At 32.0% G+C, this 72,089-nt stretch overlaps 1 protein-coding gene across 1 annotated transcript; it reads left to right on the top strand.

Annotated features, from left to right (window-relative positions):
* Positions 1-11,533: 11,533 nt before the first annotated feature.
* On the top strand, positions 11,534-67,920 carry LOC127712812 (uncharacterized). Its single transcript, XM_052219421.1, has 8 exons — positions 11,534-11,791; positions 32,162-32,870; positions 37,051-37,183; positions 39,691-40,096; positions 41,140-41,362; positions 43,688-43,901; positions 45,405-45,458; positions 49,480-67,920. The coding sequence occupies exons 1-8, from the start codon at positions 11,534-11,536 to the stop codon at positions 49,712-49,714; spliced, it is 2,232 nt and encodes a 743-aa protein (XP_052075381.1). The 3' UTR covers positions 49,715-67,920.
* Positions 67,921-72,089: the final 4,169 nt, after the last annotated feature.

Here is a 72,089-nt window from a genome sequence, read left to right as displayed (position 1 = left end):
TGCTTATCCTGTCGACACCCATAGTCTTGATACCTTTGTCTGTCATCCCGATTTGAACATCGAATAACTAATGTTGTTTTATTATATGATTTTAATCGAAAACATTAAATCACAAATATTATAACGAGAGTGACATGTTTACAAAAAGCTTCCTAGTTGCACCCATTTAACCAAAGCTTATTGTCTGTACTTTCTCTTTTTATCGGTCGTCCTGAATATGCATGAAATATTTGCCACTGGACGTTAAGCAACCAACAATCAATCAATCAATCTTTTTATCGGTCGTTGAAAAGATCGTACAATGCAATTCCTTTAAATTAAGGTCAAAAATTCCAAATTTTAGCTATAATTAAAAACAATGCCATTTTTTTTAATTTTTTTTTTTACTATTAAACTTTCTTTTTAGTATAAAAATTTATAGATAATGTCACTTCTATCCATTCAAAGACGATGGGAGTGAGGCTTTACAAACGTGGATAACAAAATCTTTGTGATCCGTTTAGTCTTGAAACGTATATTTAATGTCACTTATATCCATTCAAAGACGAAGGAGGACAAAGGGAAAACATATCTGGACAAAACCACCTCCGAAAAGACGTGCGTTGTAATAAAGGTCATCAGTGAGACAAAAATAGATCAGTTTGCCTAATAATCTGTAATTAATTAAGGAGAAAAGACAACTATCCATTGCATGCAATAACTTTAATTGAAAATACTTTATTATTTAATACTTTTGGTATTTTCCTATAACAAGATAATGTATATATGTACTGTCTGACATACATTATTGTACTCTCGTGGACATGACCACATGCCAATACGTATTACGTCATTTCTGACGTAATAAATGTTGTGTCATGGTGTTTCAGATGAAGGTATATCCAGAAAATTGCTTTGAACGTGTGAAATTATAAAAGTAATAATTGCATTTGCTTTCTGTTATGAATTTAGACGCTTTGTTTTTTTTAAGCATATACTTAACCGAGTACGCGGTGAGCAGGCAGGTGACAATTTGGAGAGACATATGTCTACCTGCTTAAACTGATATTCAAATAAAGCAGAAGGTAAGACACTTGAAATAAAACGAAAACGATTTGTCATAAATTTGCATGAACTTTACAAATATAAGTAAAATGTAAAACAATTCTATTTCAAACAAGACACCCTACCCTAAATTGTTGTAACTTGAAGGAGAAATAACATGATTTTAATTTTTGTTTATCAAAATGTTTATTTACGCAAAACATTCCCCCTAAAATACATCGATAGCAATATAAATGGTAACTAATTGCTAAAATGTATATATAATGTCATAGATTTATTGACCTAATAAATATGCATATTTCCATCCTTTTTAGACATTTATTAAAAACAAATCTTAAGATATGTTAGCATGGCAAATTTAAAATATTATATACTTCATAAACAATTATACATAAATTGAAAATGAATAAAACATTTTCAAATTTAAGCCTGTTTTCAGATAAGTATTTGTAAAAAGGGCATGTCGCATTGCTTTGGTTACATGTTATGCTAGAAAGAATACACGTTTTCAATGTTTTAAAAATCCAATACTATCTGCTGTGTAAATTTTTCATAATTAAAATAATTAAATTTGCATCATTATAATTGATGGATCGTATCTAACGCCTTTTTGAGATGTCATTTAGTAAAAAAAAAGTAATAAACTGTTACGAGTCGCATGCTATTTATAGTAGAAACATGTATCATTAAACAGACAAACTGTAAGGCTTAAAAGAAATTTAAAAAATAAACACTACCACAAGCTGTCATTGAGACTAAATAAACTCATCATAGATACCTTGATTAAAATTATCAGTGACGCTCGAATCAAAACAGTGTTAATTATTTTAAATCGATTCCATTGCAAATTTTAAATTTATTTTGTTTTTAAAACAAAAGAGCTGTGTTAATGAAAAAAAATAAGAAGATGTGGTGTGGGTAAATTATAAAAATTTGCAATTTGGAACATTTTTGATAAATGAATGTGTTTGTTTATCAACAAGGTCAATCAGTACTGAATATGTTGATATGAAAAAACCATCCATCACACTTTTATTTCAATAAAACTGTCATAATAACCTGATAGGATGATTTCTTTCAGAATGTACATATACTAGAGAAATATGATATAAGCCCACTTTAGACCAACTACACCCATAAGTCTGGAAATATCGTGGCAAGTAACATGTTTTATTTCATGGCAATGACTCTAATATATGTTTGTAGGTGTAAAAATTTTCATAAACATGCTACACGAAAGGTAAACGGGAGATGGCTTCCCATGCAATTTTAATGTGATTTCTATTTAAAGAAGGACCTCGATAGTCAAAAAGTCTAAGTTGTTTATCTACTGTATCACTAGCTTGTCAAACCTGAAGTTATGAGTTCGAACCCCGCACGTAGGTGCGTTCAATTAGAATATAATTGATTAGGATTGAAAGATTTATTGTCGAAGACCGGTGGTCCTATCCGGGACATCCTGCTTCCTATAATTATAACAACTGGCAACCACGATTAAATTTGCCACAATACAGACCGACAAAGATTTTAATTTAAAATGCTTAATTTTATCAGAGCAACGGAAAAATAGGCTTTTGAAAAGTCAGACTGGTAGCAGTACACGTACAATCCCTCAAAGTTATTATTTGCATGGTGTTTGGTTTCAAAGTATCCGAAACAAGGGAAGTGTCCCTCAAAATCATAGGAGAAAAAAGCATCGATGGGAACCTACTGAGCATATGTCAACATCGAGGCAAAAGTACATGCAAACTCATAAGTCGAAAATAAACTGACAACACCATAGCAAAAAAAAGAAAAACAACATAAAATTGAGAATGGAAGTATGAATGTATCAAAGAGGCAGCAACCCAACCAAAGAGCAGAAAACAACCGAATGTCACCGATGGGTCTTTCACACAGCGAGAAAATACCGCCAACGGAGGCGGGCTTCAGCTTGCCCCTAAACAAAATGTGTCCTAGTTCAATGAAAATGAACGGCACACTAAACTCCAAAACATATAAAAGAACTAAAATTAAAAAACATACAAGACTAACTAAGGCCAGAAGTTCCTGACTTTGGACAAATGCAAAAATACGGCGGGGTTAAACATGTTTTGTGAGATCTCAACCCTCCCCTAATACATTTAGCTAAAGTAGAATAAACAAACAAACATCAATGCGTATAGTTAAACTCGGTTTTAAAGAAGTCCGAGTCCGATGTCAGAATAGGTAACAAAAGTAACTACTAGTAAGCAAAATGACAGTATACAAAACCCAACATAGAAAACTAAATAATAGGCAACAAGAACCCCACCAAAAACGGGGAAGCTTCACGTGTGCTCCAGAAGAGTAGACAGGTCCTGCTCCACTTGAAGCACCCGCGTTCGGCAAAAAGAAGGACATGATTGTTGTTACCACGATTGGAACAAATCCGTCGTCATCTCTGTAAAATTATTAAAGAAATGATTTCAACCCCACCACTTGGAACACTTAATTAATAGCATCCTTGTGAGCAGCAACTCTCTATCAAGGAAATCATGACAGGAAACGATAATATCGTATCGCTGGAATATAGTATCAACTGGGAAATATATACTCCATATGCAGGTTCTGCTGAAATGTTTCTGCATAGAAATTAATAGAAATTAAAAGTTCACAATTTGGACGCTGAAACCATCTCTTTTGTAAAGTCTCCTCAACCGACCCCCATTGTCAATTTCTAGATGTAAACCAAGATATGAGACTTAACTGTATCTGTATCAATATTAATATACTGACTCTACTACCCCTGGCAGGTTGTCGCTTGTAAAGTCTCATTCGTTCACAGAGTATTACCTTATATCGCTTTGTTCATTTTAACTCTGACATGGTCTCCAGCGAAAAAATTTCGACAAGTCTTGCAGCTGCTTTTGTATGATTTCTGCGGAAGTACTCTAATGTTGCTTGTTTTATTTTATCAACAAAACATCTTCAATTAAAAGTTTTCTTTAATTTTGTTGCTTCGTAGGTGATCTGGTTTAGCAGTTTAAAATAACAGTGTGTGAAAAGAGAGTAAGAATATATCAAAGGGATAAACAAATTTATAAGTCGAACTGACAAAGCCATTGCAAAAAACAAAAAACGACCAAAAGACAAACACCATTATGCAAAACCTAGCATGACAAACTGAAGACCGAACAATTCAAACCCCATCAAAATTGATAGTGATCTCAGGTGACCAGGATATGTAAGCAGATCCTGTTTTATATGGGAAACCCGTCATGATGCCCCAGTTAGTTCAAATCCGGTGATAAGTCTTAAACGGTAGGTAACATTCATGGAAAAAACGGTACCACTGGTACAACTGGTAAAATTCTTTGGCACGTATATTGCGTGAAAAAAAAGTAAAATCACAAAAATACTGAACTCCGGGGAAAATTCAAAAAGGAAAGTCCCCAATCAAATGGCAAAATCAAAAAAAGAAACACATCAAACGAATGGATAACAACGGTCATATTCCTGACTTGGTACAGTCATTTTGTGACACCTTAATTACCTTTTTAGCAATTATGACGTGGTCGGTCTTCTAAATTTAGAAGCAATCATTTAAGCCTACCGGTAAATTATAAAGCCTATCACATATGTTATACCTTAGCATACAAGCTTTTACAAAATAACTTTTTTTTTTAAATCCATGTATTTTAACGTTTTAATCCCTCAAACCTTAACCTATTGGTCCATTGCACTTTAGCGTGATATACATGTACCATTGTACTTTATCAAACAAACAACCATCGCACTTTAGCGTGAGACACTATCGCACTTTAGCGTAGACCATCGCACTTTAGAGTACCATCGTACTTTAGAGTCCTACATATATACAGTTGCTGCTATGTTTATTACATGTATGTATATGTTGTTTCAATGGAAGAAATCTGTACAATTAAGTAAAATAAAATATAAGCCCTTACAAACATGGTTACAGTGGATTTATTTAGGAAAACATTCTTTCAGTGTGTGTGTCTCTTCCAAGTCAGAAGCCTTTTATTCAGCGGAAATGAAAGGGAGATTATTACATTCGTGTAAGTGAAATTGTATAATATTCCTAAATCATCCAGTGCAGATTTATGTAAAGATTATATTTCAAGTTTCTAATTGCTACATATGACGACAGGTTGACAATTGTTTTTGTGTCATTTTATATTGTCGTGTTTGGTATAATACAGATCTGCGCCCTACTTTCTTTATAGTTTATATACCTTACCTTAAAAGACCAAATCCGTATTTCATCCAGAACCAAGTAACTCGTTTCAAGATAGTAGTATACCTTAAAAATGCATAAAATTAACTGTTTATTGTTATTAAACAAAATTGCTATATTGTATTGATACAAGCAGAATTGTTTTTTCAGGGTTTGTAACATGTACACTACCAGATTCAAGTGTCGTTTTGGAATAATTTGGACTTGTCTGTTGACACTGCAGCTATTTCAGTTTGTCCTTTTGCAAAATGTTAACATAATTAAGGACGATTTCAGGCATGCTAGATCTGCTAGAAGTAAACGAAATACTGATAACGGCATAAGTGAAGTTCTTTTTGCAACTGAAAAAACATCAAACAAACTGCGTCAAAGGGATACTTCATTCGATTCAAGTATAAAAAATGGTTTCACAATTGTTCCTCTGTTGAAGATGTTGAAACTTTAAACTTTTGGAAAGGACAGTATTCTGTTTATCCTATGTACCTTTCATTTACAACTTTTGGATTATATTCGCTTGGATGTTCCGATAAACTTGACACAAGAGTACACGATGAATAAATCTTGCAGACAAATCTGGCGTAATAGAATTTCTGGAACAGATTGGAAAGATGATGTTCAGTTTAATTTGCCTGACAATATAACTCAAAACGTTGATATTGATGATGAAGTAAATATACAGATGGTTGAAGGTTCGAACTTCGTGGCGGATAACATTGACAGCATTTCTCAGTTGTCAGACATCATGCAAAATATGAACAGTTCAACAGCCAGAAGCATTGATGGTTTAGATTCAATTCTTGACGAAACCATTTATGAATATGACGTACTCTCTAATGTTCTTGATTCAGATTTTAACAGAAAAAAACGAAGCGTGGATAGAACCCAGCAGTCAACGTTTTCTACTAGAATACAGTTAAAAAAGTTTCATACTAACAAAATTGTACAACAGCATTTCGAACATAAACGACAACAGTTGCTTGGGAAATTTACAAATGACAATATTAACATCGGAAAGTCAAATGAAGTTGTTTTAAATTTAAAAAACCGCTATAAAAGATCAGTTTGGGATACGTATGATTTAACTGCCACACCTTTCTTTCTACGTAATTCTATGATACCATGCAAGATACTGATGGTTAAAAGAAATTTTGACAAATTCTATCTAACTTTCGACAATTACGACAAAGAAAATATGTATAAGCAGCTGTGGCTATGGGTAAATGGAACAATACAGAATTACGAAACAGATTTTTTTCTGGATGTAGATAGCAACATCGCACTTTCAAAATCTGTACCGGCATTAAAACTATTCACCAATGGATATAATTTAAGGTCTGATAATTTAACGAACAATTGTGTTATAGAGGTAAAATACGATTCTAACAGAGTAACTCTTGTTACAAGTTGTGAAGGTGCAAATCAAATCTGGTATTTCATACCATATGAATCTTCAGAAGAAAATTTTAACGAATTGGTTTGCTTTTACTTTATCCAAAGCAATGAGTCATGCCTTGTTCTAACTGAAAACACAGAAACCGCAAATCTAGTTGTTCAGAATGTAAATAAAGAGAATATTGAAAGCCAGATATGGTACTGGGATGGACAATATATACGAAACGCACATAATCATGAATATCTGTCGTCAGCAACTGCTGGTAGCTCCATTCGAGCCTTGCCACACGACGGGGATATAAATCAGAAATGGAAATACCAAAATGGTTATTTGCACGCTGTAGATATATATGGTAATGTTGTACTTACTTCTGGATCGATCCTTGCTGTTGAACACCAAGATAACTCAAGCTACCAGCAATGGAATATGGTCAATACTGAATTGGACGAAGTAACAAATTGTATAACGAACAAAAGTTACTTTGTAATTAAAAATACTAATATGCCATGTAAAGTTTTGTGCACAATCAGCGATTCCACATTACTGTCACTTCTAGTGCAAACTGGATTCAGCAGGATTCATTGCAATCGGAATTCTAAGTGCCGTTATAGTTTATTACAAATTTGAGAAAAGTGTTTATGCGTTCAGCATTGGGGTAGCAGCAGGTCTAGTTATGACTGCCATTTGTTTATCAGTAATCAATCCTACATCTTTATTTAAAAACAGCGTTACCACACTCACTTTTGATTACTTTGACGATAAGTATCCGCAAAAGTGTACCTGGTACGATAAAGATGGTTCTATATTAAATCTGGAATCTGACCAAGGATTTTACAAATCTGATGACAGTTCAGAAATAAAACTAACTGACGACAAGTCGCAAAAATGGCATTTAGAAAATGGAAACATAGAATCTCTGAGCAGTCCGATATGTTATATAACCTTTGACAAGGCATTTCAATCGTCGTGTGTTGGCAAGGTTGAAAAGCAATGGTCTATTGTCAGATATGACAGCAGTCTGGATTTTTTTTATGAAGTCCGTTGCCTTTTTTACCTTAAGCAAACATCAAATGACTATAATTTCGATTCCAGAACTATAAAGGACTCAAAATCATGTGGTATGTTAACCGAAATCGAAGGAAAAAATGATATAGAAATAGATATGCCGTCAACTGATTTATTTTTAAATCAAATGTGGTATTACAGTGGAAGTGAACTGGTTAATCTAAATTCTGGAAATGCATTACCAAAAAGTATTCAGGGCTGGACTCCAATTGAATTGAATGCTTCTCTTGAAACCCCCGGTTCCATTTCCTGTCGAAGCAATTTATTTTTTATCAGAAGTAAAACAGTACCCTGCAAAGTTTTAGAGCAAAATCCTGAAAATAGTGCGCTAGAATTTCTAATTTATGACGAGAAAAAGCTTTCTAGACAGCTTTGGTTATATAATTCTGATGCAATAATTAATTATGACACTGGTTTGTTTTTGTCTTCTAAAGATATGAATTCAGGTTCGACAATGTTTCTTTCCAATAAATCAAATATTCTTTATCAGAATTGGACGATTGAAAATCAAAATATACTACAAACGTCTCTTCATAACACTTCTTGTTTCTTGAACGTACAAAACGAATCCCATATCGTTGATTTAGATTGTAGTATAAATAGGACCAATACAAGTATATGGGAACTCACTCCATACGATACTAATTTTGATTTCCTTGGTTACGTTCTTTGTACATACTTCATTCAATCGGAGAAAGAACCTTGTGAACTCCTTACTGGAAATAAGAATTCGAGCGATGTTGTCATGCGACCTGCATCTGAAGAATTGTTTATGTTTCAACTATGGTATACACTTAACAATCAAATTGTGCATTTGGATTCTGGAAGATATCTCGGAGTATTCGTAGAGAATGACACAAGCACAAAAGTTAAATTATTTCCTAATGTTCCTCCAAACACTACATGGTCACTTGAAGAGCGTATGGTATCCTATGAATACAAAACAAAGGGTGTATTAACCGTACACGATCAGGATGGGTCATTGACTGTCACTCAATACCTGGATAGATCAAGCAATCAATATTGGCGATTTTTAGAATCAAAATATGCTTTAGACAACATTGAAACATTAACCTGCATGGGCAATGAAAGTAGCAATGTTTTTATTAAAGTAAATTCAGTAGACTGCAAAGTGCTTACGGCTACTAGTAAGGGACAGTCTCCAGTATTTGAACAATTCGATGAAACAAAAATAAACTTGCAATTATGGCAGTGGAAATTTGCATACTTAGTAAATGTAGAAACAGGATTGTCCTTACATCTCGATGCTATAACAGGGGAAATTGTTTTACAGGAGACAAAATCATACTACTTGCCAAATAGACAATTTTATCTTTCCGGGGAAAATATTGTTAGTGGATTAAAGGATCAACAACTATGCGGGCTTATTACCCACAACTCTATTGAAGATAAACCGATACCTATGTGTAGTTCGAACTATGCAGGTTTTAAATGGGCATTTATCGATTATGACATTGCCTTGAGTGATGTCAGCAGAATAATGTGTGTATATTTTATAAGAACGAAGGAAAAACCATGCGAATATCTATGGCAATAGTCTTAAAGTACGTCCAATAGTGCATGAACTGGTGCCAAATCAACTTTTTTACTGGGAAGGTTCACACATAATTCATATGAAAAGTGGATTGCGCTTAACATCCAATCATACGGCATTGGTTCTTGGTGATGCTGAGGAAAATTCATGGCAGTCTTGGAATTTTGTAGGATACCGGCTTGAAACGTTTACATCTGAAGGAGTAATATCTGTTTATTTTAACCCTCATCTAGATGGAAAGGCCTTTGTAGGACATAATATTACCAGCATGCCTCATAAGTGGATTTTTCAAGAAATGAGTAAAACTTTAGACGGATTTAATACAGATGATATTTGTAATGATAACCGTGAGATAAACTCAACGTTTTTTATCAAAAACACAGAACATCCGTGTTTGATTCTTACCAGTGGTAGTCTCGGAAACTCTCCAGAATTTCGGTTATATGATGAAAACAGAATTCACGGTCAATTGTGGTATTTTCAGGAAAATCATATTATTAATGTTGAAAATGGCCTTAGTCTCATGATGGATATTGATGAGGTCAACGGTGCTTACTCTGTAAATATGTGGCATTATTATTCTTTTTCTACTCTCCAGATGTGGGATTTTAAAATGAATTCAGATATTAAAAGCAACTTTCGAAATAGTTGTCAAATTGTACCAAATAATGAGGAGAAACTTATGACAATTAAAAGTAGTTGCAATGTTGAATCTCATAGTAAATAGCAATATATATTGATGGACAAACATTACGAATTTTTCAACGAGATCACATGCATGTTTTTTATTCAAACACTTGTCACTCCTTGTGAACTTTTGACTGGCTTTGGACTTAACAACCAAGTAAGACTCCGACCTGTCGATCCAGATAACATCAATGCACAATTATGGTACTGGGATGGAAACCATTTATTGAACGCCGATTCAGGTCTGGCTTTAACTGCCATTGGTAGTAAAAAAGGATCAAACCTTAGTTTGCAGCATAAAAATGTCGGATCAACAGACCAAATGTGGAACCATGAATATACTTTTTTGACTTTATTTTATTCTCAACACGTCGTAATTGGATTTTCGGTATCAAATGGTGATGTAAAAATGTATCAAAAGAACGGTTCCATATATAAAAAGTGGAAATTTGTTGATAGAGAAGAAGGAATAGAGAAACCTCATACACTGCAATGTGTCTCAAAACCAACAAGTACTGATGTGTACTATATACGAAGTGAATATGGTGAGTGTCCACTCCTTTCCTCAACCGAGAGCAGTTATGTTGGTGTCCGAATGTTAGATAGTGGACCTCTTGAGTCAAAGGGATGGATGAAAGAAAACGAGCATATCATCAATATAAAAACTGTGAAAAGTTTAAGTATCAGTTCTACTGGTATTCTGATTCTTGAAGATACGTATGCGTTTGAGAGACGACAGTTTTGGCAACAATCATCGGATTTTCTGTATTCCTCGCCTACTTCTCAGGGAAGAGTTATGACATACGACTCAAGATACATACGCAATCTTCCAGTTCGTTCAAGTTCGAATCAAAAATGGAAGTGGTATACGGTAGATGAAATTGAAAAAAATGATAAGCTTTTAAGATGTTCTCGTTGTTACAATGCCGGAGAGGAAACGGCTAACACCGTTATGTCTTATATTCCGTTTTTTAGCTGGTTTTATTCAGCAATCCGTGCTGTAGTTTATGCGGTTAAAAATTGTCCAAAGGTGGCATGGGACACGTTTAAAAGTTTTGCTATTGACTTTGCTATTGATGCTGCAATTGCTTTAATAACGGTAGTATCGGCTGGTACCTTATCAGCGCTTGCTTTAGGTATCAAAACTGGTATAAAGGCTGGTTTTAAGGCCGGAATAAAGGCTGCCTTTAGAGGAATGAAATCAATGATAAAAACTTCCATTAAAGCTTTCAAAAATATGTTTAAAACTACATTGAAACGTGGATTTACAAAAACATTAAGAGCAAAATTTACCACTATGAAAAGATCATTGACGAATTCCGTCAAAATTATAAAGAGTATTCCACAAAGGCTGAAAGCAATTACAACTAATGTAGTGAAACAAATTAAAACAACTTCCAAAAAATATTTTAAATCGGTGCCAAAGCTTATAAAACGGTCCAATGATTTATGGAATAAAAAGGTGAATATAATATCAAGGATTGGCGAAAAAATCAAAGTGACTTTGAAGAACTTTCCCGAAAACATTAAACGAACATTGAAAAATACAGGAAAAAAGACGAAAAGCAGAATGAGCAAACTGCTTGACAAGTTAGCTGAACCAGCTGAAAAAGCAATAAAACAATTAGATGAAATAAAATTTCCAATGAAGCAGAGGTGTCGACGTATGATTGGAGGATTTTGTAGTGTTGCAAAAGGCCAGACTGATAATGACATAATAAAAAAGGCATATCAATTTGAAGGAAGTACAGATTTGCCTACACCAAAAGAGATAAAAACACAATATAATCAATTACTAAAAGACGTTGATAAATCGGGACAGACGGCAGTAATTGGAGTGAAACAGTCTGACGACATAATATACAAACAATCATCAAAGATCGATGACCTAAGACAAAGCGGGAAAAAACCTATCCCAAAAGAAAAAATAGACGTTACAGACATATCAGGCGGGAAAACAGATGTCCGGCATACAGAACAAGATTTATTTATTAACATAAAAGACACTTTGAAGGATTGCACACCTCAAAAACGATGTGACGTTTTTCTTTATACAAAACTTTCTCCGTGTAGGCAGCATCCTCAAACATACGCCAAAGGTTGTATGGATTATATAATAACGACCTGTAAAGAATGGTTTAAAAGCCAAGGTATACGTTGTCACGTAGGATTTGAAAAATTTTATGATGATGGAATACAAACGTTCAAATCTTCCGTCTGGGGCGATTACTTTGAAAATGCGATGGGAAGCAGTCGAAAAAGCAAAAACGATATCACGAACCTACTCAAACAAAAGGGATATTCTGAGGAATCGTTATTATATGCAGAGAAGTTGATCAAGGAAAACCTCGGAGCAATAAAAACAAATCTTGAAGAAAAGATAGCAAATGAATACAAAACATTATTCAAAAACATACCGGTAGATTTCAGAGATGAATATAATACAGTTCTGCAGTATTTGAAAAAAGAAAATTCCCCAGTGTCATCGGTTGTAGACAAACGTGATGATCTTTTAAAAGGTACGAAAATCGACAGTAAAAAGGTGAAGAGTATTGTTCAAAATTTTGAAAACAAAATTAACCGACACAATGAAGTATATATTCGAGATTTGCTAAATAAAATTTCTACAAAAAGAACAGTTATAGGAGATATACAGAATGCGGCTGGTGGCACAAGCACAGATTTCATTGATTTTTTTCATCTTGAACAGTAATATAAAATTAACTTCATTATTTGTTTCTTACAATGTATTCCCAAAAACTTAGTTTGCATCGACATTCCCTATGCATCTGCTAAGGTCTGTATTCCCACATTACTTAACTAATATTTCTCACTTTAAACGAAAAGAAAGACCCCTTCATTACGGGGTCGTCTGTTGTTTTTTCTTTACTTTTATCTGGTTTATTACAATTAATTGGATTCAAATGTAAACTTATTTTCAATCGTTTGATTATTTGTAAAGAATCACTAGGTAAGATCAGTCACATATCTGATTTTCCATTTTCCGGTAGAAAAAACTGCATTACGAGCCAAAATTCAAGTTTGTTCTGTATGAATGCCTTTGCGAAAAAACATAACATATGCTTCCTTTGTACTGTTTTATTATCTAACACATAGATAGTTAAGACTTGTAATTATTTTCCTTGATTGATTTTTTCCCATTTTACCTAGGAATGAACTGATGAAGCAATTTGCATTGAGCCACGTACGGAAACGTACATAAAACTTAAATCACTCAGTGGCGGTAAGAATCTGTCTACTAGCAAACTTGTCTTTCAAATCAGTTAGAAGACGTGCCGGAGAATATACATAAATTAGAGACAACATTAGTAAACTTATTTTCAAATCTAATGCATTTGTATATGCATTAATGAAATCTAGTTATAAAAACAGAACCTGCGGAAATTGCACGACCTCCACAAGGAGCGACAACGGATGCGTCAAAGGGGTAAGCGTCTCCTTCAAACTTTAAATGTTGTTTAAGTATCGACTACTCAGACGCTTGCCTAATGTATTTGTTATTATGAATTTACCGTTTGGGGTGTACAAATATAGGTATATGGACATGTATGTATTCAATATTCTTTGTTTTTGTAATTATGTTTGTGATTTATAATAGAATGGATTGTTATGTTTGTGTTTTTATGATACATTGGGTTTAAACTTTCATAAGAAAATGTTGACATCATAAATTAGGTATTTTCACTCTAACATCAGAGTTACATTACAGGAATACCGAATATACATTACTTGATGAATTATGGATACAATTAATAACAATCATATTCATTACACGAATAGTTCAGTACTGTTTACTAAAAGTGTGTATATGTATTTCTGATATTTGTTTAATATATATTTTTTATAGTTTTATTTACTATTTTTCTTTGGTTTTGCTTAATATATATTTTCTATGATTTTGCTAACTATACGAGTCAATAAAAGAAACGATACACAAGTTTGAACTAAAATTTATCATAAAATATAATAAATAGGAAAAATTGTTAAACTATCCAATGAACAACATTGATTTACAAAGCAAATGGATATGATTAAAAGAATCTGACCAAATTGGAAAGTTAGGAAATACCGAGTTTTTGAACACAGGGGTCAAATTTATTTTACGTGAAATGATGACAAAAGTCGGCACTTATTTTCGAAGATAAGACTAAAGTATTCAAATATCAGTAAAGACATTCAAAATTCTAAGCAGATCATGTTTAAGTTTAAAAGTTTTAAGTTCGTATATCGATTTATGAATTTTAAGGTGAAAATGCGATTTTTGAAATAACAAAAATTCCCCAAAAAAATTCCGCGTTTTTGCCTTAAATCAATTATTTTGATGAGAAAATAACACTCTGTAAAAATACACCAATAGGCCAACTATTTACATCGGTACCGTGTATCTAATTGTATTACATACGGAAAATACATTGCCTTGTATCGTTTCTTTTGTTGACTAGTAATATATTTTCTATGATTTTGCTTTATATATAATTTATTAGGATTATGTTTAGATATATTTTTTTCATTATTAAAATTAATCTTATTATAAAATGTTTATTTCTTCGTTAAAGGTTTTTAAATAACTTTTTTTGTGTTACCTATATGTTAACTTTGTTAAGAGCACGTGACAGTTTTGACATGATTATTGACCCATCAAGTAAAATCAGTTGTTTTCATGGTAGCAACACCTTGTACCATTTGATTGGGTGGAAATCGTGATATAGAGCTCTAAAACTTAACATTTCGTCAACACTAAATGAAATAAAAAAAAAAAAAAAAACCAATATCAATGTGAAAATAAGAAGATGTGGTATAATTGCAAATAAGGCAACTCTCCACAAGAGACCACATGACACAGAAATTAACAACTATCGTCATCGTACGGCCTTCAACAATGAGTAAAACCCAAACCGCAAAGTTAGCTTTAAAAGACTCAGAAATGACAATTGTAAACCAATTCAAACGGGAAAACAAATGGCCTGATTTATGTACAAAAAATTAAACGAAAAATAAATAAGACATAAAGCAACAAACGGCAACCACTGAATTGAAGGCTCCAGTCTTGGGACAGGCACATACAGAATTTTGTGGGGTTACACTAGTTTGTTGGCGCCAACCCTCCCCTAACCTGGGACAGTGGTACAACGGCACAACCCAAGAAAAATCTGTACAAAACAATAAACGAATGGGAAACAGCAATCTTTTAGTGTTCAGTCATTCTTCCGAAGAGTTTATTACAAATATCTTATAATGCACAAAAGTTTGTAAGTCATATTTTGATTCAGGTATATAATCTTATTTATACCGCAACCCTGCTGATAGTTTTACATTATAGAAATTCTTATGACAAAGACATCTCTTGAGAAATACAACATTATTGCTTACAGGCGGTGCATTATATTTGCACGCATTACCATTACATTTGCGCGCATTACCATTACATTTGCGCGCAAAAATCATTACGTTTGCGCTCAGCTTTTTATTTCATTTGCACGCATTTATTTTACAGGTAAACTCATGTAAACTAAGTAAATACAGGTTATAATACTTATTTAACTATTTACAAATACAAGTAACCCTTCTGTTAGTCTTAGTCTCCCGCTCACAATCCAGGAGGTGGAAGTGGTATGTTGAGAAGGATAATATAAAAAAGAAGATGTGGTATGCTTGCCAATGAGACAACTCTCCAACACTCTCCACAAGAGACCAAATGACACAGAAATTAACAACTATAGGTCACCGTACGACCGTCAACAATGAGCAAAGCCCATACCACATAGTCAGCTATAAAAGCCCCCGAAATGACAAATGAAAAACAATTCATCCGAGAAGTCAATTGTATTATGCACAAGCACTTAATCCTAGCAATATATACAGATAAAAATGTCTAAAGAGCAAAAGTACTGACTTTATATACTGGCCGACTTTAGAAACGCAACACTAGATTAATTTTTTTTAATTCATTTTTAGATATGCAATTTTTGTTAAACAAATGTATGAACATTAATTTCATTCATTTCTTCATTGTCTAAAAAAAATTATAGTTCGAAAATTGAATTAATTACGTCATTTTTTATGTTAACACAATGTGGTTTGCAATGTAACCCTGGTTTCCCCTTATCGACGGTTGTGTCACCGTCGAAGGAAATAACTGCCTGTAACTAACGCCAAAATTATTGTCAGAAAGGTCAACTAATTCTGTTGGGCATTTTTTAGTTCCGTTTTGGACCTTCTGATTTTCCCCTTGTCCCAACCATTACAGTGTGTTTTAGCGATAATGCAGTTTAAACCTTAAGGCTTTAAAAGTTTTTCTGCGGTCGATTCTTTGCCATTTTAGTTTATGGGAGTCATTTTTGGCATAATCTGTCTGCCATGGCATTTTGCGATTTGATAAACAGTTGACGTTGCGGCCGTAAACATGTCTTGCAAAAGACGTTGCGTTATCAAACTCTATTGACGTGGCGTTGTCACTGCACATTAATCTGGTCACTGATGGTCATCAACAAATCCCGTCTACCTGTATCATTGTATATATCATTGTTGGCAGAACAGTAAGACGAGTTATTGACGTCAAATTGTCTGTTTACAGCAAGGTCACGTTTACCTGCCTGCAATATTCTTATGGGCTGATAAAGATTTTCGTTGATCAGTCTCGGCAATATGGGGATGTCTGTCTGTCTGTCTGTCTGTCTGTCTGCCTGTCTGTCTGTTTGTTCATCCGTCAGTCCGGCAAATTAGTTTTCCATACTTTCTTTTCTTCGTGCTTGAAGATATTAATTTGTTATTTGGTGTAGTGTTTAGCCATGACAAGTTACAGTTCAAGTTCTAATTTTGATCCGGTTTGACGATTTTGAGCAGATTTAGAAAAATTCACTGAAATAATCAGTTAAAAACGGCCGATATATTTTTGCGCCAAAAATGAAATAATGTGCGCCACAACTTAGTTGTGCCAATGCTTCTTCTGTGTCACTTCATTTTGAAAACTATCTGTTTTCGCCAAAAAAAACATGCAATGATGCAATTGCGCCAATGTTATCAATTTATTAATTTTACTTTCACATATCACTTAAAGATTGGCCTCCCTTCTTTTTTATCCGTGCTTGGGATCGTCAATTTACCAACTAGCGAAGTTAAAGTCACTTTAATACGAAAACTATGTTGAATTAAAACGTACTCATATATGCACAGTAAAACTACAATATGTCTCTATTTAACATTAAACCAAAGGCTGGTATTTGTAACTTAAAATAGAAACATATTCCTTTCTGTTTACTTCTCCTCTCACCAGTTTTTGATACTTTTCTGGATCAAAGTTTACTTTTCCGAGTCGTGTTGACTTAGTTCTCGCAGTTTCTGTGCCCGCACTTCGGATTTTAATGTGTGTCATGTCCTGGACACAAACATTGCCGGATGTGAAGCATTAAATTGTTCGTTGTAATGAGAGTGGAAGGCTTCAGGTTTTTTATTTGTTCTTATTCTTGAAGTTGTAAGAATATCAGTCTATAATGAAGGAGTTAGCAACGCATTTTTCTCTATACATGTATGGAAAAAAAATATTACTAAGAAATACCTTTTCAAAACTGTAATTGGCGAAAATCCATTCTGGCCCCAAAAATAAAGTCTATCCGTTTCGTGCAATTCCGTTCTGGCAATCTTTAAAAAAAAAACTGAAAATACCCTTAAAATTGACAGAAATTGCACTTCGGACCTACTTAATTTATTATATCCTGTTTTTTTTTACTAGTTTCGCCTCGATTGTGGATTCGAAGTGATTGTTTGGGTGGAAGCTTATGGGTGAGGGTTCAATGCCCGACCGGGTTAACATATATCAAATCTTAACCTCCAAACCCACCAGGCCAATCAAAGCCATAATCAGCCAAAGTCATCATTAGGGTGTCTAAAATTATAACCTCTTTTCCTACATGTATTAACCTTCATTGCCGCTGTTACTGACTATGTATGAAGTTAGTTGCAGCCCTGTTCGTCACAGGAGAATAAAAAAGAAGATGTGGTATGATTGCCAATGAGACAACTCTCCACAAGAGACCAATTGACACAGAAATTAACAACTAATAGGTCACCGTACGACCTTCAACAATGATCAAAGCCCATACCGCATAGTCAGCTATAAAAGGCCCCGAAATGACAAATGTAAAACAATTCAAACGAGAAAACTAGCGGCCAAATTTATGTATAAAAAAATGAATGAAAAACTCATATGTAACACATAAACATACGACAATCACTGAATTACAGGCTCCTGAATTGGGACAGGCACATGTATACAGAATGTGGCGGTGTTTAACATGTTAGCGGGATCACAACCCTCCCCAAACCTGGGACAGTGGTGTAACAGTACAACATAAGAACGAATTATAGTAAATCAGTTGAAAAAGGCTTAACTCATCAGATGGATACAAATAGAAATACATCTAACGAAAACACAGAGTGGACGTGGCCCATTTTCATAAATGATAATTTTTTATTGATATCTCCTTCGATCTGAATTGATCCAGTAGCATATTTGGAACCCAACTTGTATCTCAACTTCATATTAGGATTGGAGGAGTTGTATTGACAAAGTGCATACGGAATTGTCGAAGTTAAGATAAATCAAATAAATGTAAACATCTTATCATAGTTTTTATTTCAGGTGCTACATAAATAGTTAACTGACTGTAGGATTTAATAAAAAAAAATCTGACCTAGCCCACTTCAAAAAAAGTTTATCGCCAGAGGGCTGATCTACAAAAAATGTAATGGATTATTGGAAGGCACTTTTTTTGGCATAAAATAAGCCATTGTGGGTACACAGATTTGTTTGCGCCGAATTAGACGTTCATACACTCAGTTGAAAAACTTGCCAGGAATCACCCAACCTCATTTTTGTATCCAAAATTGACATTTGCTGCAACCCCTTTAAAATAGTAAACGGTCTATTAGCGACTTATCATTTTTACCTGGGAGAGGGGGCTGGTCATTTTGAAATCAAACATAAAATTTTCTTGATCCCCCATAAAATTTATCTATTTTTTTTATCCCCCCAGTAAAAACATTCAAAAAATGTTACTTACTTTTTTTTCTAATTTCCTTTATTGGGCAATTAAAGAAAACTTGTTCCTAAGGAACTCTGTACAGAATATACATTAAAAAGTAAACTTTTTGAAACAGTAACAACACATTATTTACTAAGAGGGATTTATTAAATGTCCCTCTCTTGAACGCTGCCTAAACTTAAGTTTTACGTTAGGCATTGTTGAAACCTCTATTGAGTCGGTAAACTTTTATATGGATAGTTCATGCTTTCAGCTTGGACAATTCAATTACTCATTTATTGTCATATTTCATTTATAAATGTGTGATAGTAACCCCAAAATTTTGATTTATTAGCCTAAAAAGTACAAATTTGAGGGAATTAGAGGTATAAATGGACCCAAATGGAACTTATAATGAAAACAAAAAGGTACATTATTGGTGTTCGTCATCTCAGAATCATCTTTTGTATCAATATTCAACTGTTTGTATGCAGAATATTTGACCATTTATTGGACAATTTATTGCTCTACACTATTTTCTTTCATGATGCAGCGTGATTTGAATTTTTTGACAAAATTTTGCACAAATCGCTGTAGATTTCACTTTAATTTATATTTTAATTTTCAAATTTTTAAGCTGATTATAACAAAACTTGGCACTCGTGCTTGTTAATGTAGTGATCAAAGTGAGTGAAATATAACGACTGTTATGAAACACCTATGCATTTTAAATGGGACAAAGTGACACAAAATGGCAGCTTCCTACAACACCAAAGTTATGTGATATCTTACTTAATTGTATATGAATGGTGTTAAAAATATATTTCGATTTGACTGTTGTAATGTTCTTCTTGACATTTTGTCTCTTGAAGTATTTTAAAATACTCATTTCCATGTGCAAAAAATATTGATCCTTCCACTTTGAATTTATAAAAAAAATTTGAACCCCCCTTTCCTTTTCCATATACATAAAAAAAACTTGATCCCTCCTGCATTTTGACCAGCCCCCCCCCCCCCCCCTCCCAGATAAAAAATGATAGGTCCCTAATTTCTCATTGAAAATCTCAGTTGCAGTTGTTCTCTTATTATTGTGTTCTATTACTGATATGATAGCTAGGTAACAAGAATTTTAAGGTGGAATGGGAATCTGCCAAAACGTAGTATGTATTGTATATTTTGTATGGATTATACAGGAAAAAACATCATTATGTGATTATAAGATAAACTAAATGATAGAATTAGTAAATACAATACGAGAAGCTAGCTTTAAGAAGATGCTTTTGAGAATATAAATAGAAAAGAAAGGGTCACCGTACGTTTTTTCTGGCTGAAATACAAAATAGCAAAATTTGTAGATTCCTTCAGAAAATGCACTATTTCAGAGTTACCTCCCCTTAAAATGTCAATTTAAAAAAAAAAATAAAAATCAAGCAAGAATAATCTTAGTTTGTAAAAATATTTATATTTATAAGTTAAAAATCAACAATTATTCTTTTAAATGAAAATTCACATTAGTTATCTGCATTCCTCATCAAATTTTGCTAATTTGGTTGAAAATCTGAACTCAGGTTCTCTATTATTTACAATCCAACATGTCGAAAGACATCCATAGCAACCCATAGCTGACCGTGCAACGGCTATAGAGACATACAAAAAAAGACAGTCACGGTCGTTATAACCTTCCAAGTGAGAGGTTAGTTAGCTATAAAACCAGGTCAGTGGCGTAGCTAGACTTTAAAAGATCTGCACGCAGATGTTGCCGAGCGCAGCGAGGCAAAAAAAAATGGACGAGCGGAGCGAGGCGAAAAAAAATTTGGGACCCTTTTTTACAGAAAATGAATCTTTTTTCGATCTAAGATGATTTATTTTGAAGTGAAGTATGCACAGTTGAGTGTTTTGCTATACTAGTATATCAAATCAAAGACCTAAAACTGACTAAAAAATTCTAAAAACTTTGCAATGCTCGCCAATTTATTATGCTTCAAAGAAAGAAAGGGCTAGAGAACTGGATCATCTCATGACATATATGTTAACATACGAAAACAAAGCAATTCAAACAATCAATTTTTAATTTGGTGATATATGAATGTGACGTTCGTATGTAAGACCGTATGTAAGACTGAAGTTAACAACCGAGGTCCTTTAGGAGAGTAACATTTTCATTTGCCTAGTATTGTTAAACGTGTCAATAACTTCTTTAGTGTCAATGTCAAAATCAGAATGAACGTGCAGCAGTGCAAGTGAAGAAAGTCTTTCTTGTCCCATGGTCGATTTCAGATAGGTTTTTACGCATTTCAGAGCGCTGAAAGAGCATTCAGCAGTAGAGGTTGAGGGTGGCATGGTGAGAAGTATTTGCAGAATACAGAATATATTTTGGCAAAGTTCTTTCGGCGTCATCTTCAATGTTGCACAGGTCTGATTTCTTAGATGGATAAATATCCCATCGCGCAACCCCCCTTTTAATTTTGAGAAGAAATGATTTTCTGATTGAAGATCGGACTCGTAGGCGCGAAATATGCGAATTTGATGGTCCCGATTCAAACTTTTCAGATTGTTTGGAAGAAGCATCTGGGCAAGAAAACGTTCTTCCGAATTGACAAGACGATCTCGTAGTTCGTTTTAAATTAGTAGATGGTCTAAAAATTGTATACCGGTATACCGATGTACGCACAAAAAAACTGAACTGATAGAAAACACGGAAACCTTTCAGACAAGTTGAAACACCTATATATACAAAGTGACAGTCAATTGCACTCTTTCTTTTTTTTAACTGCTATGATTTTTGAATTATGATTTTTTTGGGGCCATTTCGTTTGTGCACGCAAGTGCGTCGTTGCGTCAATGGTAGCTACGCCACTGCAGGTTCAATCTAACATTTTCTACATAAGAAAATGCCTGTACCAAGTCAGGAATATGACAGTTGTTATCCATTCGTTTGATGTGTTTGAGCTTTTGAATTTGCCATTTGATTAGGGACTTTCCGTTTTGAATTATCCTCGGAGTTCAGTATTTTTGTGAATTAACTTTTTCCATCGTCGTCACCTTAAATTGCTAATATTTTCATAAATCCAAAATTCATCCAAATAAAATTCAAAATGTGAAAACACTAGCTTTCAAGATTATTTGACAAATTTATAGATATTTTTGCATTTAAACAGAAGAGTGGCTCAAGTGAAATTCTTATGTGTCAATTTGTAAATCAATAAAAATAGCTGAGAGAAACAGTACAAAAAAATTGTATTTTTTAGTTTAATATTTTGTTCTTATGTTGTTTTGTTACACCAAGTGCACTGTCCCAGGTAAGGGCAGGGTTGATCGCTCACAAACATGTTTAATCCCGCCGCATTCTGTATGTGCCTGTCCAAAGTCAAGAGCCAGTAGTTTAGTGGTTGTCGTTGGTTCATGTCTGTCATATTTGTTTTTCGTAGATTGTTTTGTGCATAAATTAAGCCATTGTTTTCTAAATTGTTTTTTTTTTCTTTCTCATTGTCAGTGAAGGCCGTACAATTGCCTATGATTGCTTAAAATTACGCCCACTTCAATTGAACTTTGGTGGATAGTTGTCTCATTTGCAATCACACCACATCTCCTTATTTATATATTATGATACTTAAATGATAACGTAAAGAGATCATTGTTCATTTATAAAATACTATAACTGAATTGAAACAAAAGTATGTCAAATCATAGTTCCGAATCATCTTGAGGATGTATTCTTCATCTGGGACTGGGAAATCACAAGGCTGTCTTCAAAAGTAATTATAAAGTATGTCAAACCCTTAGTTATGCATCAGTAGATCAGGGGAATTTAAAAGTATTTGTAAATGACTTGGTTAATATGAGGTCGTTCACTCAAGTTCACAGTCTGAGTATTATTAAAGTATCACTAAATGAGATTTTTTTATTTTTATTTCCATTGCAGTACAGTTTGCAGGTATAGTGCATTATTCACTTTAAAATTTGGCAGTGTCTGCGCGTACCCGCATGTGGGTACGAATAGCCAAATTGCCGTTAGTAGGCTACGCGTACCCATCTGGTTTTATAATAAAATGGCATCGGATCGGGAATGAAACGTGAAATATATACGGAAATTATCGCAATTAGTGAATAAATTGATTAAAACTACTTAGAAGTTTCATAAATATTTATATATAGGTAAGTGAACAGTTTTTCTCAGTTAATAAATATTCTTAAAACGGAAGAGAGTGATATACATGTGGGGAAGACATTTCAAAGTTATCATGAATAGGAACAATTTGTTCAAAACTATCAGTCGATTAATTTTATACAATTGTATAAAAGAAACTCGGAGTCAATTGCAGCTGCAGAGAAAAGAAGAACTGGAAACACAAAAATAAAAGAGGAATTAAAGTTTAACAGAATAAATTTTTCCTATATTCACGGAGGCAAAAAATCTAAACAAGTTCGACAGGAAAAAGGCCGAATACATTATTTCTGATAAAACAAAGGCCGATGCCAATAATCTTCTAGATGCTTCGTTAATAAATAACAAAATATTTGACGAAAATGTAAACCTTCAGCTCATCAAAAAATATTTTACCTCTGAAGCGTGGAAGCAACTTAAAATTCGGATCAACAAAAGAAGAGAATAATGCGAATGGACATGTATCAAATGTCAAAAAAACCTACACGATCAGGACTCTTTGGCCTGTGCTTGTTGTTTGGACTGTCAACATTTGAAATATGTGCCAAAACAATCCTATTGGATATTTAAAATGTGTTCCAAATCTTAATTTACTTACATGAATCTTTTAAAATTGGTTTAATTTGACGCCTTTATAACTTGCTTCTTTAATTTTTATATAGACACCCAAGCTTTAATTTTAGTCGTTTAAGATATTTTAAAATTTCAGTTTCTGTTTTACATTTTACTCAAAGATTATTTTTAAATCTCATATAGGTATTTTTCAAATTCAGTAAAATTTAAGTCTTTAAATTTTAATTTACATTTAATAATAGTATTAATTTTTTTTTCATGTTTACAAGTAGTCCTATAATATATGCCTTCGCATTATATATTCACTATTTAAAGTTTTCATGCTGATATTTTCATTTTTTTTTTTAATGCGGGTGGCACATTGATGATAATAATAAAAAAGGAAAAATAGCAGAATAAATAAAAAGAAAACAGAAATAGAAAATTTAACTCTGGGGCATTATTTTCATTTTCAATCAGTGTGCATTTAATTTGCAATGTTTATTATGTATTATTAACTAATAAATACAATTTGAAAATATTATTTTTCATACTCTTCACTCGTTCTACACGAAATCCCCATATTATCGATAATTTCTGTATATATTTCACGTTTCATTCCCGATTCGATGGCATTTTATTATAAAACCGGATGTGGGTACGCGTAGCCTACGAATGGCAATTTGACTATTTGTACCCGCATGCGGGTACGCGCAGACACTACCTTAAAATTTCGCTCCGAAATTCCAATCCGAAAATTGTACTCCAAATTTCATTCCAGCACTCCACTCCAATACTCCACTTCAACACTCCACTCCATAAAATACATTATACCCATGAAAGGGGAGTTAATGCTACTACAGACGGTTAAGGGGAGACAACTTAAATACAAAATGAGGTTGATGAAAAATTATGAAAGTTACAAGAATTTTGATGGTAAATGAAGGTAATAAATTAATGTAATTAAGCACAACACCAAACTTTCAGTATGCATTGTATTATTATAATCAGGAAGCCGTCGAATGGAATAATTTTCGTAGCAGATAACTCCACAAGAACAGCAAAATAATCTACAGTGAATGTGACCCATAAATCATGTCAAATGGACAAAAAATTATCGTTTTGTTTACACCACAGTCACTTGTTTCTATCTATAGGAAGACCCACTATCAACGTCACAGGCACTTGTTTCTATCCATGGGAAGACGCACTATCAACGTAGAAACAAGTGCCTGTGGTTTACAATTACACCTAGTCCAAATAATTATGACTCTTGAAAGGCTAAATATTATAATTTTTTTTCTTTGACGCCTTACATTGACACAGGAAGGTGTCAAAGCAAAAATTTAAAATAGCTTTCCTAGACGTCATAATTATTTGGACTAAATTACACCCGGAAAATTATTATATGGGTTCAAACAAACTTGTGCAACTGGAAAAAATGTAAAGCCTAGAAACACAAAGATGTTATAAATTTAAATATTAAACACTCAGTTTTGATGGGCATTTTTTTCTTTACTGTCGAAGTAATCCAAATGATATTATGACATCTTGCAAGGCTATTTTATTTTTTTTCTGTGACACAGCTAGAAAAAATTAAAATAGCCTTGCAAGACTTCATAATTATTTAGACTACTGTCGAAGCTGTCAAAACTATTATTTTATTTAAAGTCGGCATTTACATAGTAACAGATAAAACATCATGAGCCTTAATTATGTTCAGTTATATCTGTGAGATGCCCTCCTTGGGTATCGATTGGACTGTATTGTAGTGATTGATATGGACAATACTGAATAGGCTTTGAATAGGTATCTCCACAACTACATATGATTTATAAACAGTGTATATTACTATAAAGATATAAGAAGATGTGGTATGAGTGCCAATGAGACAACTCTCCATCCAAGTCACAATTTATCGAAGTAAACCATTATAGGTCAAAGTACGGTCTTCCACACAGAGCCTTGGCATATCTATATTAATTAAGTTGGGTCTCACTAATTAGCAACAAGAAGAAACAAATTAGCGACAATAAGAATAATTTAACGACAAAAAGTATAATTTAGTGACAAGAAAACAAATTTAGCTTTAAATATCCAAATTATTTATTCTAAATAAATATTGAAACATACATTAAATTGGTTTATTTTTAATGTACTAGAAAAAGGGAATAAACTTTGAGTTTTTTTTTTCATTGTCCGGGATATGTGAAGGATAATAAACCTTCAGTTTACAGCAGAGTGTATAGATGAATAAATCAATATGTAATGCAGTGTAGGCAAGATTCAAAACCAAATTATAAGATAGTAGTATAATCTTGATTTATTTCACTCATACAGTACTCAAAAAGTCAATATATATATCTATTTACTGATATATATCATTACACAAATTTTTCTATCTTAACAGGATAAAAGGTTCAAATATTTACATTATTAGCAAACAAAAAAAACAAAAGGTGTACTACACACGAATGTTTGGATAAAAAAGGGGGGTAATTTTTTTGGTTTTATTTTCAACTGGGTTTTTTTCTTGTTTTGTATGTTATTATGAATATTTTTGTAATAGTAGCAAGTTTTACCTTCTTTTATTATTATTGGCTATTTCAAACATTCAAATATTTGAAACGAAAATGATTACATTCTATTTGTCTATTTTTGTTATATGAATAAAGTATGATTTCATCTGTTTTACTACATAATTTTACAAAAGTTTATTCGCAAATTCCTATGCTAGAAATCTTCATGAGCCTAGAGCTGGTAACATACTTATTATATTAATACTTTGTATATGCTCCTTGGTCGTGTTGTTGTCTCTTTGACACATTCCCCATTTCCAATCTCAATATTATTAGAAATAAGTTCAAATATGATGGCTGATAATATAAAGACGTGTTGTGTTATATTTTTATTTTTTCAACCAAAAAATTGTGATCTAAGATTTATCAATGCATAGTTGGACACGATAACATGGTTATCTAAACTCACTTACAATGCCTTCTCAGTAAATGAAGAAAAGGCTTTAATTTTGAAAAGAAATTGACACAATAGTTTAAGTTATAGATACAATGGATAAGCAGTGATTCATGAAAAACAAACCATTTGCCCCCTGGGCTCATGGTTTCTTTTTCAAGAATCAACACTTATCCATTGTATCTATATAACATAATATATTTGCAGTTCTGCCAACTTTTAATAATGCAAATGCGTGAGATTTGGCCAAAATTGTAAAGATCAAAGAGAAAAAACAATAGATCAAAGGAAAATGCCGCCAAATAAGCATGAAAATGCGTGAGTCAATGCGTGAGACTTGGCAGCCCTGTATTTGTACACTGTAATTTTTTTTTTATCTATACATACAAGCTAAAATTATTTAGACACAAATGTTCCTATGCAGCAAAAGAAGGTTGTTATTCAGTGCTGACACCAAGAAACTAGAGACTGATGTTATAAATTCAGACAGTGACTATTTGACAAATAAATACTTGGGAAATCACAAGCTGTCACAAAAGTCAGCAAAGTCATCAAAATGGGTCTTTATGATTTACTGGTACTGAATACTGTTCTGCATTAAAGTTAAGATTATGTGTTGAGATTCTGAATGCTTCCAAGTCTGTCAGTAACTTCCTGTACTGACTTTTGAGATGTACACAAATACTAGGCCTTCTTTTGAAAATTAATTGAATGTATGATGAACTTTCCTCCTTACTTTGAAATTTAAAAAATATCAACAACATGCAAGTGTTACAGTTTCAATCTTATAAAGGATCACGCAACAAATATGACTGTTCATTTAAAGACAAAACCCAAATATTTTGAATTTTTCTGTTAAAGGATGAAACTGAAGGTATGATGGGGTAAATTTTTACCCTGGAATTTGCAGATAAATTTAAGTCCTACATTTAATGCAAGTTTGTACAAAAAAATGTGAGACCAAAATTCAAAAATATAAATACTGATATCAAACAGACTACTGTGGATTCATTTATTTTCGTGGGTACCAATTTTCGTGGATTAAGGAAAACTTACATGTTCGTGGATATTTAATTTCGTGGTTTTTGACAATGTCTGCATACAAGCCTATAGTAAATTTGTCATTCGTTGAACTTTTAATTTCGTGGTTAACATATAACCACGAAATCCACGAAAATTGGTTTTCAACGAATAATAATGAATCCACAGTAAATGTCTTGCATGAGTGCTTGAAAGTCAAATAGATGTTATTTGTAACATTGTATTTTGGCTGCAGGAAGCAAGGAGCCAAGAAAGTGACCTTAACATTGTATTCCTGAAAGTCTATTACATTACTTTGGAAGATGCATACTTTCATAATTTGTTTTATTTTCTTTTTTATATTTTTTTGTGTAAGGGGTGGGGGTATAATTCTTTGAAGTTTTATTTAGATGGTTTTTAAGGATTTTATTCAGATTCAGATCCAGGATTTTGAAAAAGTACATGTATGCGAAGTTTAAAGTGTGAAATTGACATGTAGAAAATCTATACATTAATCATATTTATAGCCCCCCCCTTAAATCCACCTCTGTTAATCAACTTGGTACAAATAGAAGTAAAATTGTCACAGTTTAATGGTTTATTTAGTTATAATGTTGTAAAGTGTTTCCATTCTCAATTTTAATTTTAGATTTTCTGTCAATATTAAAGAACATAAGTTTTATTTTTTGTCCAGAAAATAGCTATAGACATGATAGATATTTCAACCATATTAAATTGTAAAACATATCATTCTTATTTACATCAGCTGGCGACCAAATACAACTGAGTAAAAATGTATGACCATTTAAAAGTTATATCAGACAATTCCTTGTCTTTCTACGCAATGATTATTAAAATCCAACATAAATCTTAAAAGCTTTATATTTTAGAAGGTAGAAGACCTGGATGCTTCATACTTTTGATAGGTGCCTTATGTTACGAAGTTTCCGTCTGTCACATGTCCATTGTCCTTGACCTCATTTTCATGGTTCAGTGACTACTTGAAAAAAACATTTTTTGTCATATTAATTTCTCTCTTATTATGAGTAATAGGATAACTATATTTGGTATGTGCCTACCTTGCAAGGTCATCATGCCTGTCAGACAGATTTCACTTGACCTCGACCTCATTTCATGGATCAGTGAACAAGGTTAAGATTTGGTGGTCAAGTCCATATCTCAGATATTATAAGCAATAGGTATACTATATTTGGTGTATGGAATGATTGTAAGGTGAACATGTCCAAGTGGCAGATGTCATCTGATCTTGACCTCATTTTCATGGTTCAGTGGTCTGGTGGTTATAGTAAGTTTTTATGTTTTGGTCTGTTTTTCTTATACTGTATGCAATAGGTCTACTATATTTGGTGTATGGAAATATTTTATGATGTACATGTCAGTCTTGCAGGTTTTATTTGACCTTGATCTCATTTTCACCGTTCATTGCTCAGTGTTAAGTTTTTGTGTTTTGGTCTGTTTTTCTTAAACTATAAGCAATAGGTCAACTATATTTTTTAGGCAGTTAAGCTGCCTTATGCTAGCACCCTAGATTTGTGTTCTTCCCGACGAATGCTGAAAAAAGTCATTGCTATAATCTAGCAGGCTAATATGTTATTTATAACTAATTTGACATTTTTTTCATACTTTTAATTCTGGAATGCAAAAAATATGACCAGAATAAGCCTAAATGATCGTCGAACGACCCATAATAATTGAAGTTGCACATAGGAGATAGTGCTCAATAGAAATCTGTACGTAGTTTATTATACCCTGTGCTTTTGGCTAAGATGTCAAAGAACAATTGTATGAAATATTTCATCGTCGAAAATCTGTAATTACAAGTCCTTTATATTTCCCAAATGGCAAAATGTGCAGGAATATTGTTCATGTACACCAAATCTCTATGATAGAGGAAATAAAGTTATATATAGAAGTCTAAGTTGGCGGTAATTTTAACTTACACGAAACGTAAGTTCGTTTGATTCTGATGATATAAAGCCCGATTTAAAGAAAGAATTTTTAATCATGATATTCTTTTAGTTTGAGAAGATTGTGATTATTTAATTCAATCCAACTTCCAAGCAAGGACCGAAGCTCATAAACTCGGCAGGACTTTTAGAAAGTTTGGAGAGCCGACAACCTTGCTTCGTAAGTTGCGACCAATCAGGTCGATGCTTCAAGAAATGTGGAACAACTCGTCCGAGAGACAAGTCGGACCGAGTCTACTCGGACCGTCTAAGAAGACAACTCGGACCGCTTGTCAGATTTACTTAGGGTTCATAAAATGTAAGACTAACATGTCTATTGGAGCCATCAATCTTTTGTTGTGAATTGGGGACTATTTAGGGGTATTTTGAGGGGCCTAAAGAAGGGAGCGGTTTTCTGTAGAACCCTATGGGATTTTTTTTTTTTTTTAATTTTCAAATGTGTATTACTCGTAAACAGTAAGTGATAGACACACGTGGTCTTCAGTAATGAGAACAGGACAATAAAACAAATCAAATAAAATATAGGGTCCCCCCCCCCCCCCTTCAATTGAAAATGTGCTTTTATCTTTTAAACGGTCGCGATCCCCACCCCTAAACCATATATATACTTGTATGGGACAATAAAACAAATCAAATGAAAATTTGGGTGAGTTCCCGTCGTTACCCCACCCCCTTCTGTTTGAGAACTTGTAAACGGTCGAGATCCCCACCCCTAAACCATATATATTCATGTATAGGACAATATAAAAAATCAAATGAAATATAGGGGGAGTCCCTAGGGTCACCCCACCCCCTCCTGTTTGAGAACTTGGAAACAGTCGAGATCCCCACCCCTAAACCATATATATTTATGTATGGGACAATATAACACATCAAATGAAATATAGGGGGAGTCCCTGGGGTCACCCCACCCCCTCCTGTTTGAGAACTTGTAAACGGTCGAGATCCCCACCCCAAACCATATTTTTTCATGTATGGGACAATATAACAAATCAAATGAAATATAGGGGGAGTCCCTGGGGTCACCCCACCCCCTCCTGTTTGAGAACTTGTAAACGGTCGAGATACCCACTCCTAAACCATATTTATTCCTGTTCGTCATTTCAAAAAGATTTGAATGACATACATGGTCAATCTCCTAGGCGTCACATATGCATATCACTTTACTAGACCAAACCAATGTGTACTGGACTTTGCCCAATGTCAGGCGACCATGGGAATGACAAGTTATGGGAGCTTTGTTTGGGAGACTTCGTAACAATTATTTCTTGTTATTATAAAATTTTATTGATGCAAAAAATTAGTCTAGGTTAATTGAATTTACTTTAATTATTTTTTGAATTATTTCTGAGCTAATATAAAAATTTTCGTTTATGGCTCATTTTAAAGAAAACATATAAATCTTTCAAGCAGTGTAAATCCCAAGAATGTTTGACCAACTGTTTTATAATCACCTGTCATTTTATTCCAAACTTGGTATGGAGTGACATCATGAACTTGGGGTGAAGGTGGGAGTCATTTACATTTACTATGGGCAGGTCAGTCAGACCTCACCTTTGATCCCTGTAGTAGAAAACATTTGTCTGATTTGTGTCTCATAACTTTTGTACTGTAGAACTCAAACTCAGTGTTCCTTCAAGGGAAGAAAGTCCATTCATACTATTACAAACTCTTAATATGTCAACTCGTACCACTAAAAGTCAACTGGTACCAACGTTAACTACCAACTTGAACAACTGCAATCATTGCGAACTTGTACCACTGCAGACTCACCATTAAAAATATACATTAATATATGTGTCGAAAACCTTGATAAAATATTAATTAATTTGCCTTAATAATTAATTCATTAAATAAACATTAATGTACAATATACGAATCTTTAATGTTTGTTCTTTCAAATCTTAAAAAAAAATTGAAGCAACACTGCCACAGTTTTCATAATTACGTTTGCCTTGGTTTTTGGTTAACTGCCTACAGCGCTTACAGTGCTTTGCTTGTATGGAAGGATTTAAGCTGTACATGTCTGCCTGGCATGGTTCATCTGACCTTGACCTCATTTTCATTGTTCATTGCTCAATGTTAAGTTTTCTTGGTTAAGTCTGTTTCTTAGAAACTATAAGCAATAGGTCAACTATATTTAGTTTATTGAATGATTGTAAAGTGAACATGTATTTCTCGTTTGATTTATCTGACCTTGACCTCATTTTCTTTGATCAATCATGTTAAGTTTATGCAAAAGATTTAGTAAAGCTTTATATTTAGGACTATCAACATAATACCAATGGTTAGTAGAGAAGGCAAGACATTTCAGCATGTGCACTCTTGTATAAGATGTATATATATATAAATATAGCAAAAAAAAGTAAGTGACAAATTTATAATGTACCTTAATGAAAGGCCTTTCATGTCTATATTAATTATTTTTTTCTTTTGTTTCAGATGATATTCCATGACAGCACCTTCTGATTATGAAAATTCTGAATGTAAATGATGGTGACACAATTAGTTATCACTTGCCATTATTGATTGGTGATTTAGAATTGTGTTGTCAAGGTGATGTCACCGTGTGGAACTCTTCTCGTAAGAAAACAAATAAGATAGAATGGCCGATTGTTGATGGCAGATTTAAAGCTTTGGTAAAGCTTGTTTGTGGAAAGAATTTAATATGCATAGAATGGGGAAGCGAACTTTTGACTTTGACTTTGTTTTTCCATCCTCCATTATTCAGACATTATGTACGTCCAGTTTACATCATTTGTTCCGATGACGATGGTTATTTTCAAGGGCCAGATGATGAAGATTGTTCACCACAATGTGCACAAGAGAAGATAACTCTTGCAGCTATGTTAATTCAGTCATTTACTGCTGAAAAAATGTCAGAACATGGATTCGAAAAAACTACATTCCAGCTTGAGCATGGCCAAGGCAATGAACCGGGTTGTAAAATATTCCAAAGCAAACTAACTCAAGATGAAGCTCATAGTATGACAGGTGACGAACTGTGGTCGTACTTTGCGCGGGAACTTATTGAGTTTGATTCAGCATCTAAAGACTATTGTAAATGGTTTTGTTTTATGTCATTTACGAGATATTTCCCTCCAGAAAACTATGTGCCAAAAACTCATGGAGAAATATTGAAATCTACAAAAGGCCATACTGCTTTAGGTAAGATGAAAATAAATATGTTTTTTTTAAGTTGGAAAATCAAAGTAAAAAAGATTTAGTGGTTTCTGCTGCATTCTCAGCAGGAATGCTCAGTTAAAATTTTTTTAGAAAGTCAAAGATATATATATATAAGTATCATGTATGAGGATCTCTTTCACCAAACTGGGACAAAAAAGAACAAACATGCTGAAGGACAAAGACATTAAATCTCTCCTATAAAAAATTTTGTTGGTATAAATTTGTGTGTGCATTGAAATTTTCATAATCTATTTATCATGTTTATATAGCAAATTTTAAAAAAAAAGTGTAATTAGGAAATCTACTTTCATGAACCCCTTCAGTGGCCTCATGATAGCATGCTGACCTCAAGAAATGAAGGTCTTTGGTTCAATCTTCTGTTTTGTCTAACCAAAGACTTAATTAGTGCTTGTTCCTTCTCCACCAATCAAGCAGTATTACAGCAGAACGCATTGAGTGTGTAGGTAAAGGTAATATATTTGGTTAGCTTGTTTGCCAGCTGAACCGTGAAGTCATTATTAGGTTGGGTAAACTACCCTCCTTTAAGAGTAGACTAGTCCGACAGATAACCAATCTGTCTGTAGGAGTAGACTACTCAGAAAGGAGGGTAGTATACCTAACCTAATAATGACTTCACGGTTCAGCTAACAAGCAAGCTAACTTAAGATTCTACTTTTATCTACACACTCAATGCATTCTGCTGTAAAGAGTATGAAAAAGTCTGATAGGCTCTGAGTCCAAATGTTGTGTCTGAGTAGTAACATGTCGTCCTGTGGGCCTTTAGAGCTGTTTAAATTCTGACTCAATTTGTACAAAATGAAAAATATTCCTATCTCATCAACATGTTATCATGGTTATTGACCAGAATGATATGCATGTGATATTTCCCATTGAACATTAAGCTATATACAGTACACACATAGAGTACTGATTCTCATACTCAAAACACTGTGTAAAAACTTGGTGTCACACCAAAAATATCCAGCAACACTCTCTAAATCTCGGGAGGAAATTGGGAGAAACTTGGAGTAATTCCTCCATTTAATCCCTTAATTGTTTATTACTTTGGGGTGGTTTCTCCCAGCACCATGTTTTTCATTGCCATATTTACCTTTGAAGTATGCCAGTAGTTGTTGACTACAATAAACATTTCTTGTGTTTCCTGTCATTAAATGACAGCCACATTTGTAACATTTTAACTACATCAAATTTAGATAGAAATAATTAAAATATCACATGTTTATATAAGATGATTATAATAATTGGAAATTAAGACATGTTTAACTGAATTTATTCAATCTTTTTTTTTAAATTTGAATGAAAATTAAAGGAAGAAATACATATATATTCAATTTTTTTTTTATTCAATTATTTATTATTTGTTTTTATCATTAAATAATTTTTTAATCTGACTACAAATAAAACTTAGAAATATCAACTAGCTATTCTTGATTATGTAAGCAAGTAAATAATTTTCCAATCTTACAAGATAAAGGAAAACAAATATCAATATATATATAGTTTAAAAATTTTTAAATTTCATTTCATTACCTAAATTTTCAGATATTTCAGAAATAAAACTTTTAAGGAAAATATTTCAAGTAGGATAAAGTATTTAGAATAGTTGACCTGTAATTACATGTCAATGTCAGACCGTACAGTCATGCTTTGTTGATTTTTATTACTTTACCCGCAATCAACAAATCATAAAATCCTCCGAGATGGAAGTAATTCCTTGGAGTATTTTGGGAGAGAAATCTGTGTTTCACAGTGTGACACTGTGTAACACCAAAATCAGTGTTAGGAGTATGAGAATAAGTCCTCTCTGTGTGTACTGTATAGGCAACCAACATTCAATCAATCACTTTGATATAATAGGGCAACTTTTGTTTCTTGAAAATGGGTAGAAATGTTTATGATAAAAATTACTGAAATATGGTATACACCAAATTTTGAGTTCAGAGATTTCACTTTCTCTGGCCAATTTTTTTTAGCTGATTGACTTAATTGATATACCATGTTAATGAAGTTTGCACGAAACAATCAATTTTGATCTTTGCTGTCAAATATTTTCGATTGTAACCAGGGATCACCACACTTCAGAATTTTAGGGAGAAGTGAAGACCCAACAGGGAGACAAGGAGAAATAAGGGATCAGAATAATGTTTTTTATACATTAGTTTTCCAATCATCTTTACCTTCTTGTTATCTATAAGAGCTTTTGCAAGATGTGGTTTGATTGATTGATTGATTGGTGTTTAACGCCACTTTCAACACTATTGTGCTATTTCGTTGCGGTCAGTTTTTATTAGTGGAGGAAGCCGGAGTGCCAGGAGAGAACCACCGACCTTCGGTAGGAAAACTGACAATCCTAGTCAATTAAGATTGGAGTCGAGTGCACCTGTCCTGTGTGGGATTCAAACTCATAACCTCCGTGTTGACTGGACATGTGGTTTGAAGGAATGAATGAAAGAATTAGAAATCAATACATTGATCAAATTTTAATGAATCTCTGAGAAAGTTTTTTTCAAACGAAATTGTGTTTAGATTTACCCTCTTTGTTCTAAATAACATTTAATAAAACAAAAAGCCAAGGACCCTCCCCCCCCCCAAAAAAAAAATAGAAGTTATTAAATAAAGTATAAAATATCTGGTTCACACACTTTCATTGCCAAGATTTTATTTTATTAATTATATTTATTCTTTAGATTAATTTAAGTGTCTCAAATGTTTGTAAAGTCTATTGCATTGATATAATATATAAATAACTTGATTCAATGTAAACAGGGATTTCCCCATATTTTCCCACAAAAATAACAGGAAGTTTTAATTAAACATAAATGAATAGACATGGACAAGTGCTCATGGACATATATGTGTTTGCAAGAAAACTTCTTTATTTTAACATTTGGAAATAGATATTCAGTTTTAAGGTATAGTCAAGCATTTATAAATAACTATAGAAAAGATTGCAGTGCATTTAAATAGACCTGAATTTTCAACTTGAAGAAAGTAGGTCATACATGTATGTGTTAGATGTATGATCCCTTGAAATTGTCTACTGGAATAAACAATGACATGCAACAGAAAAATGTACATGTATTATGCAATAAATATTTCATAATAAGGGATCCTTTTTAAGTTTAAAAGTCATGGTTTCATGTACATGATGAAGTAACATGTTTATTTGTCAAATTGGAATCGTGTATATAATAGAAAAACAAAGGATATGGGGTATCCATCCCTGACACAAAATCAGTACATGCACAGCAAAAAACACACAATAAGCAAAGGAACAGAGCTTTTATTGCTGTTCTTCATCTCAAAGTCACAGTGAGGCCTTTAACACGGAGCATAAAAAAAACTCTAACCTCACTGCAAGTTTAAGACAGCCCCTAGCACCGGCTTGAATGGAATTCTTTGCAAAAATAAATTTGGATAGACTTTGTAAGTTGTAACACCACCTAATCAGGCCCAGTCAAAAATGTTATGAAGGGAAACATTTAACATGGATAGGAATGAGGACCAAGAATAGGTGGTGTGCGTCTTATTAAAATTTTAGTACACAAACTGGCCTAAAATTGACAGAATGATGTGGCACACATAAAAGAAGTTATCTCAAGAATAAATACACCATAACTTTAAAGATACAGAAGAGCATACATATCAAGCACATGGAAACTTTTTACGGCCTCCACACAGCACGAGAAACAAACTCCGTTAATATAATAGAAAAACAAAAGATATGGGGTATCCATCCATGACACAAAATCAGTACCTGCACAGCAAAAAAACACACACAATAAGCAAATGTATTAGGATCACAAAATTTTTATCAATTATAAGGCAAAATTCAGGATTTTTTTTACATTCAAGGGTGACATAACTCTCTTTGATGCTGCTTATGAGCAGAATTGGGAATCAAAGGACGATTAACTAGTCCTCTTTGCCTGGGGTGGTGAGCCCTGAGGACGATAGAAATACAGGAAATGTTTTATTTTATTGAATTTCATTGGCAGACAAACACAAGATTGGTGTATTGGAAGGAAAAACAAAATAAGTATTATAATTAATATTACATTGTAAATTAAATTATTCTACTGCAAATGATGGATTTTTCTACTCAGGCTTATGATATTAATTATGTATAATTGTTATTCAGGTGGTGGAGGTCTGGCATTATTTGGAACAGGAAGTCTTCACACATGGGCCAGAAGCGTAGAAGAAGTTAGTAAAAGGTTTACAGATAACAGAAAGATAGACAGAAGAAAATTTATGGATGATAGTGCCTATAGGTTATATTCTACTTTTCACATTCTTGTCTTCAAATTTATCCCCTTTTTCCCCCTATAAATAGATATATATTGTGTAACATCTCTCTTTTATGATAAATATAGAGCAAATTTGGCCGAATACGAAAGGTAAATAAGATTATAAAACTACTTGTCTGGACTTTTTTTGTTGTTTCTGTATACTGAAATTCAGAAATAATTGCTATCATTATTGCGATTTTAATAAATGTATTACCAACCAAAATTCTAGATTAATTATTGCGATTGCAGGAAAGGCTGTATATAGATATGTATCAGATATCATGATGCGAGTTATTATTGCGATACTCACCCAGGCACATCATTCGCACTAATAAAAACCGTGGTTTAATTTCTGAACTTACAGTATCATGTATATATTGAGATTATTTTTGCATGATCATTTTTTTATGGTGACTTATTTATGTGGAGTTTGGGCTTTGTTACAGATGACTTACTTTTCACAGAATAATGTTGTTTTTTCACCTTTCAAAAGGAGATTCGAATCTGGGAAAATTTCCAGGATCTTTGAAGGTCCCCATTGTTACCTGGGAGGCTGATATCTTGCAAAAACAATTTCCTTAAATTACCATAAATTATGAAATAAATGCATGCATATATTTTATATGTCATTGTTTAGAAATTACAAAACAGTTAAACTTTTGAAAGCAGCTCAAATAGATATTGAAATATTTCAGTAAAACAAAATGTCAAAATATAAACAATGTTATTTTAATCCAGACGTCTTTTAGATTTTTTGTGTCATTAAATTATTGACATTACTTCGTATTTAGATACATTTTTGGTATAAATAAAAACTTGACTTTAATTTTACAAAATACCATTAGTTAGTTTTGTGCCAAGGTCATCGCTATTTGGTAGAGGGAGCTTCTTTCATTTCATACGGCATTGCTATCATTTCATCATTACTGGAATCATGCCAAGTCAGTGGTATTTACACAGAAGACAGGTGAGTATTACAGCTTTCTGAAAAGCCTGTAGTCTAGCCTTGGATTTCATGGTTCTTCACAGAAATTGAGACCCACTGTAGGGAATATTTTCTGTATATTTTTTAGTTGCAATATTAATAATTCAGTTTTTTCCCCACAAATTTCATGTAGCATCCTTTTAAATATTAAATTTTGAAATATCAAACTTATTTATAGATATCAAAGCATCATACCCAAAACACAATCTGTAAGAATAGAAGATGATGATTTCTGATAGCATTACATTCAAGCAATGAAGAAAATTAATTCTAATAGCATCACATTCAAGGAAATAAGAAAATTAATTCTAATAGCATCACATTCAAGGAAATAAGAAAATTATTTCTGATAGCATCACATTCAAGGAAATAAGAAAATTAGTTCTGATAGCATCGCATTCAAGGAAATGAGAAAATTATTTCTGATAACATCACATTCAAGGAAATAAGGAAATTAGTTCTGATAGCATCACATTCAAGGACAAGGAAATAAGGAAATTAGTTCTGATAATATCACATTGAAGGAAATAAGAAAATTAGTTCTGATAGCATAACATTCAAGGAAATAAGAAAATGAGTTGGGATAACATCACATTCAAGGATATAAAATTATTTCTGATAGTGTCACATTCAAGCAAATAAGAAAATAAGTTCTGATAGCATCACATTCAAACAATATATCATTACTGTACTATGATGCTTAAAGGCGCTGAACTGTTTTTGTTTTTGTTTCTAGAAATTTTATAATCGTCCTGAATATGCATGAAATATTTGCCACTGGATGTAAAGCAAACTGTAATCAATCAATAGAAATTATATCCTCACATCCATAACACAATCTATAAGAAAATGATTTCAGGTAATGGTTTCATCACATTCCAGCAATATATCATCACTGTACTTTGATGCTAAAAGGCCCTGAACTGTTACATATATTATACCAATTTAAGCATTTACTACATACTGTTTCTGGAATTACTTTCATCAGGTATGTTCTACACCAAAAGTTTGGGAACCAAACCAAATAAGAAAAGGGGTAAAAAAATGATAGGGCCTAAACAGAATAGCAAAATTTGTTGAAGATCAATTGTTTGAACTTCTGGAAATGATTGAAACATCAAATTTGCAACAATTTAAATTATGAAACAGTACCACAAATTAGAAATGATACTGAAGTAAAAATATTTCTCTAACTCTTCCCCTATATCTGTTTTTGTAAATGTAATTTTTTTTAGATAAATATAGATTCTACCACTGCATCGAGTGTGATACGATATTTATCCACTCTCCACAATTAAATTTTAAATATTTAAAACGCTCAGCGAGCCTCGCGTTTTAAATTTGAAAATTTAACTGTCTCGAGTGGATAAATATCGTATCACACTCGATGCAGTGGTAGAATCTATATTTATCTACAAAAAATTACATTTACAAAAACAGATATAGGGGAATACTCTTTTCTTAAGAAGTAGTATATGACATTTTCTTTTTGGTTGTTTTCCAGAGAAACTTACTGGGGTAACTATGCCACAGGACTTGGTGCTTCACTTCATGAATTGGGTCACACCTTTGATTTGGCTCACACTCCCACAGGAATCATGGCTAGAGGGTTTGATGACATTCACAGAGTGTTTACAGTTCAGAGGTCAAAAGGCAGCAGGGAAAGTTCAGATAGAAGCAGAGAGCCTAGCAGCAGCAGAGACAGTCTTCCAAAAACAACCACAAATGAGGAAAACAGCAATTCTAGATGTGACTGCCATCCTGAACATAAAAAATCAAAACAAATAAGCTCAGGAAGCTCCAGTGAAGAAAGTATAATGCATACCTCCCATGAAGACAAAGGGAGACAATCCAGCATCAGTCCATCTAGTGCGCCTTGCAAACTTTATTTTAATAGTCCAATAAGAAAGGTGAGATTGAAATTTATAGGAACTTAAAGATGTCAAAAAAGGTAAAAATTAGGGAATGTATTTAATCACAGAAAAAAGTACCAATTTAGCCAACTGTCAAACCAGAAAAAGGTCAATCATGTCTGAAACGGAAATAGAATACAAGTCACACTCAAATATTTGGTATATATATATATATAGAGAGATCATTATAAAATTCACGGAGATTAAATGTGTTATACCAATAGTATTTGGTAATTAGTCTTATACTAAAAAATCGAAAAAAAACATTTTATAAATTTCATGCGTCCCAAGCGCTTTTCTGGATTTACCTTCATTTGGGAACCATCAAAGATACAAGATATGTTATAAGGAAATGCAATTTCACTAACAAGCTCCAAACTACTTAAATTATTAATTAGCATAGATTTTTTTTTGAATTTCACTGTAGGATCTACAACGGTATGACAGTAAGAATAAATTCGTGCTTTAAAAGAATTGAAGAACAGTCACTTTTTTTGCAGTCGGTAAAAGTGTCTTAATTACTGTCAACAGGAATTCTTTAGGTGCATAAAAATGTATGGCAGTTATTGACACCTCATGATATTTTTCTGTGAGGGTAATGGGGTGGAAGCAAATAAAATTCTGTTACAAATAAAAAAGTGGTGGGTTTTTAAAAAAAATTAAATGGAGAATGTGTCCATGGGACACAAATGATGCCCCCCTTGCATATAACGGGGCATAACTTGAGAAGGGTAAAAGTGACGCCCCCACATTCGAACTTGATCTGTGTTTTGTGATGATAAGCATTGTGTATTAGTTTCATAACATTTGGTTGAGGCAAACTAAAGTTAGAGAACAGAAACCAATTTTGGGACAGACATAGTGACTGACAGACAAGGGTAACACTTAATGCCCCCTTAACCTTCACCTTACATTTTTTTCTTGAATGGCCCTAATGTGTATGATTGAAACAAGGATGTCTGTTTTTTTACAATAGAAAATATAAAGTGTCAATTTTGTGCATCAGATATAGTTTTCACATCTTCAATAAATTTTTTCAGCCTTCCTCCATTGGCAGCAGTAGTGTATCACCTCAACCTTTAGTTGTCAAACTAGAAACAGGGTTTAAGTCCAAAAAATCACCTTCATCAATGACAATTAGTATTAAGAACTATGATGGAACAGAGAAACATCAGATGTTACGTCATGAAGATGGATTTGAAGTTGTGACAGAACTGCTCCTTAGCCAGGAAGGGAAGCTACTAAACAAAACTTGTAGACGAGGTACGTTGAAAGAGAATCCTTTAAACTGCTGTGGATGCTGTGGATCTATTATTATTCATTGGGTACCAATATCCATGGATTTCATGGATATAGGTGAACCATAAATTTATTTATTATACTTCACGTAAAAATGCTTATACGAGGGTGTTAATTTACTCTATTCTATGGTAAATACTCTATTACCCTTCACAGAGACGCTTGATCAAGTGTGCGCTTTATTAAATACGACTCTATCCTATGGCAAATACTCTATTACCCTTCACGGAGACGCTTGATCAAGTGTGCGCTTTATTAAATACGACTCTATCCTATGGCAAATACTCTATTACCCTTTACCATGTTTACAGAGACGCTTGATCAAGTGTGCGCTTTATTAAATACGGATTGTTGTTATGTACAAGACGTCATAGTTTATTACTTTGAATTTGAAATTTAATCGACAGTAATAACAGAACATACAGTATAATAAATTGAATAACACATATCTGAGAGGGTGATAGAGCAGATTGTTACCCCTCGAAAAGACATTGTCAACCTTGGCTTCACCTCAGTTGACAATGTTTTCTCGGGGTAACAATCTGCTCTATCACCCTCTCAGCTATGTGTTATTTATATAATGTTCAACGGAGCATAAAATTAGCTATAATATAAATAAGAAGATGTGGTATGAGTGCCAATGAGACAACTCTCCATCCAAGTCACAATGTATCAAAAGTTAACAATTATAGGTCAAAGTACGGCCTTCAACACAGAGCCTTGGCTCACACCGAACAGCAAGCTATAAAGGGCCCCAAAATGACTAGTGTAAAACAATTCAAACAGGAAAACCAACGGTCTAATCTATATAAAAAACGAGAAACGAGAAACACCTATGAACAACACCAACAAACGACAACCACTGAACAACAGCTTGTATGCAGAGTTTGGCTTAAATATGAAATCAGCTACTGTAAATTCAGAAATTAATACATGCATTTATCATTGAAAATCACTGATTACTGGTAAAATGTGAGCTCTAATAAATGCATTTAAAAATTTGTGGGGAAAGTTACTACTGAAATTATGAATGCAAGTTTTTATTAATGCAAATTTGTCAGTGATGCATTTTTTGCATTAATAAAATCATGGCAATAATTTCTGAATTCAAATTAGCCACAGAAAACAAAAATATTCCTTTATTCACGAAAAACTGGTATCCACGAAAATAAATGAAATCTTATGCAATGGTAATTGGATTACAGAAAGTTTGATATTTGCCTGATTACCCCATGGAGAAACTAGAACCAGACATAGAACTATATTTGAAGTTTCTCACATGTTTAACTGGTTCAACTAAAATTTTCAGCAAAATGATATTTTGAGTATGTTAAAACAGATCAAAGTAAAAAGTTAAAGCGCTAGATATGGACATAACTACATTATTTACATATGTGTGAGTGTTAGTGAGTGTGTGTAATTATGTGAAACTTGATAATGCATCCTAAGGCTTTCATAATAAGTAGCAATTTATATCAGTCATGGTTCTTTCAAGTAGTTACATGAAGACTTTGGTTTTTATTCTTGGTGTTTTAACGCCACTTTTAAGCACCGCTTTTGGGCTATTTCGTGGCAGCCAGTTTTTATTGGTGGAGGAAGCCAGAGTGCATGAAGAAAACCACCAACCTTCGATAGGAAAACTGACAATCCTAGTCAATTAAGGTTGGAGTCGAGTGCACCCGCACGAGCGGGGTTTGAACTCACAACCTCAGTGTTGACTGGCTAGTAATTACAGTAGTAACTACTTAGACCACTCGGCCACCAAGGCCCCTAGTTACTTGAAGAAAAATTAAAGTTAGATTTTTATGCTTTGAAATATTAGATAGATATGTATCAAAACAGAGTAGTTTATCGTGTAGATGTGTTTCATTCCTAGGGTGCTTTATCTTATCAAATTATTTTAAAATCACATTGCCTGCTTGAATTGGTTGACTATTACTTAATACCTGTTTTGAATTATCAACCAATCAAATATAATCTATGTAATAATGGTAAGAACGTATGAATAATGAATGATTATTTACAAAACAACACCCTTTGTACTGTCGATTCATTCTTATTCATGGGATACCAATTTTTTCTTGGATTTAAAGGATTATAATTTAAATGGTTAACAAAGTATGTTTTCTTAAGACTTGTAATTAGACTTTAGCAATCCCATGAAATCAAATATCCACAAAAATATAATTTTCCCGTAATCCACGAAAGTTGGTACCCACAAAAATAAATGAATACACAGTAACTAGACGACATTGCAGTGTATTTTAATGTACACAAATTTATTTTTAGAAAGAACAAGTTCCTGCTCCTCCACCAGTTCTACCTCAGCGCCTCAGTCACCTGTTCGTTTGCCTTCACGGTCTACTTCACAGTCACCAATGACAACAGTGCCAGCCATGTTACCTAACTCTCCAGAGGAACCAATCAGAATTCCAGATATTATGTACCAAGATGGTGGAGCCCATTGGTATAGGTCATCTGCTGTACTTTTACATTACCATAAGTAAGTTGGGATAGATTCAGAGGACTGTTAACTCAGAAAAGTTTGCAATGTTTTTATTATTGCAAAAAAAGTGAGCTGATAGGATTGCCAAAAATTTAAAGTTACATTTTAAAATTTTGATTGCATTATGGGTATGGATCATTTCATGAAATCACAATAACTTATCTTGCATTTGTGTAGTTGTTCAGCAATCAAAATTATAAATGCACTCAAAAATTTCCAAATTTACAGCATATTATTGTTTAAGTAATTTGTCAAATAATTAGGGTGTTCCCTGGGTCTATTTTTTTTTTCATTACCCCTAAGACCAAACAATATTTTTTTTCACTATTTCAACTTATTTTTTCAAACAAAGTCAATTCCAATTTGCAGTATGTGTCATCTCATGTACAACTTGGATCTATTTTGTCATTAATATTAAGTCCCAGTGTACTTTAATCCTGCATCTCTTTATTATATTATAAATGAACACTAAATCAAAATGGAATTCTGGAGTTCCAAAAACTATATGTTTATCCAAAACATCAGCAAGTCTGGACAGAATTGTTTTGTTTCCTTGATATGGTTGCTATAAGGGAATATTTGTTTTTAATGTACCACTTACGATAGTATGATTCTTTCATATGTATGTATGCCTGAACCTCAGTCTATTTGCCAGGTTAAGTTTTCATTTAAATGCCGCTTACCTTAAAGTGATAGTCACATCCACATGAGACTTGATTTCTTGCCAAATTGAACATGTGAAATTGTTATCAGTTATATTCTATAGAATTCCTGCCAATTGATAAACATGTTCATTATGATGTGAACTTTTTAAATATATGCCAAATCAGGATTTTGACACTGATTTTTGAGTTCACTGGATATGGAAAACAGTATTAATGCGAGCAGAATATGATGTCTGGGAGATGCATATTTTTGTTATGCCCAACCTAGGGGCATTATGTTTTTTGGTCTGTGGCTGTGCATCTGTTCGTTCTTCCGTTCGTCCGTCTGTTCGTCCTTCCGTTCGTCTGTCTGTCCCGCTTCAGGTTAAAGTTTTTGGTCAAGGTAGTTTTTGATGAAGTTGCAGTCCAATCAACTTGAAACTTAGTACACATGTTCTCTATGATATAATCTTTCTAACTTGAATGCCAAATTAGAGTTTTTACCCCAATTTCACGGTCCACTGAACATATAAAATGATAGTGGGAGTGGGGCATCAGTGTACTATGGACACATTCTTGTTTTTAATATTTTTATCAACTTATATATTTCTCAAGCAAACGTGAGAAATTATAAGACTAGTTTATCATAAAATGTGCAAAAAAATCTGGTTTTATTGTTATTAATATTTACAAAATTCTTTAAAAAAGTGAAATATCAAATTGATATATTAGTTATCTGAAAATGTTGTTACAAGGAAACGATTCAATCAAAACTGGAAGTATGAAAAAACCTCTAATGTTTTTTTTGCATACAAATATACATGTTCATTGAAAACATATCAATTTTATTTAACAGATGGTTTAATCAGAATAGTCAATGCAATCAGAAATATTTACCGTCTGTCTCAGGGTGAGTGTCAAAAAGTCAATGCAATCAGAAATATTTACTGTCTGCCTCAGGGTGAGTGTCAAACAGTCAATGCAATCAGAAATATTTATTGTCTGTCTCAGGGTGAGTGTCAAAAAGTCAATGCAATCAGAAATATTTACTGTCTGTCTCAGGGTGAGTGTCAAAAAGTCAATGCAATCAGAAATATTTACCGTGTCTTGGGATGAGTGTCAAAAAGTCAATGCAATCAGAAATATTTACCATCTGTCTCGGGGTGAGTGTCAAACAGTCAATGCAATCAGAAATATTTACCGTCTGTCTCAGGGTGAGTGTCAAAAAGTCAATGCAATCAGAAATATTTACCGTGTCTTGGGGTGAGTGTCAAAAAGTCAATGCAATCAGAAATATTTACCGTCTGTCTCGTGGTGAGTGTCAAAATGTCAATGCAATCAGAAATATTTACCGTCTGTCTCAGGGTGAGTGTCAAAAAGTCAATGCAATCAGAAATATTTACCGTCTTTCTCAGGGTGAGTGTCAAAAAGTCAATGCAATCAGAAATATTTACCGTCTGTCTCAGGGTGAGTGTCAAAAAGTCAATGCAATCAGAAATATTTACTGTCTGTCTCAGGGTGAGTGTCAAAAAGTCAATGCAATCAGAAATATTTACCATCTGTCTTAGGGTGAGTGTCAAAAAGTCAATGCAATCAGAAATATTTACTGTCTTTCTCAGGATGAGTGTCAAAAAGTCAATGCAATCAGAAATATTTACCGTCTGTCTCAGGGTGAGTGTCAAAAAGTCAATGCAATCAGAAATATTTACTGTCTGTCTCAGGGTGAGTGTCAAAAAGTCAATGCAATCAGAAATATTTACCATCTGTCTCAGGGTGAGTGTCAAATTAGTCAATGCAATCAGAAATATTTACCGTCTGTCTCAGGGTGAGTGTCAAAAAGTCAATGCAATCAGAAATATTTACTGTCCGTCTCAGGGTGAGTGTCAAAAAGTCAATGCAATCAGAAATATTTACCATCTGTCTCAGGGTGAGTGTCAAATTAGTCAATGCAATCAGAAATATTTACTGTCTGTCTCAGGGTGAGTGTCAAAAAGTCAATGCAATCAGAAATATTTACTGTTTGTCTCAGGGTGAGTGTCAAAAAGTCAATGCAGTCAGAAATATTTACTGTCTGTCTCAGGGTGAGTGTCAAAAAATCAATGCAATCAGAAATAATTACCGTGTCTTGGAGTGAGTGTCAAAAAGTCAATGCAATCAGAAATATTTACCGTCTGTCTCAGGGTGAGTGTCAAACAGTCAATGCAATCAGAAATATTTACCTTCTGTCTCGTGGTGAGTGTCAAAAAGTCAATGCAATCAGAAATATTTACCGTCTGTCTCAGTGTGAGTGTCAAAAAGTCAATGCAATCAGAAATATTTACCATCTGTCTCAAGGTGAGTGTCAAAAAGTCAATGCAATCAGAAATATTTACCGTGTCTTGGGGTGAGTGTCAAAAAGTTAATGCAATCAGAAATATTTACCGCCTGTCTCAGGGTGAGTGTCAAAAAGTCAATGCAATCAGAAATATTTACTGTCTGTCTCAGGGTGAGTGTCAAAAAGTCAATGCAATCAGAAATATTTACTGTCTGTCTCAGGGTGATTGTCAAAAAGTCAATGCAATCAGAAATATTTACCGTCTGTCTCAGGATGAGTGTCAAAAAGTCAAAGCAATTAGAAATATTTACCGTCTGTCTCGTGGTGAGTGTCAAAAAGTCAATGCAATCAGAAATATTTACCGTCTGTCTCAGGGTGAGTGTCAAAAAGTCAATGCAATCAGAAATATTTACCGTCTGTCTCAGGGTGAGTGTCAAAAAGTCAATGCAATCAGAAATATTTACCGTCTTTCTCAGGGTGAGTGTCAAAAAGTCAATGCAATCAGAAATATTTACCGTCTGTCTCAGGGTGAGTGTCAAAAAGTCAATGCAATCAGAAATATTTACTGTCTGTCTCAGGGTGAGTGTCAAAAAGTCAATGCAATCAGAAATATTTACCATCTGTCTTAGGGTGAGTGTCAAAAAGTCAATGCAATCAGAAATATTTACTGTCTTTCTCAGGATGAGTGTCAAAAAGTCAATGCAATCAGAAATATTTACCGTCTGTCTCAGGGTGAGTGTCAAAAAGTCAATGCAATCAGAAATATTTACTGTCTGTCTCAGGGTGAGTGTCAAAAAGTCAATGCAATCAGAAATATTTACCATCTGTCTCAGGGTGAGTGTCAAATTAGTCAATGCAATTAGAAATATTTACCGTCTGTCTCAGGGTGAGTGTCAAAAAGTCAATGCAATCAGAAATATTTACTGTCCGTCTCAGGGTGAGTGTCAAAAAGTCAATGCAATCAGAAATATTTACCATCTGTCTCAGGGTGAGTGTCAAATTAGTCAATGCAATCAGAAATATTTACTGTCTGTCTCAGGGTGAGTGTCAAAAAGTCAATGCAATCAGAAATATTTACTGTTTGTCTCAGGGTGAGTGTCAAAAAGTCAATGCAGTCAGAAATATTTACTGTCTGTCTCAGGGTGAGTGTCAAAAAATCAATGCAATCAGAAATAATTACCGTGTCTTGGAGTGAGTGTCAAAAAGTCAATGCAATCAGAAATATTTACCGTCTGTCTCAGGGTGAGTGTCAAACAGTCAATGCAATCAGAAATATTTACCTTCTGTCTCGTGGTGAGTGTCAAAAAGTCAATGCAATCAGAAATATTTACCGTCTGTCTCAGTGTGAGTGTCAAAAAGTCAATGCAATCAGAAATATTTACCATCTGTCTCAAGGTGAGTGTCAAAAAGTCAATGCAATCAGAAATATTTACCGTGTCTTGGGGTGAGTGTCAAAAAGTTAATGCAATCAGAAATATTTACCGCCTGTCTCAGGGTGAGTGTCAAAAAGTCAATGCAATCAGAAATATTTACTGTCTGTCTCAGGGTGAGTGTCAAAAAGTCAATGCAATCAGAAATATTTACTGTCTGTCTCAGGGTGATTGTCAAAAAGTCAATGCAATCAGAAATATTTACCGTCTGTCTCAGGATGAGTGTCAAAAAGTCAAAGCAATTAGAAATATTTACAGTCTGTCTCGTGGTGAGTGTCAAAAAGTCAATGCAATCAGAAATATTTACCGTCTGTCTCAGGGTGAGTGTCAAAAAGTCAATGCAATCAGAAATATTTACCGTCTGTCTCGTGGTGAGTGTCAAACAGTCAATGCAATCAGAAATATTTACCGTCTGTCTCAGGGTGAGTGTCAAAAAGTCAATGCAATCAGAAATATTTACTGTCTGTCTCAGGGTGAGTGTCAAAAAGTCAATGCAATCAGAAATATTTACTGTCTGTCTCAGGGTGAGTGTCAAAAAGTCAATGCAATCAGAAATATTTACCGTCTTTCTCAGGGTGAGTGTCAAAAAGTCAATGCAATCAGAAATATTTACCATCTGTTTCAGGGTGAGTGTCAAATTAGTCAATGCAATCAGAAATATTTACCGTCTGTCTCAGGGTGAGTGTCAAAAAGTCAATGTAATCAGAAATATTTACCGTCTGTCTCGGGGTGAGTGTTAAAAAGTCAATGTAATCAGAAATATTTACCGTCTGTCTCAGGGTGAGTGTCAAAAAGTCAATGCAATCAGAAATATTTACCGTCTGTCTCAGGGTGAGTGTTAAAAAGTCAATGCAATCAGAAATATTTACTGTCTGTCTCAGGGTAAATGTTGAAATCAGATTCACATTGAGGAGTTCTTTTAAGAGACGGCTTATGAACTTTTGTAAGCAGATGCATAAATGCATGACAAGGATAAACATTTACATTTATATTATTTTTGAAAATGTTCACTGTTTTCTTAAAGACAATAAGATGAAATTTAGGTATCTTGTTCTAGTGATGGAAAATTTAAATTAAAACTACAAAATTTCTTATTCATAAAAATATGGCCTTATGAAGCAATTATTGCATTAAATATTCTGTTTCTATGGGGAAAATGAATGTTCAGATCGTTCTCTTTCTTGCAGGAGTAAAATTAAAGCACCATGTGGTCTTCGCCTAGTGGAGCTGAGAAAAGATCCAGAAGGGGTGGTGTTCCATCATTGGGAGTTCATTCATGATCCACCTCCAATGACTTTCACTTTGAAACTGTCCCGTATTCATAACATGCCATCTAGTGCCATTACTATTGTTGTTTTGATTGAGGACAGCAGGGGAAATATACTGAAAAGGAAAATGAAAGTAGAAGACCTTGAACCATAATCAGAAAGTTGTCTAAACTTATTCCTACCTGGAAGGTGGTAAAATATGTTTATCACATAATTTTAGAAATGTTCAAACTAATTTAACTTTTGACAGGGTATACATGTATTCATATTTTATGGTACTTAATTGTTGTTTTATAGGAAGGAGACTATGAAAATTATTACTTTTTATTTTTTATCCCATTTCAAAGTATTTTAAAATGAAATTGAATTAAGATTTTTTTTTAATTTTCTGTTCTATTTCCATGAAACAAACTGAAACTAATGTTAATTTTGAAATTAGAATATACCGAATATACCTGCCTTTGAATTTTATAAACTTTAAGTTTTAATAATAAGAGACAACAAATATTAATACATTGAAAGCAACTACATTATTAATTGATATTAATTTTTGATAATTTATTAATTTTGATATTAAGTAATTGCATATTAGCCTTAATTGAAAAGTTATATGGAATATATTAGATTCACTCTTTCATATGAATCTCAATGTTTTTAATTATTTATTTAATGGTGACTTCCTTTATAGAAAAGAGGCAGCTTCGGGAAGAATTTATTTATTTTTAAAAATACCCGCCACAAAACAATGAAGAAGTCTACATCTTTACTTTAATAGTTGGCTTTCATAGAAAATAGTAAAGTCACATTTTAAAATTTCAAATTTGAAGGCAGTCATGACGGTACACATTATGTGATTCTATTGAAAATAACCCTTCAGTTGAGTGAATCACAATGAAACAGGGTGATTTCTGGTGATTTAAAATGATAACTCTGCTTTATGACCTTTACGTTTATTATCTGTGAAAACAAAGAAATATTTTAGAGTGAATCAACACCTGCAATCACCAGCATTCACTTAGAAATATCACTGCACCAGTGGATTATACCAGAATCATCTTGTGTGTACTGTATGTGTGCAAATAATAAATTTTGACACCTTAGTTGTTATTTGATAACCTCTGCGCTGAAATTACTTGTTGATTATGTGAATATTGTCCTCGTATCTTAAAGAGCATTGATGACTAGATGTACCATGAATGGCGATATTATAGATTTATAGTTTACTTTTGTTTTTATATTTATTAACTGGGTCAATTGTTTTATATATATTAACTGGGTCAATTGTTTTATATATATTAACTGGGTATATTTATGTTTTTCTAATGTATTACCTCTCTTGTTGATCATTTGTGAAGATTTTTGGAAGAAAAGTTTCAAATTTTAATCCACTTATAAGTGACAGGAATGTATAATGATGGTTGTTAGTCCATAGTTTATCCACATTTTTTCCTGAAAGATTGACAGAATCTTCAGTACCTAGTGGCATTATGAACACAATGTTTCATTTTTATTCAAATATTTTTCACATTTTCCATACCAAAACTTTGGACTATGCCATATATATATCATTAAGCAGTAATGATTGTTTAATTGCTTTGAATTAGTTTTGACATATCGTTGGTGGATATTTTGCTGTATATGCCATATATGGGTTGAATTTAAACTTTGCTTATATTTTATATTTATTTTTGGCATTTTATAATGGTTTTCACATTTTAAAAGTTTTATACTGTTGATTTTTGCTAAGCTTTGGTAAATTAATGGAAGGCCTTAATCAGTCCCTTTTCTATAAACCAGGTATTGTATTTTAGAATTTGTTTCATCATCATGAAATTTGATCTCATAGGGTAATTTATTTTTATACTTCATCTATTTTTGTTATAAGCTGATCTCAAAAATGGCTTTCAGTTTCAAATAGCATTTAAATTCTAAACCAATTACTCCATGTTTGAAAATACCATTGAAATTTTATTTATAGACAAAGTTAATGAACTAGATTTTACTTTATGACCCCTTTTTTGTGTACAATTTATAACAATTTTTTTTGTCTGTAGTTTACTCTTTTTCAGACAATGCCAAATTGAGCTTTTAAAAAATATTTTAATTAGTCTGGCAGAAGAAGACATTTAGCATTCTTATTTTTATAAAATATACCATTTATACTGTAAAATGGGACTTTTTCCAACAGGATTATTTTTGCTAATTTTGCAATCAAGTAAAAAGTACAAAAATATCCCCTTGACATAAATTTACTGTATCAGAAAAATCAGAGACAGGAACAAGAAAAACATGAAAATAAAACCACACTAACATGTTTTGCATTAAAAATTGTAAATTTTAAACTAAAAATTAACCCTTTACAGTGTATTAACCCTATTGCCTTAATTTCATCACCTTATGATAATTAGATATTGTGTTATTTGCATAGCCTTGTATACATGTGCCATATTCATAATACAGCAAACCGACACAAAGATAAACAACCTTGAAAGAAATTTTGCATAGCAAATTTTAGGGTTAATAGTTCAATGCAAGTTCTGATGTAACTTTCATAGATTAAAAGGATAAGGTTAAGAGTTTTTTTAATGGAAATATATTTTATATCCTTAGTAAAAATAATTCTTAGATAAACAATGTCTTGTTCTCTGACTCTCAATAGTTTAGAAATTACACTTACTTAAGAAAAAGTCTTTCTAAATTACTGTCATGATGAAATGACAAATTAAAAAAAATATTTCAAATGATTGAAATATATCTAACAGTATGGCCCTTTATATAGAAGAGCAATAACAGAGGATGCGTGTTAAGTTGACATTACTTTTCTAAGTCATATTTCGATTTCGATGACCTGAAATTTGATAAAGATCATTTAAAACAAAACAGGTTGTTTCATTTGGTAATGTGTGTGTGTACAGGGGTGGCTGTATTTCTAATAAAAGAACTGAAGTTTTACATGTCTTTGCAATACATACCCCTGAATATCATTTTTAAAAACTTAAGTACTATAACCACCATAGAAAAGTAATTTAAGGAGGTAGACCTGGGTTGAGGAACAAAATTCTTAAAAAGAATATATTCTAAGATTGTAAGTTACACAGATTATTTTTATTCTGTTTCACATTAATGCTTAAAAAAGCATTGATGGAATTAATTTAACAAACACATTACTGATTAAGGAGTGATCTATCTAAACCCAGGTCTGCATCCTAAAAGAATGGGATAAATGATTATTTGCACAGCAGAGGCTTTAATAAATGATTACTTTCACTATGAATAATTTGTAGGTTTGAACGTGCATCTCTTTAGTTTGAACAAAATAATGACAAGCTTACAGCACCCTTTTTTCAGCAAAATTGGAGATTGAACAAAAAAATCCTATACCTCACTCTAGAATTTGTATAAGTGCCAATTTAAATACCAAAGTGAATGTGTTATTTTAAATAACAGACTTTTTTCAATCATTTCTGGCGGTTTGTATTACCTTTCAAGAAATGATTGATAATACTTAAATCATATTGCTTTCAGGTAAATTCAATCTTCTATTTCCAGCAGATAGAATTTTTTTATAAATTTCGCCAAAGTATATTTTAAGAATATTTTTTTTAAAAGTAAATTAAGAAATATGTTATTATCTTTTTTTATATATATATTGATTTTTGAAGACTCACAGTTATGTGAAACCAAGACAGGAAAATTTTAAATGTTTTTTTTAAAAATAAGATAAAGGGACAATGAGATTTCCGCTTTCGCTTTTTTATGCATATACAAAATTGGTTAATCCAAGACATGATTTTAGTTTTTTTGTGAAGAAAACTATAGTTCTGAGTGCCTTCTATAAGAAAATCGCTAATTTATTAATCTAAAATTCAGAAATTATTTAGAAACAAAGGTTCCAACTCCCTCAGTCAAAGTTAGAAGAAATTGTATGTTCTTATTAAGCACCTTTTGGTCATATATCTCTTAATGTTTTTATGTTTTTATACAATTCTACCAATGAACTGTTTTGGTTTGAGTTTTCCTGATGATGGTACCTTTAAATCCAGAAAAGTGCTACAGATGCACAAAATTTATTAGTGCTATTTTCATCTACAGTATCAAGACAAGAAAATTATTAACTTTTTTAAATCAAAATCTTGCTGATTTGATAAAAAAATATCTGTTCCCAGCCTTTGAAACATTCAAGTTCATATATGTCCAATGTATCAGTGTATATCTTTATTAGACTGAATTACCAATATATTACAGAGGCAGATTTTGTAAGGGGGTGTCCCCCCTAAATGGAGCTTCATATATGATAAATGCATTGAATTTTTACAAGTATTACTCCAAACATTGGTTTTCCAGGGGCCTCTCTTTTTTTCAAAATCCTGGATCGGACCTGTATTATAAAATGAAAAGTGCCATGTTATATATTATACTCCTAGATCTCGTATAAATAGATATATTTTTCATTCCATATCGTGTATTAAATGTGATATATATTTTAGCTCAGATTGTTATTGTAATTTTGTTTATTGTTTTAGAAATAATTTTGTTGGGGTATATATTTGTATCTATAGTTAATTTGTAATATAACTAAAGTTTAGTCTTAATTAAATCTTCGGCATATTTTTGTGTATGGTAATAAGATATTTACCTTCGTAAATTGATTTGTTTTTTATGCAATTTTCAGTTGTTTGTGAATTTTAGACAGAATACGTTATTGTTAAAAAAAGTCTTGATGGTGTAAGTTATTAGTTGTAAAATAGAGTAATTACAGATGACATAATATTATTACTCTTAAATTTAAAACAGTTTTTGTTTATTTCTGTTGAATATTTAAATATGAGGAGAGGCATCAGAATGAGTCACCCAAATTGCCAGAATTAAATGAAACTTCACCAGCAAAAGTGAATTTTATAATTAAAACACTGTTTTTATGTTGAGTGTTGATACCAAGTAATCCCTTTTAAATCTATATTATTAATAATCATAATTAAATATTTTTATTTTTCAAAAATAGAACAGGCATACATTTCTTTCCACTTGTGTTCACTCTGTGGTGCTATTTAAAAAAAAGAAAATCTTTACAAATGTGGAATAAAGATTAAAGTTTAGTCAAAACTTTATCAGATTTTTTATATGTATAGTTTTCTGAAATATTTCGTTTTGATTAAGTTGAAAATCATAGGGCAGTAATGGAAAATATGAATACCCTTATAGGTTTTGGAATGAAAGGAAAACACCATTAAATTACAATGTTTGACATTTTTTTACAACTGACCAGTGCATGTTAAATTGTTAAACAGCTTTAACATATGTTAAACTTTGGTACCTTAGCTCAAATAATACAAATATTACAATGAGGGGGCAAATTACATATTTTCACAATAAACAGTCCATATGATATCTTGCAGGTAAAAAAAAAAATATTTTAAGACAACCTCGATATAAATGATTTATATATGTATGCCTTTCATAAAACTAATAGAATATTTCACACATTGTTTCAAGCATTTAGATATTTGATGTATCTACAATATTTTCAAAATCTCTTATATGTTAACTGCAATACCAGTATATAACTTTTTTTTTCTTCAGAATTTTGGGCTTGCAACTTCATGTTTGGTTTGGCCTTCTAACATTTTTTATTGATGAGTCTTATGCAGAGGAAATTGTGTCTGGCATAACAAATTATGTGCCTAGTATCTTTAATTACTATGTTATTTAACATCTATTTAGTTTTTGAAATGGCTGCTTTTAACTGTGTTTAAACTAAAAATGCTCAAATTTGATCTATTAAGGTGGTACATAACACTACAGGGAGATAACTCTGTAAAAATCAGCTGATCCTTTTAATCACGTTCTATTGTTAAGGAAATATTCAGCTTCTTAACGATCAAAATTGGTGTTTGTCAAACTGCTATATATCCAATGAAATTTTTTCGATAAAGTGTGTGGTTCAAGTTTTTTGAAATTTTTATATTTTTGTCAAAGGGTCAAAGTAAATATTTTGTCAAAATTTTATGAAAATTAAAATTAATTTTAGTCAAGGTGTTTGGTACCACCTTAAAGCTTAAGTCGCTAGAACCTAACCATTTTCAAATTGAACTGACCAAAGAATTAGTGAAGACCTTTATTAGTTTTGGTGTAATATATCATGTACATGTAGTTTGTCTATTTATAAATATAAATGTTAAATCAGGTATTATATAACAATTATTGATGATATTATATAATGAGTTCGTCTATATATTTATTTGTGGACTAAATTGTGTTAAAATACACAAGCTTTGTTTATATTAGTTAAGTTAAAATCTCTATTTTTTATATCTGGACTAATTTTGATCAAATTTGTCTTTTGTGATCATTCATTTCTAAATATTTGAAGTTAATCAGTTATAGAATATATGAAATGTAACAGTTTCAGCTTTAAACTTAATAATATGTTGATTCTGGGTGCAGACATTTTGACATATAAAAGGAGTATTTGATCCAATAATAAGAACATTTTTAAAAAATGTTATACAGACAGCAAGCTCAGACACCTGTCACAGATTTAGAATAATAACGACATTCATGGGAAGTGATAATTGAGCTGCGTCGCATAGAAATCAACCTTTTGCAAATGAATATCAATACATCTTGTTAACCTATTTCGGGTTGAAAAATCTCTATGGAAAGTCTGTAACTGTTTGAAAATTGAGTTGTTACAAGAACACTATAAAACAGACCAAAATTCATCTTTTATTTCATTTTTGAATATTCCAAAATCAATTAAAGTCTTATACATGTACATTTATACGTGCACTTGCTAAATTGTCCTGTGATTTATTATAGAAGACATAAATCTGGTCTTTATGTTCATGGTACTTGATTTGTGTGGCATTTTCTTCTTCATTAAGTCCAACTCCCTTAATGTCTATTCTTGTATGAACTTTATATTGATGAAGTTTTTTGTTTTTTTTTATTTAAAGTCATTGTGGATTTAAAATCAGCAGTCTATACATTGAATCATGAAAAATAATCTTCAAGCAACAGTACTTATTATTGCATATATTTTCATTGTATTATCTTCAGGAATCTGAAATCCACACATTTTGATGGCATGTCCATCAAATTTGAAACTGATTGTGCAGCTAGATTGTCACATGACTCGCAAAACATAACACAAGTTTGCCTGCTTGTTCTTTGAACTTGATTTGGTAAAATATTTGTCATCTATGTGAAGTCCAATTTTCTTAATGTCTATTAATTTGTGATTCTCCGAAAAAAAATAAGTGTGAAATATATTTATAATAAGATTAATTGTGGTTTGCATTCCATACAACCAGATTCTGTCAACAATAAACATGGCATACATTTTCATTCTGTTTTCATCTGAATTTTATAGTTTTACATACAAAGAGTGAAGTCCACATCTTTTGATGGCATGTACATCTGATTTGGAAATCTCTGTACAGCTACATTGCCAACTTTTTGTCTTACAAAACAAGACACAAGCCTGTCCAGTACGCTCTTTACACTTGATAATGGTCAAGTGTCCTTGTTCAGTGTGAAGTCAACTTCTTTTACGTCTATGATTTTATGATCCTCTATAAAACAAGAAAGTGTTGAATATATATTTTTGCATATATTTTCATTTTATTTTTTTCTGACTTTATGATTAGTGAATGCTAAGAGTATGAAGTCCATACATTTCAATGGCATGTCCATCTGATCTGAAAGTCATTTTACAGTTAGATTGTCACATATTGTATTACAAAACAAGACACAAGCCTGTTGAGAATGTTCTTTACACTTGACATTGCTAAAGTTTTCTTTTTCAGTGTGAGGTCTAACTTCCTTAATGTCTGTGATTTTATGATGACTAGAATTCAGCTTACAAAACATGACACTAATCTATCCTGCATGTCCTTAACACTTGATTTTGAGAAAGTTTCCTTCTTCAGTGTAAAGTACAACTTCCTTTATATTTATGATTTTGAGATCCTTACAAAAAATCAAGTGTTGAATATATTTATAGTAAGATTTATGGTGGATTGCAGTTAACAGAACAGTACACATTTGCATACATTTTCATTTCATATTTATTCTAACTTTTATGATTTATGAATATAAAAGAGTATGATTCCACACATTTCAATGCCTTGTCCATCTGATATGAAAGTTTGTGTACATCTAGATTGTTATATCTTGCAAAATACGAAAAAGGTCTATCCTGCATGTTCTTAAAACAACATTGCATATTTATTCATTTTATTTTCTTCTGACTTTAATGATTTTGCATACTCAGAGTCTGAATTCCACATATGTTGATGGCATGTCCATCTGATTTGAAAGTCTTTGTACAGCTACATTGCCACATGATTTACAAAACAAGACACAAGCCTGTCCTGAATGTTCTTTACACTTGATATTGGTAAAGTCTCCTTCTTCTGAATGAAGTCTGACTTCTTTTATGTCTATAACTTTGTGATCCTCTGTAAAATGATAAAGCATTGAATATTTATTTTAAATAAGATTTATTGTGGATTGCAGTTAATACAATAAGATTCAGTCAACTGTACATATTCCATACATTTTCATTTATTTTTTTTTCTGACTTTTATAGTTTTACATTCTAAGAGTCTGAAGTCCATACATTTTGATGGCATGTCCATCTGTTATGAAAGTCTTTGTACAGCTACATTGCCACATGATGTGTTACAAAAGAAGACACAAACCTGTCCTGAATGTTCTTTACACTTGATGTTAGTGAAGTATCCTTCTTCAGTGTGAAGCCCAACTTCTTTAATGTCTATGATTTTATGATCCTTAGAACTCAGCTTACAAAACAAAACATAAGCCTGTTGAGAATGTTCTTTACACTTGATATTAGTAAAGTTTCCTTCTTCAGTATGAAGTCCTACATCTTTTATGTTTATGATTTTGTGATCCTCTGTAAAAGAAATAAAGCGTTGAATATATATTTTAAATAAGATTTATTGTGGATTGTAGTCTATACAACAACATTCAGTTAACCTTACACATTGCATACATTTTCATTTTATTTTCTGCTGACTTTGATAGTTTCTATATAAGAGTCTGATGTCCACACATTTTGATGGAATGTCCATCCAATTTTAAAGTCTTAGTATAGCTAGATAGCCACATGATGTCTTACAAAAAAGACACAAGTCTGTTGAGAATGTTCGTCACACTTGATATTGATGAAGTTTCCTTCTTCTGTGTAATGTAAATCTTGTTTTATATCTTTTATTGTGTGATCCTCTGTAAAAAAAAAATTAGGCTTTAAATATATATTTTTAAAAAGAATTATCTGGATTGCAGTCTATACAGTATACGATCAGATTCCGTTAACCTTACAGATTGCATACATTTTCATTTTATATTCTTCTGACTTTATGATTTTTGCATACTAAGAGTCTGAAGTCCATACATTTTGATGAGATGTACATCTGTTATGAAAGCCTTTGTACAGCTACATTGCCATATGATGTTTTACAAAACAAGACATAGGTCTGTTCGATTGTTCTGCACACTTGATTTTGGTAAAGTTTCCTTCTTCAGTATGAAGTCCAACATCTTTTATGTCTATGATTTTTTTATCCTCTGTAAAGTAAAGCGTTGAATATATATTTTAAATAAGATTTATTGTGGATTGCAGTCTATACAATAAGATTCAGTTAATCATTCACATTGCACACATTTTCATTTTGTTTCTTCTGACTTTTATAGTTCTTGCATATAAAGAGTCTTTAAGTCCACACATTTTTTTGGCATGTCCATCTGATTTGAATGTCTTTGTACATCTAGATAGCCACATGATGACTTATAAAATACACTTTAACAAATTGTTTTCACTATATATTTACTTATCTTTCAGTTGTCACATATCAATAAGTCACATTGGTTACATTTCCAGTGGACTTTATTCTGGCTTTGAAATTTTTACAAATTTTAAGTATACTTAATGTACATTAACAAACATATTGTCTCATTTTTTTATCTCCCATGTCCCTAAGACTTCAAGATTTTAGATTCAACAATTTTTCACATTATTTTTACTCTTTTTTTTGTCATTTTAAGAAAGGTCTGAAGTCTATACCTCAGATTTAGCGATTCCTCTGATTTTATGCAATTTCATTTTATTTATTTTGTCTTAATATAAGCTGTTATTGCATACATAGAGTATGTAGTCCATACATCCCTGTTGTATGATCATCTGATTTGGAAGTTATTGCACTATTAAAATATTGTTATTTGTCACAAGTTTTACAGAACATGGAGCAGTTCTGTCTGTCACTTCCTTAGCTATCAAAATTCGTTAAGTTCATTTCAAATCAAACATCCCTGATATTAATTATTTTGAGATCCTTCAAAAAATGAAAATTGAATATAATTTTAATTAGAGAAATTGTGGATTTAGAGTCTGCAGTCTATACACTTCTTGATTAAAACATTTTGCTTTAAGTGCACATAAGAAAGAATGGTCAAATTGCCATTACAAAGAACTAATTCTTTAACAATTTTATTGGTCCCCAGCACTTTTTTTTACAGTTGTCACACATAAGTAAGGCACACTGTATACATTTCCAGTTGATTGTATTCTTTCCTAAATGTTTGTACTCATATTGTATATAAAAAAAGTTTTTATCTGTCATGTCCATTGATGACACTAGCACTTGTTCTTATCAGTTGTCACACATTAATAAGTCACACTGTATACATTTCCAGTGGATTGTATTCTGTCTATACAATTTTTATCTGCCATGTCCCTGGTACTTTAAATTTTTATGCGCTTCTTAAGGATAGGTTAAAGTATATAACATTGAATATTTAGCATGCATAAAATTATCCGTATCTGTTCATCAAATGTTCTTTATTTGCAGTTAGTGCTCATAAAAATGTGTCATCTATATGTTTCAATTTTCAGCGTTTTTTTTTTTTCTTTTTTTAAATTGCACATAACAAAGAACATTTCCATCATCATGTTTTATTGAAATCGAACAGGTATATACATAGACACCTTGATTGTACAGACAGTAAGATTATCTGGAAGGTTCTTATTGCTTGAAGTTTGTCAAATCTTCAGTACAAATCCCCATTTCTATGATATCTATTATATAACAGTTCTTAGAATACACATTTGAATCCTGTTATTTCTGCACAGTTAGTGCACATGAGAATTTCCATTCTTCACACTTCCATTTTATATTTTGTGTTTTTCTTGTTAATTGCACAATAAAAGTTCACAGTTTATGCATTTCCATTTGATTTTTTTGTGTGAAAAATCTTTTCTCTTTCTTTGTTTCTACAGATAGTACACATGAGCATTTCACAATCTTCTCACTTCCATTTTATATATTATGTGTTTTACTTGTTATTTGCACAATAAAAGGTCACAGTTTAAGCACTTCCATTTGATTTTTTCTGTGTGAAAAAATCTTTTCTCTTTCGTTGTCTGTACAGTTAGTACACATGAGAATTTAACAATCTTCACACTTCCATTTAATATTTTGTGTTTACTCATTGAGGGACAATACAAACATTTCTATTAATTTTTTCTGTGTAAGAATTTATTTTTCTTTGTCTGTACAGTTAGTACACATGAGAATTTCAGTCTTCACACTTCCATTAATTATTTTGTGTTTTTCTTGTTAATTGCACAATAAAAGTTCACAATTTAAGCATTTCCATTTGATTTTTCTGTGTGAGAAATTATTTCTCTTTGTCTGTACAGTTAGTACACATGAGAATTTCACATTCTTCGCATTTCCATTTTACATTTTTCCTTTTACAAGTTATGGCACAATCAAAGTTCACACTCAAGACATTTCCACTTATTTTTTTCTGTGTTTGAAATAATTTGGTTCTATTTCTCTACATGAAAATTTTCAGTCATCTCACTTATATTTTATATTTCATGTTTAACAAGTTAAGTCACCGTGATATAGCCTTTTTGTGCTGATGAGGCTATAGGCAATCACCAATCAGTCAATCAATTTAACAAGTTCAGGCACAGGAAAAGTTTGCAATTCCAATATTTCCATTTAGTTTTTCTGTGTTTGAAATAACTTCTATCCTTTTGTCTGTACAGTTATTTCAGATGAGAATGTCACAATCGTCAGGCTTCCATGTTTATATTTTGTGTTTCAAAATAAATGTTCACAATCCAAACAGTTCTTTTTTTCTCTGTGTGATAAACTGCTTCTCTTCCTTTGTCTGTATAGTTTGTACACATGAGAAGTTCAAAGTCTTCACACTTTTATTTTATATTTTGTGTTTTACTAGATACAGCACAATAAAAGTTCGCAATTCAAACATTTCCTTTTGATTTTTTCTTTGTCTGTTCAGTAAGTACACATGAGCATTTCACATTCTTTGCACTTCCATTTCATATTTTGTGGTTTACAGGTTAAGGCACAAATAAAGTTCACAATCCAAATATTTCCATTTAATTTTTTCTGTGTTAGAAATTATTTCCCTTTCTTTATCTGTTCACATGAGAGTTTCACAGTCTGAACACTTCCATTTTATATTTTGTGTTTTTCTTGTTAATTGCACAATAAAAGTTCACAGTTTAAGCACTTCCATTTTTTTCTGTGTGAGAAATTATTTTCTCTTTGTTTGTACAGTTAGTACACTTGAGAAGTTCACAGTCTTCACACTTCCGTTTTATATTTTGTGTTTTACTAGATACGGCACAATAAAAGTTCACAATTCAAACATTTCCATTTGATTTTTTCTTTGTGAAAAACTATTTTATTTCTTTGTCTGTTCAGTTAGTACACATGAACATTTCACATTATTCGCACTTCCATTTCATAATTTGTGGTTTACAGGTTAAGTCACAAATAAAATTCACAATCCAAACATTTCCATTTATTTTTTTCTGTGTAAGAAATTATTTCATTTCTTTGTCTGTTTAGTAGGAACACATGAGAATTTCACATTCTTTACACTTCCATTTCATATTTTGTGTTTACTTATTAAGGCACAAATAAAGTTCACAATCCCAACATTTCCATTTATTGAGTGAGAAATCATTTCTCTCCTTTGTGTGTACAGTTAATACAAATGAGAATTTCACTGTCTTCAAACTTCCATTTGATTTTTCGTTTTATACTTGTTAAGGCACAATAAAAGTTCACAGTCTAAACATTTCCATTTAATTTGTTCTGAGTGAGAAATCATTTCTCTCCTTTGTGTGTACAGTTAGTACACATGAGAATTTCACTGTCTTCACACTTCCATTTTGTATCTCGTGTTTTATTGTTAAGGAACAATAAAAGTTCACAGTCTTTCAAACAGTTCCATTTAATTTGTTCTGTGTGAGAAATTATTTTTCTTTCTGTCTCTCTGCAGTAAGTACACATGATAATTTCACTGTCATTGCACTTCCATCTTATATTTTGTGTTTTTCTAGTTTATTACACAATAAGAAAAAATACGATTTAATATGTTTAAGCATTTTCACTTAATTTTATCTGTGACAGTACTTTTATTTCTTTGTACTTTTGAGTTGATAGTGCACTATAGAATTTCACAGTACTTCCATTTTATAGTTGTGATTGTTTTCCTAGTTGTCACTCAATAAAAGTTCGCAATCCAAACATTTCCACTTGATTTTATCTGTGTGTGCAACTACTTTTTTTTTTTGTACTTTTGAGTTGGTGCACATGTGAATTTCAGAATCATCGCACTTCCATTTTACATTTTGTGTTTTTCCTGTTAACAAAAGTTTTTAAAGAAAACTTCACAATCCAAACATGACAATTTTTTTAAAAAGTCATGAAACCTACTTATTATATGTCAATAAAACTAAGTCGCAAGTAATACCTTCTCTGAAATTATTGCACATTTTAATAAAAACACAATTATAGTTCAAATTCCTCACAATCTCATTTATGTTTTATTATCAAGTTCACATTTTGTACATTTTCATTGAATTAGGTGTTTTTAAAAGTCAGTATCATTAAAACTTCTGACCACTAGTCTCAACACATTCTTTTTCTTTCTGTTAAAGGTGTACATAATTGGGATGATTAAAGTATTTGCAGAACAGAACAGGAGTAAAAAAAATGAAAGATTTCTTAAAACTTTTTTTTTAAAAATACAGCGATTATAATTTAGTAAGTCAAACGTGTGTAACAGAGATGGCAAGTTTGTCAAATGATTTACAACAGAGACAACTCTTTGTGGCTTAGTTTTCAAAAGAGCAGATTTGTTCAACATGTTATTCGCACTTCTTATACCAAAACTTCATCTGTATGATGCCCAATGCCTTAAATTTTGTCTTGAAGTTAGAATTTCTAGAAGGTTTGAAATATATAATATTAACTTTGTCTGCTTATTAAAAGCCTTGCAAGATTTAGTGTACTATTAGATTTTTCAGGACTAACTTGAGATTAAACAGCAGGAAAGTATTGAAAAAAATTACTGATTAAGACATGAAAACTCAATAAAAGATCACAATCTATGCACTTCCAACTGGTCTTTTCTTATAATTTCTTTTAACTGTTAAATTTAGAGTCTAGATATTTCCATTTTATTTTTTAGTTATTGAAAGTTTAATTCAAATTTTATACATGTGTACCATGCTTTATAAAAGTTATAAAAGTGGCAGAAAATACAAAAGGGACAATCAGATATGAAAATTAATTCAGTGGCTTCTCAAGACACCTCTATAAGAGCTTTGCAGTCTATGTATTTTCAAAGTTTTTAGTTTCTGTAAAAATTTAAATCATACCTATTACAATGTATTTAAAGTTTCTCTTAATGGTTTCTCTGTTTATTTAGTTAGTGTACAATAAATAACCACAGTCAATACACTTCCATTTTATAGGTTTTCTTTAAGTGCACATGGAAAGTTTGCATTTTATTTCATTTATTTCTGTCTCAAAATAAAGTGTACCTAAAAATTCCTGTGGGTGTCTTAAAAAGGCCTTTGTGAGTCAGAACATCTGCAGTATATGCATTTTATTCAAGAAGATCACAAGATAAGTCTGCATTTAATTTTTCTTTTTAAATGGTTTTTCTATTTAAGGAGTCTGGCCAAATATTCAGCCAATTAGAGTCATATGAATCTAATATTTAAAAAGATATGTTACTACATAAGAAAAATTGTGCCCCAAGATTTGTCTTAAAAAAACCTTTTTTTTTTTAAATGGGTGTATTCAAAAATAGAAAAACGACTTGCAGATTTTGCATTTAAGTGTAAATTTCCTGGAATAAATTAGAAAAATATATATAACTGATTTTTTGTATGTCGCACATATAAAAAGTTCACAATCAAGGCACTTCCATTTTATGTTTCTTAATTCTGTAATTGGAACCAGAGATACATCTCTGTTGGAACATAATTAAGTTCGAAATCTCAATTTTCAAGTTCAATTGACTCTTTAATCAGTACTTGTTAAAAAATTTCAGTCCACACTTCTCCCTTTATACATTGTCTTTTAAGTTGTTGACAGTAAAAGTTATCAAGGCACTCCAATTTTAAAATATAAATTTTAGAAAGGTTTATGATAGGTGTCTGAGCTAGATTAATGGGAGAGAAAGTATGTCAATTTTTAAAAGACAGCATTTCTGTGTTTCATATATATATATAATTCAACATTTGTATTGCTACAGGAATGAATGTTTGGTTATATTTTATTTACCAAAATGTCTTTAACAATTTCACGCTTTAAACAAAATGACTTGGAATGTTTAGTTTTAAAAAGTATTTTTTATTTTATTTCTTTGTCTGTTCAGTAAGTACACATGAGCATTTAACATTCTTTGCACTTCCATTTCATGTTTTGTGGTTTAAAGGTTAAGGCACAAATAAAGTTCACAATCCAAACATTTCCATTTATTTTTTTCTGTGTAAGAATTATTTCTCTTTCTTTATCTGTACAGTTAGTACACATGAGTTTCACAGTCTGAACACTTCCATTTTATATTTTGTGTTTTTCTTGTTAATTGCACAATAAAAGTTCACAGTTTAAGCACTTCCTTTTTTTTCTGTGTGAGAAATTATTTTCTCTTTGTCTGTACAGTTAGTACACTTGAGAAGTTCACAGTCTTCACACTTTCGTTTTATATTTTGTGTTTTACTAGATACGGCACAATAGAAGTTCACAATTCAAACATTTCCATTTGATTTTTTCTTAATTCTGTAATTGGAACCAGAGATATGTCTCTGTTGGAACATAATTAAGTTCGCAATCTCAATTTTCAAGTTCAATTGACTCTTTAATCAGTACTTGTTAAAAAATTTCAGTCCACACTTCTCCCTTTATACATTGTCTTTTAAGTTGTTGACAGTAAAAGTTATCAAGGCACTCCAATTTTAAAATATAAATTTTAGAAAGGTTTATGATAGGTGTCTGAGCTAGATTAATGGGAGAGAAAGTATGTCAATTTTTAAAAGACAGCATTTCTGTGTTTCATATATATTTCAACATTTTTAATGCTACAGGAATGAATGTTTGGTTATATTTTATTTACCAAAATGTCTTTAGCTATTTCACGCTTTAAACAAAATGACTTGGAATGTTTAGTTTTAAAAAGTATTTTTATTGTTGTCTTGTAAACAGCATGCACTTGTTGAATGAAATAGTACAATATTGCCCTTCAAAGCTTGTGAAACCAAGTCAAATTTGTTTTCTTTTTTTTTAAGTATATTTGTCAGCCACTAAATACATAATCAAGTAATTAAGTTGATTTTAGTTTATATTTCATTCGAAGATGTATGAAATTCACAATAACAACTGACTGATATTATAAAAACTACATTAATAGACTGATCATCTTAAGATTTGATTTCTGTAAATTCAGAAATTTTTGCAATGTTTTTTCCGTTGTCAACATGTCGGACAATAACTCATAAACGCTATAACCAATTTTCATGAGACTTTGGTGAATTGTTTATATCTACTGACGTAAGCTCCCTTTCCACTTACCCAGTATATAAATTTTAGATTTTACATTTCTTATGGGATTTTATTCATAAAAATTTTTCTAGTTTTTGGACAGTAACTCAAAAATTCTTTTAGCAGTTTTCATGAAACTTTTGTGAATGGTTTATATCTATTAGAATAAACTGCTTTTAATTTTTTATGACATTGAGGAGTTCTGGAACTTTATTGTCGAAAAAGCGACAATGAATCATGCGCTCATGGCACAGCTCTTTAATATTATTGAGAAAATTGCAACAGGATAGGTTTTACTAAAATGAAAAATCATATTTAAATTCTGATTGCATTATATGTATGCTGAATTTCTGGAAATCGTAACAATCAATCTCCCATTTTTGCTCAATGTTAATGCGAAAAATTGGGAAAGGATAGGTTGGCAACAATGTAAACATTTGTATTTTAGATTCTGATAGCAATATTTGTAAGCAGAATTTCCGGAAATTGTAATAATCATTATCCCATTTATTTCAATCGTTCAATCATTGTAATAATTATTGTGCGCTGAAATTTCTGAATTTACATGACTGGTACTTATATAACATGTATAAACAATTATAAAAAAAGATGATTACAAGGATGTAGTTCATTCCAGACTTCATTATCTGTAAAGAAAAATGTTTGTCTTCAGTATTATGTTACTGTACCTTTTATCTGTTGAAGAGCAATCATTGAACACATATTTTATATTATGTCAAAAGTCATACCTTAAAAGGTAATTTACTGCTGTGAATTTCTACAAAAATCAGGAGATATATGGGGAAATGATTTTAAGTTTCTTCAGTGATCATGTTTATCTGAAATAGTAAGATATTCGGGGAAATAGCATTTTTTTTGTTTCAGAGTAGTTGAGGCTGATTAAATATAATTTTTGAAATTAATATTATCTTTTTGTTAATGAATAGTTTGGTCCAAATGGCATTATTTGAAATTGGCATTTTTAGTCATGTTATGAATATTTTAGTTAAAGATTTATCAGATTCACACTAAAACATTTAAGATCTTAGTCCCATTTTCATGTAGAAAATGTATTCATAGATTGTATTCGTTATTTTCTGATGATAACCAATTGTTCTTTAAAGAAAATCTCTTGCTTTCCTCATCTAAAGTTTTTTTAATTGGCTTAAGATGCTGAAATTTAATTTAGTTTTTGACTTAAATTATTTATTAATTAAAAAGATTTAAAACATATTCATTATGGGATTTTGTCAGAAGTATTATATAAATATATATATTATATTAGAAATTCCATTTGACTTACTCAAGTGATATTAGGTAAATTATTGCAGCAGAAATATATATATGATATTTTTAATCAGTATCCTTATTTTATGCATATCGTTTGATATTATGTTGTTTGAGTTCATTTTAACTTGTTAATTATTTAATTAGAAAATTAAATGGTTTAAATGTATTTGTTGTTTTATTTTTATAGAGCTAAGGTTGCAGCATATTTAAACACCTCCACGGGCTTTCAAATGTTGAGGATACCGCCTTGGTGATAGCATGTTCGCCTTTAGTGCAGGAGGTTGTGGGTTCGAACCCTGGCCGGATCAAACCAAAAACTTTAAAATTGGTATTTGCTGCTTCTCCGCTAAGTACGCGGCATTAAGGAGCAAAGACTGGTCAGCTCAGTGACAGAATAATGTGTTCGGGTAAGGTATGTCTTCCTGTGGACTGTTACCTTGTGAACTATTATGTTAAAAATCCGGCTCAGCGTATCAGTCTAGTACAGAGCAGGGTTAATATTCATATTACATTAACAAGTTCTCGTCCTGAATATGCATATTAATTTGCTTCTGTACGTTAAGCAGCCATCCACCATCATCATCAATTGTTTAGGTTTGAGCATTCCTGATGAAGGTGGGGCCTCGGTGGCCGAGTGGTCTAAGTAGTTACTACTATAATCACTAGCCAGTTAACACTGAGGTTGTGAGTTCGAACCCCGATCGTGCGGGTGCACTCGACTCCAATCTTAATTGACTAGGATTGTCAGTTTTCCTATCGAAGGTCGTGGTTTTCTCCGGGCACTCCGGCTTCCTCCACCAATAAAAACTGAACGCCACGAAATAGCCCAAAAGCGGTACTTAAAAGAGGCGTTAAAACACCAAAAATCAAATCAAATCATCCTGATGAAGGTTAACCCTAAGAAGGGCTTCAGATGTACAAAATTTATAAAGTGTTATTTATTCAATTTCTTGCTTAAACTTATGATTTTCTATATATGAATAAAAGATTATGGGTATATGTCAATGTAACAGTGACTCAACAACATAAGAACCTATACATTTTTACTTTGGATGAACAAGATAGGTTTAAAACAAGGCATAAACAATTAAAGATGTTGATAAACATCATAAAGTCAGAAACTAGTGGCATAGTAAGCAAACTAAAAATAGACTAGAAGGATCCTGTATTGCTCACCATGCTTATATACATAATATATGGTTCGAGAACTTTTTAAAAGAAAGGCGAAAGATACCAAAGGGACATTCAAATGAATAAGACAAAAATAAACTGACAATGCCATGGCTAAAAAGGAAAAAGACAAACAGATAAACAACAGTATACAAAACACAACATATCATAAAAACCTAAAGACTGAGTAACAGGAACCCCACCAAAAACTGGGGGTGATCTCAGGTGCTCCGGAAGGGTAAGTAGATCCTGCTCCACAAGTGGCACCCATTTTGTTGCTCATGTTAGTACAAACCCAGTAATAAATCTAATTAGGTAGGTCACATTTTAAGTTTACAGTAGTCTGACAGATGAAAGTATTAAATTCCATAAAAAAGAGAACGTGGATTTATTTATGAAGTAAAAGGAAGATCCAGAAATGTGAAAACTCTTTTATTGTTCCTGATTAAGAAACAATTTGGGGAGAAGTTTCTTTACCTGGCCTATCACATCTGGTCTGAGGGCATTCCCTCAAAAATATTTCTGAAAAATATGAACATACTTTTCTCTACTGTTTATGACGTCTTTACGTTAATTCAGTTGAATGTATTATAGTTGATAATTAAGGATGTATTCTTCTGATGTTTCAGTCTCGTTGAAATATCGTTCTGGAATTATTTCCAAAACATGTGATACAAGTGGAAAATATCAATGAATTTAAAAAATAGTATAATCAAACTAAACTATGTGAAAAAATTGTGTACTTACAATAAGTAGTTTTTTTAGTAATGAAATTTTCAATTTTTATAAGCAATCCTGTCAGTGTTATCAAATGATTTTACCAAAAATATGTACATTCCATATCAATTTTTTCTTTTCATAATTCTTTTTTCAATCATTCATAACAAAGAAGTTGATATAATATGCTTTTTATTCTAAAAAAAGAGAGAAATCCCAAATTTACAAAATTTACAACATTTGACACGAAAAAACAATTTCTATAAAACTATCTAATATTAACACCTACCTATAGTTTTTTAAAGTTAAGATTCAGATTGGTCCACTTAATCTTTAGTGAAAGTATGAAAAAAAAGTTTAATTGTGAAACTCTGATTTTTTCATGATAATAGCCCAAAAATGGGTAAAAATTGATGAAAAATGGGAAAATCATAAAATTGTGTACTTTCAAATGGCCGTAGCAAAAAAAGAATTGCACCACCATATGATTTTTTCTTCATCAATTACTTTCTTAGTCATATAAACCCCAAAATTAGGTTAAGAAAAAAAGTTTAATTCTAGAAATTTTTGGCTCCTCAGAGGTGTACATCCTTAAGTCTTGAAAGACCAGATTATTTTTTTTTTCAGAAATGGGTTTTGAACTAGCTTTCAGTAACTGATGAATCTTAGATCAGTACTTTGTCAGTGTCTTTTTGTGAGTGGTCTTGTGTGCTTCTTGCCAATCTGATTTTTCGTCTCGCCTTGACGAAGTTAAAAAAGCCAGACTTAAGCATGCTGTATCCTGTGCCGGCGTCAACAATGCATTAGTTTGTTATTAGGCCAGTGTAAGGAGAACCACTAGAGGTAGGTAAATGGTATTTGGATTGCAGTTGTAGATGCATTGGCACATCAACATTTTATGGAGATTAAATGGTCTTACCCCCTCAGTCATGATCTATTTACTTTGAAACTTTTGCATATTTTATATTTACAAGTTTGTGATTAGGTAGGTTGATGACCTCTAATGGTAAGTCAATGATATTTAGTATGCAGTTGTATTATGATTTGCAATTCTCATTCATGAAGAATATATGGCCTACCTCCTCATCATGGTTCATTGACTTTGAAACTTTTGCATAGTTTACATTTTAAAGTTTGTGTTTAGTACAGTTTAAAGGGAACCAATTGTTTGCCAATGGTATTTGGTATGCAATTGTATTAGCATTGGTATTTCTCATTTCAATGGTGTTTATTGGGCTCTGCACCTTAATTCATCATCTTTAAAGAACTACTTGAAGTTGTTTCCCTAAAAAGGCTCTAACAATTATTTTTTCTAGGATAAACATGTTTGATTGCAAATCTTCACAAACATGATAAATTTCACAAACAGTTATAATTTTGAAAAAATTAATCTAATTTAAAAAATGGTTTCCAATATAAAACAATGAACATGTCTTTTCCATAGGGTTAAAAAAAAATAACTTCTTAAAATTACTTTAAGGTGGTACATAACACTACAGGGAGATAACTCTGTAAAAATCAGCTGAACGTTTTAATCACGTTCTATTGTTAAGGAAATATTAAGCTTCTCAATGATCAAAATTAATGTTTGTCAAACTGCTATATATCCAATGGAATTTTTCCAATAAAGTGTGTGGTTCAAGTTTTTTGAATTTTTTATATTTTTGTCAAATTTTTATGTAAATTAAACAAGCCAAACTAATTTTAGTCAAGGTGTTTGGTACCACCTTAATACTACAGCAACTCACAAACATGTTTAACCCCAACACATTTGTTCACGGACCTGTCCCATGCTAGGAGACTGTAATTAGTAATTGCTGTTGATTGATGTTTGCCATTTTTGTTTTTTGTTCATTGTTCATCATAAATCATCCCATTGGTTTTTTTTGTTTGAACTGTTTCACATTTTGTTTTGGTGGGGCCTTTTATAACTAACTATATATATGGTATGGGGTTTTAATTCAAAACATTTTCTAAAAGGATTTTAATAGTCCTCAACCAAAAGTGAAGAAGTTGAAAACATACATCTCCAATAAATTGTTTCTTTCCACGAGAATTTATGTATTTTATAAAGAACTCATCTTTGTAAACAGAAAATACTATTTATGCAGATCGATTGGAATAAAAATATCTCTTCAGCCTTAGCATGGTTGACATTCAAGGTAAAATATTGAAACAGGAAAACAGTATGGAACTTCAGTTGTCGAGTCCCTTAAACTAGGTCTTATCTAGATTTAGATGGAGAGTTGTTTCATTGGCACTCATACCACATCTTCTTATTTATATAGCCTGAATAACTTTTTTAAACATGCAATTGGTTGTTTTTCTCAATGTTGAAGGCCTCCATTGTATAAAATTATCACTTTTAACTGGCTGTTTTAACTAACAGATCAGAAAATATAACACCCCTATAGTAGGCAGGGCATACAAATGATTGTACCGTAATGC

Source organism: Mytilus californianus, unplaced genomic scaffold, assembly GCF_021869535.1.
Source record: "Mytilus californianus isolate M0D057914Y unplaced genomic scaffold, xbMytCali1.0.p SCAF_8, whole genome shotgun sequence".
NCBI classification, from domain to species: domain Eukaryota; kingdom Metazoa; phylum Mollusca; class Bivalvia; order Mytilida; family Mytilidae; genus Mytilus; species Mytilus californianus.
This window is presented reverse-complemented; position numbering and strand designations above follow the sequence as displayed.

What these genes read in the sequence shown, in the direction of transcription:
- LOC127712812 (XM_052219421.1), top strand. Translation starts at nt 11,534, where the DNA reads ATGAGCAAACTGCTTGACAAGTTAGCTGAACCAGCTGAAAAAGCAATA. An exon ending in ATAAATCGGGACAGACGGCA is followed by an intron (nt 11,792 to 32,161) that starts GTAATTGGAGTG and finishes ATTCCATGACAG; the next exon opens with CACCTTCTGATTATGAAAAT. An exon ending in ATGGATGATAGTGCCTATAG is followed by an intron (nt 37,184 to 39,690) that starts GTTATATTCTAC and finishes GTTGTTTTCCAG; the next exon opens with AGAAACTTACTGGGGTAACT.